General features: G+C 39.7%; 1 protein-coding gene across 1 annotated transcript; it reads right to left on the reverse strand.

Moving 5' to 3' along the window:
- Window positions 1–26,319: 26,319 nt before the first annotated feature.
- On the reverse strand, window positions 26,320–33,588 carry LOC114285689 (EG45-like domain containing protein). Its single transcript, XM_028228769.2, has 3 exons — window positions 33,402–33,588; window positions 27,994–28,267; window positions 26,320–26,509 (listed from the first exon to the last, which is right to left on the reverse strand). Exons 1-3 carry the CDS (start codon window positions 33,511–33,513, stop codon window positions 26,503–26,505), a joined length of 393 nt encoding a protein of 130 aa, XP_028084570.2. The 5' UTR covers window positions 33,514–33,588; the 3' UTR covers window positions 26,320–26,502.
- Between the last annotated feature and the right edge of the window lie 38,501 nt (window positions 33,589–72,089).

Here is a 72,089-nt window from a genome sequence, read left to right on the forward strand (position 1 = left end):
AACAGGATTTGATCTTTCATAAAACTGCAGGGTTCGACCCAAGTCATGTGAGAATAGTAGAACAAGGACCTATCTGAAGTTATATAGGTTCCGGACTGCAAAGCAAAAAAAAAGAGGAAAAATTGAAGTATATGAGTTTGTTTCAACTTAAGAAGGTTCCGAGATTGCATTCGGATGTACCTCTTCAGGCCTTGTCAATGCTTCAAAGTATGAGTGTGCCTCTACCTCAAGCTCAAGATCAAGTTTGCTTCAAGCCAGAATGGCGATCAGAAGTGCCCTTCTTGAGTACCAGTCCCTACCAGAGGCATCTTAGCTGTGTTTGCAATGAGTTCCTAAGAGACCAACTGTGATGGTGGAAACTAGAGTTCGAATGGCTGATGCCTAGAACGTAAAGGTTCGGGATTTCCGAGACTAAAGTCTGGTTTAAATACCCAGGGGTGTATCCTCGGCTTAAAATCTGTATGGAAGCCCCATAGGTTGAGATAGCGTGTATGCACCTCAATTCTAGATACTGAACCAACTTAGTCTGTCACCCCGTTGGAGAATAGAGAAAGTTGTGAATATGGTCAAGAAGAAAAGTGGCATCCAAAGTGTTCTACGTGAAGAATCCTTGTCAGCATTTCAGAACCTTTATACTTTGAGTTGAAGGAAAGAGTTCGAAGAACACAAGGGGAGATCCCGTCAGAGTAGAGCGGTTCATCGCCACTCACCCCATAAGGTGCTTTCTAAAGCGCCGCTATGTTTTTTTATTGCATTCCTTAAGCATCATGCATTGTATTGCATTGTACCTATTAAGTTTCTTTCTCACTCATGCACGATATTGTATGTACAGTTCATTTGAAGCTGGTGCAACCAGGCGATATTGTATGTACGGTTCATTCAGAGAAGTTCCAGTTAAGATTGATTATGTCTCGATAAGAGATTGTGCATGTTCATCTTGTGTATCTATCGCACATGTTCATTTTCATGTTCACTTAGTGTATCTACCACACTTTATTCATATTGTGTATCTATCGCACATGCTTCGTTCACTTTGTGTATCTATCACACTTTGCTCACTTTGTGTATCTATCACACATGCTCACTTTGTGTATCTATCGCACGTTCTCTTTGTGTATCTATCACACATGCTCACTTTGTGCATCCATCACACGTTCGCTTTGTGTATCTATCACACTTTGCTCACTTTGTGTATCTATCGCACATGCTTGCTCACTTTATGTATCTATCGCACATGCTTGCTCACTTTATGTATCTATCGCACATGCTTGCTCACTTTGTGTATCTATCGCACTTTGTTCACTTTGTGTATCTATCACACTTCGTTCACCTTCTGTGTATCTATCACACATGCTCACTTAGTGTATCTATCACACTTTGTTCACTTAGTGTATCTATCACATTTCATTTACCTTTTATGTATCTATCACACTTTGTTCACTTAGTGTATTTATCACACTTCGTTCACCTTTTTGTGTATCTATCACACATGCTCACTTTGTGTATCCATCACACGTTCGCTTTGTGTATCTATCGCACTTTGCTCACTTTGTGTATCTATCACACATTCGCTTTGTGTATCTATCGCACATGTTTGCTAAGATAGCATAATTTTCTTACATCATTTTTGCATGAAATGTAGCTCAGTCTGTAATTCCCACGCATGATGTGTTTACTTATTTGCTTGTGTACGAGTTTGATGTAGCATTTCTTTGCATAACATTTGCATCTAGATGTTTCATTACAGCCCTCTTTGCATAATCATAAGTTATGTTCTGCATTATGCATGTCATTTGCATCTTGCCCCTGCTTGCAGGCTCATCTCTTTGTTATCTTGCCTATTTGTCTAAGTCTTCGGCCTTGTCAAAAATGGGTTGTCTCTGGGCTTTAACATTCACTCCAGTCATTCCATGACTTCCTAGTTCTGTCAAAGAGGGGCAACTGTAGACACCCCATTTTTGACCGTCCTAAAGACTTAGACGTCATCGATTGAGTGCTCAATGATTGCGCATTTTTGCGCTCGTTTGGAGTCCCCGGGGTTGTCGGCTGCGCGCCTTGCCTCTGATTCTCTGAACTTTCTTGGTTTTGTTCTTGTTCTAAGCTAAACCTTGGTCCCCCCTCCCCTTTTGCCTGAAGGGAGAAGTAGGGGTGTAGACCACTTTTCTTCCCTGCCAGCCAGTTTTCTCGCCTTTAGACCACTTCTCTTTCCTGTAGACCACTTTTGGTGGTTGGTCAACTAGGATGGGTGGTCGGTTGACCAGCCTATGTGGTCTACAGCCTACCACCACCTTCTTTTCTCTTTGTAGACCCTTTTTCTCCCCTGCCAGCCAGTTTTTCCCTTGTCGACCACCTGAGGTGGTCGGTCGACTAGGGGGGGTCGGTTGACCACTTTAAGTGGTCTACGGCCTTTTTTCTACTTTTGCAGATATTTTTGGTGCCAGCTGTTAGGCACAGAATCCATCCTCTCTACACGTGTAGGGAGGGATTCAAGCAAGCTTTGGCTTGCATATTCTATATAAGGGGAGCTCTCTTCCCCTTCGAAGAGGTTCAGAAATTTGGGATTAGGGCTAAACATATCTCTCTCTTGATTTCTCCCCCTCTCTCTATATTTGTGCTATTTTGTGCCTTAAAGTGAGTTTTGTTCACACTTTTGCACTAAACACCCAGCGAAACACCTTCACTCTTGAGCTGAGGTTCTTGGAGGTTGCATGTGAGTGATTTTGGCTTGGTTTTTCCTCAGAAGTGGCTATTCTTGTTGTTCTTCAAGGGTGAGTCATATTCCCATTTTTTTAAGCTTTGTTTTGATTGCATACTTAGCCACCTTTGCATGCTTCTTTTGGTTTAACTTTCAACTGTAAAAACCTTTGTTTTAAAGTGTTTTAAAAGGTTGTTTAAGGCTTTGTTTGAGTTAGGGGTGGTTTACCCCCTTTGGTGGCTTATTTTCCTTTGCTTTGTTCTACCTCTTAAGGCCTTTTGAACCACCTTGTTTTCTCCTTTTAACCACTGAATTCCAGAGGAATTTCAGTGGTGGAAAGTGGGTCTTGAGACCCAAAATTGATGGGGGTAGTCCCCCCCCTCTTGTGTTTTGCTTGCACGTGTTGTTGGCTTAACACTTTAGCATGCTTTTCTACCTTCATAAGGCTCTATCTTAGCATGTTTTAGGCCTTATTCTAACATGATATAACTCTGTTTTGGGTTAGTTTGGTTGCTTCTTACATGCTTCATGTACTTGTAGTGCAATCCTCTTAGTTAGCCTAACATGCTAAATGCTTTGGACCACCATTTTAGCATGTTTTTGGCTCCACTCCAGCAAGCTTTTACTCATATTTTGGCATGCATTAGCTCTAATTTTGGTCGACAAGGTCACCTCTTCCATGGTTTATGCACTTGTAGTGCAAGCATGTTCACTAGCCTAGCTTGTTTGGTGTTTTGGCCTATTGATCTAGCATGTGTATGCTTTACTCTAGTACATTTTTGGCCTTGATTTAACATGTTTTAGGTCTGATTTGAGTGGTCTTGGTCATGCATGCTTGGCTTTGCATAGCTATAGCGCATTTGGCTTTGCTAGCCTTAAGCTTTGAGACCTCTAGCATGTCATATTTGAGCTTTTTGCATGGCATGGCATTATTTGGAATGTTATTTCAAACCATATACCTCTACCATATTCTCGCATTTATCATCCCTTTGTTGTGTTTGAGGTTGAGCCTTATGCTTCACCTATGAGCCAATTTGTATGCATGCTTGCCTAAGCTTTTGGGGCTACCATCTCAGCATGTTTTTGGTGCTATTTTACCATGTTACAACTCTGATTTTTGTTAGTGAAGTCACCTCATGCTTGGTTTTGGTATGTGTAGTGTAATCCCACTCATTGGCCTTGCATGCATCATGCTTTATGCCTCCCATTCTAGGATGTGTTAGCTCTACTCCATGCATGTTTTGGCATTGTTTTAACCTGCCTTGGGACTGTTTTAAGTCATCTTGGCCCTTTGGGGCTTGTTTGACATGGCTATGGTGCAAGTACCTTAGTTAGTCTTGAGTTTTGAGCACTCTACTATGTTATATTTGTGATGGTTGCATGTTTGGGCATCATTTAACATGTTATTTCAGAGCATGTACGTGTGTCATGTTCTCACTTCTTTCATTCCTTGAGAGCTTTTGAGAGTTGTATCTTTGTGCATTGTTAATGAGCCATCAAATGAGCATGTTCTCCTTGTGTTGTATGCCTTGATCTTAACATATTTCAGCCACTATTTTGGCATGTTCGACCTCTATCTAGAGTTGGTTTGACCATTTGAGATTGATAGTGCATGCCTCATGTGTAATATGTTTCATTAGCTTTGATGCCTTAGCTTTTAAACATGCCATGCATGCATTGCTTACATGATAGAGTCTTGAGCATATCACTTTAGCATTGAAGGTTGATCATCTTGTTTGCGTTGCATGTGTTTCGATTGGACGTTAATCCAAACACGAGGAATGTCGAACGTTTCATACTCAAAGTGATGAAACGTGTAGCATTTCTTGGTCGTCGGCCCTCTTGATCAAGCATGATAGAGGTGGAGGCCCTTATGTGTTATTTGTGCATTCATTGACATTGACTTGTGCAAACTTGGCTTCTCGGCCATTGTGCATTGCGATGCTCGATTGGTGGCCCGAGAGTCGAGTACCGCACTCCCTTGAGCTTGAGAAATGATACGGAGGGTGATTGTGCACACATATCTTGCAAATACACTACTATGGCCCATGTTGTTCTTTGTTGCAGCAAAACTAGAGCTTGGCAAATTAACTGGTCGGCCGACCAGTAGGGGCGGTCGGCCGACCACTTTTTCTGGTCTACAACCAGTTTTTCTAGTCTACAGCCCCCTTTTCTGGTCGGCAGCCCACCAGGAGGTCCCCATGTTGGAGCAGAAGCAATCTGGAAGTTAGTGCACTTTATAGAGATCATATCAAATGCAAACAGAGGCAATTATGGGCATAGCAATGGATTTTCGAGCAAGGCGATCAAGCATGCATGCACCCTTTGCCCCGAGGACCTCTTTTAATTGCTTTAGCTACTTTACTTAGTTAGCTAATTCGTCAATTTTGTACTTAATTAGTTAATGTGCTTAATTAATCGATTTGTTTTGTAATAATTAGTTAACTAGGAATAGTTAATTAGTTTTGGTTTATAATAATTAATTTAATTAGCATAGCTAGTTAGCTTATTATTCGGACCCTCCGTCGAGAGGGCACAATGTTTTAATAAGTGTGCGTGAGTGTGTGCATGTCTTCCAACCCCATTTTTTTCTCCCTTTTACTTATCAGCTTTTGATGGTTAGTTTTATGATATTTTCAATTAGCATCCTTATGCTTGCATGCGTTCATCATTCATTTGTCTTGCATGCATCGGACTCGGCGCATTATTCAAACCGCATTGAATTTCAATACTTACTTGAATATGTGTTTCAAAGCATGTTATCAAGTGTAGCATTCATATGCCATCTTAGAATTGCTGAGCGTATCTTAGTTGCATTTTTGCATATTGTAGACACCCCATTTTTTACCGACCTTAAGACTCAGACGTCACCGATTGAGCGCTCGGTGATGGTGCATATTGTACTCGTTCAGAAGTTTCAGAGTCTCGGCTGCGAGCCTTGCCTCCGGACTTTCGGGCTCTTTCATACCTTGCCTTGGTTTGCGAACCAGGCTCAGTTTTCTCTGTTTCTCTTCCCGAAGGGAGGGAGAGGTCTCGTAGATCATCTCTCAGTGGCCGTAGGCTACGTTTCGTGGTCATAGGCCATTTTGCCCGTTTGGAGTCCGGTTTCCGGTTTTTCGAAGCCGTTGGTCGTGTGCCTCGGTTCGGGACCGCTTAACCACCTCCGTTTGCCCCAATTTTTGGCATACATCTTATTTGCTCCCTTTTGAGGGACACTGTGGTCCGAGAGACCAACTTTGTGGTCGGACACCACTTCCGGTGCCTAACAGCCCACTTTCGGGGCCCCGAACTGCGTATTTTGGCTCCTGAACCTTCATTCTACATTTTTGGGCCCCGACCCAAACTTGAGATAGTCATATTTTGAGGTCTTTTTCATGTTTTATTAAGGACCTTTTGTTGTTTGAGATCTCCTCCTATCACTTGCTTCTTTAACGCTCTTTTAGACCTATTTTTGCACGGTATTTTAGCCTTACTTGTGAGCTATTTTGGACTTGGTCATAAACTACAAAGTGTCTTGTTTTGAGCCCTTCTTCAACTTTGTTGAAGGACTCTCGGCCATTTGGGTCCAGCAGCTATCACTTGCCTTTATATTCCACTTTTTGGCCTTTTTGGGGAAAACACCCTTTTTGGGGGGAAACTTGAATTGTTTTCCCCCCATTTCCCCCCCCCCCCTTTTTTCCCCCCTTTTTGCCTATATAACAGCCCCCCCAGCTGTGTTTTGAGGGGGGTAGATTTTTGTATAAGCCTCTCACATTAAATTTCTCTCTCTCTCTACTCTAAACCTCAAAACCCCTTAAGTTCTTAACCATTTTTACACACCATCACCTAGCACCACACCACCACTTCCATTTCCAGCAGCTTGGAGGTCTTCTAAGAGGCTAGGAGGCAGCAAATTTGGTCCAAGAAGTTGCTAAAGATTGGTCTACAAGGGTGAGTTACCATTTCCCTCTTTCTAACTCATTTTTTTGCAACATTTCTTAGCCTCTCTTTCTTGTATATCTGAACTCCGTCCATAACTGAAAGTAGTGTTTTTTTGAGCTCTATTTCATGTTTCATTAAGGGACTTTTGTCGTTTGAGGCCTCCTTGGTGCACTTACTTCGTTATCCCTCTTATATGCCATTTTCTTGTGTAAAATTTTTGGCCTATTTATAAATTGTTTTGAGCTCTGTCATGAACTGAGAAGTTTCTTATTTTGAGCCCTTCTTCAACATTGTTGAAGGGCTAATTGCTATTTGAGGCCTCCATTTATCACTTGCCATTATATCTCTATTTTGGCTCCATTTTTGCATGATTTGTTAGCCTATTGTGATTCTATTTTTGGGCTCTTTTCAGAACTGAAAACAGTCTTATTTTGACCCCGTCTTCATGTTTCATTAAGGGTCTTTCATGGTTTGAGGCATCTTTCATATACTTTGTGTTATATCTCTCTTTTTGGCCTCATTTTGCATAGCATTTTGAACATATTTTCATACTATTTTGGGTCCGGCCATCAACTGTAAAATGTATTATTTTTTGCCCCTCTTCAATGTTGTTGAAGAACCCCTTTGTGTTTAAGGCCAGAAACCACCACTTGCTTCTTTGGCTATCTTTTGGCCCATTTCTTGCATAAGAGTTTAGCCATACCTGTGCTGGTTTTTGTGGTTTTCCATAAACTGTAAAAGATCATGTTTTTGGCCCCTCTTCAACTTTGTTGAAGGGCCCTAATTTGTTTGGGTCCAGAAGCTGTGACTTGCTTCAAAATCTCACATTTAGGGCCATTTTTGCATGCTAGTTTTGCCCTATTTTTGTTTTCTGTTTGGCCCTGCTTAAAACTGAAAACATGCTTGTTTTGGGGCTGCCTTGAATCTGTCTTCACATGTCATGATCGAATAATGCATGCTTTGTATAGCTGTAAGCTATTTCATGTACCTAGTTTTGCATTTCGGGAGAAATTCCATGCATCGGGTGTCATTTCGCCTTGTTTCGGGGCTGTTTTGCCCCTCATTTTGCTACTAATTTTTGCATGTTTGCATATCATATTCCATGTCTTTGTCATGTCTCATTAGAGTGGCATTTCGGTGCCTGAGGGTCGGTCCTCGGTTTGCGTGCACGCATGCACGCATTTCGAGTTGTCTTGTTTTCATCTTATGGCCTCCTACGTGAGTGTGGCTGAGGCTCTCTCATGTTGGTGTAAGCCCATTATTGCATTGCGTATGCCATTTCATCCATAGCATTGTGTATGCTCGATTGTATATTACCTCGTGCAGCGTGTATGCCATTCCATAGCATTATGTATGTTAGGATTGTATCTTAGTTGCATTTCATGCATGTCATGCATATTGCATCGTGTTCGGGATAGGAGTTAGCCCGGGCACGGGAAACGAGGTACGTTCCGTACTCCGAGTGACGGAACGTGTCTCAATTCCCTAGTCACCGACACTCCGGATCATCCATGATGGAGTTAGGTCTTGTTGTGTTTTCATGTGCATTCATTTCATATTAAATTGTGCAATTCGACTCCTCGGCCATCATGCATCGAGATGTGAGATTGGTGGCACGAGGATCGAGGCATGCATACATTTGTGAAAATACATTGCTATGCCCCTTTCCTGCTCTCTGTTGCAGCAAATCAAGAATCAGCGGTCTTTCGAGGCTTGGCACGCATTTCAAAAACAGGTGCAAACAGAGGCTAATTGGGGCATCGTCATGGATTTCCGCGCAAAGGCAACCCGGCATGCATCATTAATCATCCGGAATGGAATCAAGGCAGTCCCTGGCTTGCATGCCAGTTTATTTATTTTCTTAGTTAATTTATTAATTAATTAGGAATTTGCACATATTTGAACTGTAATATTTATTTGGACTGTACTATTCTTTTATTCAGGACTGTATATTTATTCGGACCCTCTGCGCGAGGGCAATGTTGTAATAAGTGTGCGTGAGTGTGATGTATGTCTTCCAACCCCACGTCTTTCTTCCCTTTTATTTACCTGCTTATGATGGTTAGATTAGGGCATATTTCAATTAGCATACAGTATGACAGCATGTTTGCATCATTCATCTGTTTCGCATGCACCGGGCTCAGCGCATCATACTAACTGTATTTGTATTTCAATTCCAAGTTGAATACATGTTAGCTGTAGCATTCCATATGCCATGTTTAGAATAGCCGAGCCTGTTATAGTTGCATTTTTGCATGTGTTGCATTAGGCATTTCTGTATACTTAGGATCATGCATGATTTCTAATGTAGTTTCTGTTTTGGCTTGGAGTACTCGGTGAGTTTTATGCTTTAGCATCCTTGCATGCGTGTGAGTGCTGCCATGAATAGCATGCTTACCATGAGGCTATTTGCTTATGTGATATAATTGCCTGAATGCCTGTGGGTGAAGGTTGGGTTATTTGGATTGGAACAATTCATCAAATGTTTGTTTTAAGCCCACTAGATAGTGGCAAAATCATGTTTTTCTAAGCCCACCCGAGGGTGGCAAATCCACGTCTTAGCCTACCTGCGGGTAGCACCATCAAACCATTTTCAAACAAACAAACATGAAATGTTTTGTTCCAATTCAGGCGACTCGGTCTATACTTGTATGCTGTGCGCATCACATAGTAACCTAGGCTAATAACCGGAATAAGAACACACAATGTTTTCAAAACTTGATATCATGGTTAGTAGAGGCCGATCTTTGATCGGGCGAGCGGGGGTGCTCACGAAGTGACCTTCCCCAATCGTACCCAAGTTCCCGAGCCGAGGCAACTTTGGTGATGACGGACACGTGGCCTTAGGCAACGAGTCAGGGTTTCCTAAATTTCCCAAAATAAAATATTTAGGTGGCGACTCTGTATCTGGCAAAGCAGTCCATGTTTGGCACTTCTTTCAAAAATCTGTTTTCTCAAAACGATTTGCCGGATTTGGACTCTTTGGTTCAGATTAAGAACCGTGACAATTTAAGAGTCCTGAGCTATAGTGACCCCAAATAAACAGAACAGGATCATCCTCCCGGGGCGTTCGGGGATGTCTACAGTTTCTGGCGACTCCGCTGGGGATTTAGAGAACTTGACTCGAACTCATGATATCTGTTTTTGACTACAGTTATGTGTTTCTTTGCATTGCATTTGCATTGGTGCGCCTAGGACACCATGTTTGCCATCTGCTATTCCTGAACGGTTTGCCGGAGGCTTGTCTTGTCAAGGCATGACCATAAGGCTGACCGGTTGTGGGCTCTGCCAGTATGGGAACACATACCCCGGTTTTACCGGGGCACCCTTTTAACCATTCGACCTAGTGCATATTCGGATCCATAGTGACCATTCCAAGCTAGGACAGGTTGTTTACCCGATTTAGGTTGTTTGAAACCGCTGCGTGCGTAGTGAAACCCTAGCTCCTAACAAAATAGGACAGGGAAACCCTACCCCAACATAGAGGTGTTTTGGCTCTCACTTGTCTGCTATGTGCTTTTAGAGTGCGTCTCTATAGGAATGCATGTATCAGTCTACAAGTTTGGGCATCAGGCCTGCGGGCATCAGTATCTGGGAATCAGTTTTACCTGAGGGTATCAGTTCACCGGCAGAATTTTGGGCAGAATTCAGTAGAGAGCACACTCATTCAACTATGCTCATATCTGTTCAGGTGAAATCGGGCTGAGATGCTGTCTATTTTCCCTTTTTGCTAACTAGTCTTGGAACCATAGCATCAGAAGGGTCTGATATTCCCCGGGTACTCTGGACCTGTGTTGTTATGTGATCGGGGGATGAACCACTTGCTGGCGGTGCTCAATTTACTCCAGATGTGATGGATGGCACGCACTATTTTGAGCATTTGTAAATGCTGTTTATTCTGCTTTCTGACTTGGGTATTGAGTCTGTCTTGTTGTATCGAGTCAGTCCTGTTGAGTCTGTCTTGTTGTATCGAGTCAGTCCTGTTGAGTCTGTCTTGTTATATCGGGTCAGTCCTGTCGAGTCTGTCTCGTTGTGTCGAGTCAGTCCTGTTGAGTCTGTCTTGTTATATCGGGTCAGTCTTATCGAGTCTGTCTCGTTGTGTCGAGTCAGTCCTGTTGGGTCTGTCTTGTTGTATCGAGTCAGTCCTGTTGTATAGGAGTCGGGTGATTCCGAGGGGTGTTACCTCGGGGTCACCATTTTGTTTTGTGTTTGTCTTTTTGCTTTCTTTTGAGTCTGTTTCTGCCTTGGAGCCAGTTGTACCAACAGATTTGAATGAAACAGCAGTGGTTTTTTATGCTTTTGTGCTTGCTTCTGCCTTGTGCCAGTTGTGCCAGAAAGTTTGAATAAAACGACAGTACTTTTTGCCTACTCTTCTGCACCCCAAAATCATTGCATTGACCTAAGTTTTTCAAAACTTTTTTGAACACTGCAGTGAAAACAAAGAGAAAGGAATTCCTCGGGATTTGCAAAACTTTGATCATTTGAGAGAAAGAGAGGCGTGCTAAGCCCTTAATGAATGAAATCATGCTTGTTAGCATGAGTACTGAGAAGGACCCTGGCTTGATCTAGACTGGTTTCACACTATCTTCAGCGCGAGCGATTTGTCGCTTTCTTAAAAACTTTCAAAAAAAAAATGTTTTGCGCGGTCCTGCGAAGACCTGTGTGGAATCGCTCTTGAGATTGTGCAGCCTAGGATCGCTCTCAGCCTCGAGACTCAACCCCTTTCGCTTCCAAACCTTGAACTTGAATTCAGAAGGTTCAACAGTCAACTACGATGTGAGGCCTGTGTGGCTAGATTTGAAGCAGCCGTCGAACAAGAGGCCAGGAAAGTCAGATCAAAAAGATCAGAAGATCAGAAGAAGCTTGCAAAGCTAGAACAGAAGTACCCCTCGAACTAGGGGCAAAGATATCAGACATGCTCGGAGAGCTGAAGATGAGTCCTCTTGCAAATCAACAGCCACTCTCCTGGATACGGATGGCTTCGAAACCCTATAACCATTTGGATGGACCAAGCTACACTTTTACCCTTGAGAGGCTCGCTGGGCCGAAAACCTGGAAGGGCGACCCAGGCAAAAGTTAGAGCAAGAAAAAGAAGAAAAAAAATGCAAAAAAGAAAAGAAAAGAAAAGAATATCAAAAAAAAAAGAAGAAAAAAATTGAAAAAAAAAAAAAAAGAAGAACAAAGCTCGCAAGGTCGAAAACCTGCAACGGGCGCCTTGGCAAAAGTTAGAGCCTAAAAATGAGAGGTTAATACCCGAGTGTACCTTAACCCCGAACTACGTAAGGGTTGATTCCCATCTTTGGGATACGTAGGCAACTTCATTCTGAAGTCCAGCCATAAACACTTCCAAATCAACTGTGTCCATGCGATGGTTCTGGTCATCTTTGTCTTCTCTGTATCTGAGAGTCTGGTTGTGTTCGTCGCTCTGAGGACTGACTACAATGCGCTGCAGTGCTATCCAAACAAGGGGCAACTTTCCGTTGCCATTCAAAACGCCGCAGTGTCATTTCAAACAAGGGGCAACTTTCCGTAGCCATGCAGTGTCCTTCAGACAAGGGGCAATTTTCCATTGCTATGGATTCAAGGTCGTGCATCTCAAGAATAGGTTCCGTGCTAGTTGAGCAGTGGTCGTTTGCAAAAATATTTTTTTGAGAATTTTTACTGAGGTTGACTAATCTTCTCGAAAAGTATTCCATTTTCAAAACTGGACCATTTCTTGGACCCAAAAGAGGAAAATTTTCACTACTTATAGCCTGACTTGCATGATTTTAAATCAGAAAATCGAACAAGCGCGTTAATCTAACTCTCATGTTGGTCAAAACTGTTTTAGTAGAAAGCAAAAACAAAAAATGGTCAAAATGATGAACTAGGGGCACAGTTGAGTCAGGTGTTCTGTCTTTTCCCCTTTGTCAAAATACTTGCCAGAAAGGGCACTCTACTTGTCGGAAAGGGCACCGTATTCGCCAGAAAAGGGCAAAACAAAGGGCAGAAAGCTCTCACATCCTCCAAGCAACGAGGTATCAAGCAAAGTGCGAAGCACGAACTAGAATGGGGCAAGATATTCCACTCTATCATCTGGACAGATCTTATCACGTCCAAACTCCCCAGCAAAGCATCATCAACTGATGTTAGCTGCAGATTTGCTACACACCCAGTTGTAGCGCAACCCTTCCGTGGGAGGAAATCACTAGCTGTGAGCGGAAGAAAGAGAATCTAGCAGAATGCTAGGGGTACGAGCCCACAATTTGCTGTTTATCCATCAACCACCCAGGGGAGGGATGAAAAATGAGAGATCGAAGAATAGAGAGATGTGCGATGAGAGGAAAAGTGAGAAAAGGGCTTTTTCAGAAAAAACAGAGCTTGAGGGCCGAGTGATGTGAGAACCACAAATGAGAAAGGGTGGGAAACACTACCCGGTGAAACAGGCTCCCTGTGCACGTTTGAGTGTCGTGTCTTTTCGTTTTAATTCTTGTTTCGAGTCGTTTTGCTGTGTTCAGTCGTAGGCTCAATACCTGGTCGAAAACTCATCTCTCAATTTCCAAAAATAAAATCGTTTTGTGCTCCGAGTGCCGTGCCGTTCTCTACATTTGTGCAAAACAGAATTGGTTCTTTCATAAAGTCGCGGGGTTCAACCTAGGTCACGTGAGAACAGTAAAACCAGGACCTATCTGAAGCTACATGGGTTCCAGACTGCAAAGCAAAAGAAAAGAGGAAAAATGGAAGCATCTAAGTGTGTTTCACCTTCAGCAAATTTCGTGATTGTATTCCGGATGTACCTTTTCAAAGCCTTGTCAATGCTCCGAAGTATGAGTGTGCCTCTACCTCAAGCGCAAGATCAAGCCTGCTTCAAAGTTATGCACCCTTCCACCTGTATTGTTATGCACTTTTCCACTTGTATTGTCATACACACCATACTTCCATTTATTTGCATCTTGTGTTATCTTCTCCCTTTTATCCTTTTACGCTGAGCAGCGTTTGGGATCGTTGTCCTCCGGGACTTTCTCGGGTTGCGTTGTGTACGCACCTGGGCGGTTGTTTTTGGGCCTCCTCTCACGATTTCAACATGGTTTGAGTGTCCCGTTCCTTACGCGATTTCAGCGTGTTTGGAATTTTATCTCAGGATGCGTTGTGTACGCACCTGGGCGGTTGTTTTTGGGCCTCCTCTCACGATTTCAGCGTGGTTTGAGTGTCCCGTTCCTTACACGATTTCAGCGTGTTTGGAATTTTATCTCAGGATGCGTTGTGTACGCACCTGGGCGGTTGTTTTTGGGCCTCCTCTCACGATTTCAGCGTGGTTTGAGTGTCCTGTTCCTTACGCGATTTCAGCATGTTTGGAATTTATCTCAGGTTGCGTTGTGTACGCACCTGGGCGGTTGTTTTTGGGCCTCCTCTCACGATTTCAGCGTGGTTTGAGTGTCCCGTTCCTTACGCGATTTCAGCGTGTTTGGAATTTTATCTCAGGTTACGTTGTGTACGCACCTGGGCGGTTGTTTTTGGGCCTCCTCTCACGATTTCAGCGTGGTTTGAGTGTCCCATTCCTTACGCGATTTCAGCGTGTTTGGAATTTTTCTCAGGTTGCATTGTGTACGCACTTGGGCGGTTGTTTTTGGGCCTCCTCTCACGATTTCAGCGTGGTTTGAGTGTCCCGTTCCTTACGCGATTTCAGCGTGTTTGGAATTTTATCTCAGGTTGCGTTGTGTACGCACCTGGGCGGTTGTTTTTGGGCCTCCTCTCACGATTTCAACGTGGTTTGAGTGTCCCATTCCTTACGCGATTTCAGCGTATTTGGAATTTTTCTCAGGTTGCGTTGTGTACGCACCTGGGCGGTTAATTTTGGGCCTCCTCTCACGATTTCGGCGTGGTTTGAGTGTCCCGTTCCTTACGCGATTTCAGCGTGTTTGGAATTTTTCTCAAGTTGCGTCGTGTACGCACCTGGGCGGTTGTTTTTGGGCCTCCTCTCACGATTTCAGCGTGGTTTGAGTGTCCCGTTCCTTACGCGATTTCAGCGTGTTTGGAATTTATCTCAGGTCGCGTTGTGCACGCACCTGGGCGGTTGTTTTCAGACCTATTCTCACAATTTCAGCGTGGTTAGAGTGTTCTTTTCCCTCACACGATTTCAGCGTGTTTGGAATTTATCTTAGGTTGCATAGAGCACGCTCCTGATTGATTTTCTTTGTTCTTCCTCCACTCACGAGTCCAGCGTGGTTGGCGTGTGTTCACCCTTTGCATCGATTGCATCACATCTATTGCATCGTATTTGTTTTATTATCTGGTCTAGGAGACCTTAAATCCCCTGGTCTAGGAGACCTTAAATCCTGCATCTTTATTCGCACTGTCTCGTGCACTTTCCGGTCTAGGAGACCTTAAATCCTCTAAAGGTGCAATTCCTTTGGTGTTTGTCATACCCGAACGACTTCTGGTGGTCTGGTATAGCCACCTGCCTGTGTTTGCGGTGAGTTCCTAGGAGACCAACTGAGACGGTGGAAACTAGAGTTTGAATGGCTTATGCCTAGAACGCAAAGGTTCGGGATTTCCGAGACTAAAGTCTGGTTTAAATACCCAGGGGTATATCCTCGGCTTGAAATCTGTATGGCAGCCCCATAGATTGAGATAGCATCTGTATGCACCTCAATTCTAGATACTGATCCAACCTAGTCTGTCACCCTGTTGGAGAATAGGGAAAGCTACAATCATAGTCAGGGAGAAAAGTAGTACCTACAGTTCAACTGAGAAGAAGCGAGAGATCCCCAGCAGCATAAGGTAAGTCATTGCCAATTGCCCCTATGAGGTACCTTTATTTCCTAGCTATTACATTGCATTTCAGTTATTACATTACAATGCATTGCATGAATCGTCAATTATCAAACCGGCTTCGCGTAGCGTGTAAGTCCAATTATCAAACCGGCTGCGCGTAGCGTATAAGTCCAATTTTCAAACCGGCTTCGCGTAGCGTATAAGTTCAATTATCAAACCGGCTTCGCGTAGCGTATAAGTCCAATTTTCAAACCGGCTTCGCGTAGCGTATAAGTCCAATCTTCAAACCGGCTTTGCGTAGCGTATAAGTCCAATCATCAAACCGGCTTCGCGTAGCGTATAAGTCCAATTATCAAACCGGCTTCGCGTAGCGTGTAAGTCCAATTTTCAAACCGGCTTCGCGTAGCGTGTAAGTCTAATTTTCAAACTGGCTTCGCGTAGCGTATAAGTCCAATTATCAAACCGGCTTCGCGTAGCGTGTAAGTCCAATTTTCAAACCGGCTTCGCGTAGCGTGTAAGTCTAATTTTCAAACTGGCTTCGCGTAGCGTATAAGTCCAATTATCAAACCGGCTTCGCGTAGCGTGTAAGTCCAATTTTCAAACCGGCTTCGCATAGCGTATAAGTCCAATTATCAAAATCTTCCTGCATATCATTTTGCATCTTGCCCCCTGCCTGCGGGCACATCTTTGTTATCTTGCCTGTTTGTCTAAGTCTTCAGCCTTGTCAAAAATGGGTCGTCTCTAGGCTTTGACATTCACTCCCGTCACGTGTGACTTTCGAGTTCTGTCAAAGAGGGGCAACTGTAGACACCCCATTTTTGACCGACCTTAAGACTCAGACGTCACCGATTGAGCGCTCGGTGATGGTGCATATTGTACTCGTTCATAAATTTCAGAGTCTCGGCTGCGAGCCTTGCCTCCGGACTTTCGGGCTCTTTCATACCTTGCCTTGGTTTGCGAACCAGGCTCGGTTTTCTCTGTTTCTCTTCCCGAAGGGAGGGAGAGGTCTCGTAGATCATCTCTCAGTGGCCGTAGGCTACGTTTCGTGGTCATAGGCCATTTTGCCCGTTTGGAGTCCGGTTTCCGATTTTTCGGAGCCGTTGGCCGTGTGCCTCGGTTCGGGATTGCTTAACCACCTCCGTTTTCTCCGGTTTTTGGCATACATCTTATTTGCTCCCTTTTGAGGGACACTGTGGTCCGAGAGACCAACTTCGTGGTCGGACACCACTTCCGGTGCCTAACAGCCCACTTTCGGGGCCCCGAACTGCGTGTTTTGGCTCCCGAACCTTCATTCTGCATTTTTGGGCCCCGACCCAAACTTGAGATAGTCATATTTTGAGGTCCTTTTAATGTTTGATTAAGGACCTTTTGCTATTTGAGATCTCCTCCTATCACTTGCTTCTTTAACGCTCTTTTAGGCCTATTTTTGCACGATATTTTAGGCTTACTTGTGAGCTATTTCGGACTTGGTCATAAACTACAAAGTATCTTTTTTTGAGCCCCTCTTCAACTTTGTTGAAGGGCTCTTAGCCATTTCGGTCCAGCAGCTACCACTTGCCTTTATATCCCACTTTTTGACCTTTTTGTGGGGAAACTTGAATTGTTTTCCCCCCATTTTTTCCCCCATTTCCCCCCCCCCCCTTTTGCCTATATAACAGCCCCCCCAGCTGTGTTTTTAGGGCGGTAGATTTTTGTATAAGCCTCTCACATTAAATTTCTCTCTCTCTCTCCACTCTAAACCTCAAAACCCCTTAAGTTCTTAACCATTTTTACACACCATCACCTAGCACCACACCACCACTTCCATTTCCAGCAGCTTGTAGGTCTTCTAAGAGGCTAGGAGGCAGCAAATTTGGTCCAATAAGTTGCTAAAGATTGGTCTACAAGGGTGAGTTACCATTTCCCTCTTTCTAGCTCATTTTTTTGCAACATTTCTTAGCCTCTCTTTCTTGTATATCTGAGCTCTGGCCATAACTGAAAGTAGTGTTTTTTTGTGCTCTATTTCATGTTTCATTAAGGGACGTTTGTCGTTTGAGGCCTCCTTGGTGCACTTACTTCATTATCCCTCTTATATGCCATTTTCTTGTGTAATATTTTTGGCCTGCTTATAAATTGTTTTGAGCTCTGTAATGAACTGAGAAGTTGCTTATTTTGAGCCCTTCTTCAACATTGTTGAAGGGCTCATTGCTATTTGAAGCCTCCATTTATCACTTGCCATTATATCTCTATTTTGGCTCTATTTTTGCATGATTTGTTAGCCTATTGTGATTCTGTTTTTGGGCTCTTTTCAGAACTGAAAACAGTCTTATTTTGACCCCCTCTTCATGTTTCATTAAGGGTCTTTCATGGTTTGAGGCATCTTTTATATACTTTGTGTTATATCTCTCTTTTTGGCCTCATTTTGCATAGCATTTTGAACATATTTGCATACTGTTTTGGGTCCGGCCATCAACTGTAAAATACATTATTTTTTGTCCCTCTTCAATGTTGTTGAAGGGCCCCTTTGTGTTTAAGGCCAGAAACCACCACTTGCTTCTTTGGCCATCTTTTGGCCCATTTCTTGCATAAGAGTTTAGCCATACCTGTGGTGGTTTTTGTGGTTTGAAATAAACTGTAAAAGATCATGTTTTGGGCCCCACTTCAACTTTGTTGAAGGGCCCTAATCTGTTTGGGTCCAGAAGCTGTGACTTGCTTCATAATCTCACATTTAGGGCCATTTTTGCATGCTAGTTTTGCCCTATTTTTGTTTGCTGTTTGGCCCTGATTAAAACTGAAAACATGCTTGTTTTGGGGCTTCCTTGAATCTTTATTCTCATGTCATAATCGAATAATGCATGATTTGTATAGCTGTAAGCTATTTCATGTACCTAGTTTTGCATTTCGGGAGAAATTCCATGCATCGGGTGTCATTTCGCCTTGTTTCGGGGCTGTTTTGCCCCTCATTTTGCTACCAATTTTTGCATGTTTGCATATCATATTCCATATCTTTTCCATGTCTCATTAGAGTGGCATTTCGGTGCCTGAGGGTCGGTCCTCGGTTTTCGTGCACACGTGCACGCATTTCGAGTTATCTTGTTTTCATCTTATGGCCTCCTACGTGAGTGTGGCTGAGGCTCTCTCATGTTGGTGTAAGCCCATTATTGCATTGCGTATGCCATTTCATCCATAGCATTGTGTATGCTCGGTTGTATATTACCTCGTGCAGCGTGTATGCCATTCCATAGCATTATGTATGTTAGGATTGTATCTTAGTTGCATTTCATGCATGTCATGCATATTGCATCGTGTTCGGGATAGGAGTTAGCCCGGGCACGGGAAACGAGGTACGTTCCGTACTCCGAGTGACGGAACGTGTCTCAATTCCCTAGTTACCGACACTCCGGATCATCCATGATGGAGTTAGGTCTTGTTGTGTTTTCATGTGCATTCATTTCATATTAAATTGTGCAATTCGACTCCTCGGCCATCATGCATCAAGATGCGAGATTGGTGGCACGAGGATCGAGGCATGCATACATTTGTGAAAATACATTGTTATGCCCCTTTCCTGCTCTCTATTGCAGCAAATCAAGAATCAGCGGTCTTCCGAGGCTTGGCACGCATTTCAAAAATAGGTGCAAACAGAGGCTAATTGGGGCATCGTCATGGATTTCCGCGCAAAGGCAACCCGGGCATGCATCATTAATCATCCGGAATGGAATCAAGGCAGTCCCTGGCTTGCATGCCAGTTTATTTATTTTCTTAGTTAATCTGTTAATTAATTAGGAATTTGCACATATTTGGACTGTAATATTTATTTGGACTATACTTTTCTTTTATTCGGGACTGTATATTTATTCGGACCCTCTGCGCGAGGGCAATGTTGTAATAAGTGTGCGTGAGTGTGATGTATGTCTTCCAACCCCACGTCTTTCTTCCCTTTTATTTACCTGCTTATGATGGTTAGATTAGGGCATATTTCAATTAGCATACAGTATGACAGCATGTTTGCATCATTCATCTGTTTCGCATGCACCGGGCTCAGCGCATCATACTAACTGTATTTGTATTTCAATTCCAAGTTGAATACATGTTAGCTGTAGCATTCCATATGCCATGTTTAGAATAGCCGAGCCTGCTATAGTTTGCATTTTTGCATGTGTTGCATTAGGCATTTCTGTATACTTAGGATCATGCATGATTTCTAATGTAGTTTCTGTTTTGGCTTGGAGTACTCGGTGAGTTTTATGCTTTAGCATCCTTGCATACGTGTGAGTGCTGCCATGAATAGCATGCTTACCATGAGGCTATTTGCTTATGTGATATAATTGCCTGAATGCTTGTGGGTGAAGGTTGGGTTATTTGGATTGGAACAATTCATCAAATGTTTGTTTTAAGCCCACTAGATAGTGGCAAAATCATGTTTTTCTAAGCCCACCCGAGGGTGGCAAATCCACGTCTTAGCCTACCTGCGGGTAGCACCATCAAACCATTTTCAAACAAACAAACATGAAATGTTTTGTTCCAATTCAGGCGACTCAGTCTATACTTGTATGCTGTGCGCATCACATAGTAACCTAGGCTAATAACCGGAATAAGAACACACAATGTTTTCAAAACTTGATACCATGGTTAGTAGAGGCCGATCTTTGATCGGGCGAGCGGGGGTGCTCACGAAGTGACCTTCCCCAATCGTACCCAAGTTCCCGAGCCGTGGCAACTTTGGTGATGATGGACACGTGGCCTTAGGCAACGAGTCAGGGTTTCCTAAATTTTCCAAAATAAAATATTTATGTGGCGACTCTGTATCTGGCAAAGCAGTCCATGTTTGGCACTTCTTTCAAAAATCTGTTTTCTCAAAACGATTTGCCGAATTTGGACTCTTTGGTTCAGATTAAGAACCGTGACAATTTGAGAGTCCTGAGCTGTAGTGACCCCAAATGAACAGAACGGGATCATCCTCCCAGGGCGTTCGGGGACGTCTACACATGTGTTGCATTAGGCATCTAACATAGCTCGGATCATGCATGATTTCTAACTAGTTTCTATTTTGGCTTGGAGTACATTGTGAGTGTTTATGCTTTAGCATCCTTGCATACGTGTAAGTGATTGCCATGATAGCATGCTTGCCATGAGGCTATGTGCTTAAGTGATTAACTGCGTGAATGCTTGTGGATGAAGGCTTCATTGCTTGAATTGGAACAATTTATCAAATGTGCATTTTAAGTCCACTTGAAGTGGCAAATCATCATGTTTTATGCCCACTTGAGGGTGGCAAATCCGTGTTTTAGCCTACTTGCGAGTAGCAACTTCAAACCATTTTCGAAAAACAAACATGAGTTGTTTTGTTCTAATCCGCGTGATTGAGTCTATACTTATATGTTGTGCGCATCACACAGTAATTCTAGATTAATAACCGGAATAAGAACACATGTGTTTTCAAAAATAACATATCATGTTAGTAGAGGCCGATCTTTGATCGGGCAAGCGGGGATGCTCATTTCAGGACCTTCCCCTCTTGTACCCAAGTTCCTGAGCTGAGGCAACTTTGGTGATGACGGACACGTGGCCTTAGGCACGAGTCAGAGTTTCCTAAATTTCCCAAAACAAAATATTTAGGTGGCGACTCTGAAATCTGGCAAAACAGTTCATGTTTGGCGCTTTTTGAATAAAATTGATTTTTCAAAATGATTTGCCGGATTTGGACTCTTTGGTGATTTATCAGTCTTACATTGCTCTTTGTGAGATTAGATTCAAAACCGTGATAGGAGTCCGAACTATAGTAGCTATGAACCCAATTCACGCACTTGCGCGCGGAGCGAGTTCGGGCGGTCTACAGTCCCTTAAATTAATTGAAACCTACATGAACAACAAAATGTTCTTGTGTTTTGAAAATGCTTAAATCTGACATAGGATCCTTCTTAGCATAACCTTGAGTCTCATGAGGGAAAGCTTGTTTTTATCACATTTGTGGACATGTATATGAACAAGTCTGTTACAATCATTTTAATGGTTTAATGCTGCCTTATAGGTTAGAAATTAAGAATTACTTGACATTTCTTTGATGCAAGCATGGATTAGGAAGTATAATTTTGATGTTAAATTTAGTAGATATATAGGAACACCTGGAATAAAATTGAGTTCCTTCATATCTCCTCTTATTTTTTTGCTCTGCGTATGCAATATTCTCCTATGACTGTGTTGGCTATTAATCATCCACGGTAAAATAGAGTTTTTAGAAGCGAACATATTAAAAAACTCATATCTGTACACCTTTTCTTGTTCCCTTCTTCAACATCTTTATGATTTTTTCTGTTTAAATTAAAATTTCACAGTAAATAATGAGATCTTATTAGTTTTTCCTGGTTTACAGTGGTGCTTTGTAGGTTTCATTATAGTTTTTATATTCTATCATCAAATAGGCCACAATGTTTTCTCCAGTTTTGTGAATTTAATCTATCTTAATTGCATTTTTCAGGGACAAATGCCAATGTTTCTGCAAATAATGGGGCACATTCTCAACAAGGAAAGAGAGAGACTTCCTTTTCTGACTCAGGCCCTTTGAAGGACAATGAACGTCGAGATCTCAACTGTGCTGTAAAGGAGTATTTGCTTTTAGCAAGATACCGTCTTACAACAATGACATTTTATGAAGAGGTATGCAAATTGCAGCTTTTTCTGCTTCTTCTTCTTCTTCTTCTTCTTATTAAAAAAAAAAAAAAATCTCTCATGTTTTGATATATAACTTTGGACTCTGAAAGATGGTGACTGCTCAATCAATGGACATAAAAGACAAAAATTTAACTGAGTACCTATAATTTAACTGTGACACAAAAATTTAACTGAGTACCTATAAAAAAATATGTGTACTTGAATAAATTTGTGTATTCTTTTGATTCTTCCATGAGTAAAGAATATTATGAAATAGATCCTTTATAATGTTGCATATGTAGTTGGCTTGCCCAGGAAAGTGGTTCCTAACCTTAACAACCTCCTGTGTTGATCAGCGGGGTTTGTTCAGCTTTTGAAATACTGGTTTAACTAATCTGATGTAAAGTAATTAATTTTTCATTTGGTATTTGGTCTCTTATGTCATGGTGATGTATATTCTTGGTGTCTCTAGAAAATATATTTACAATAGATTGTAGGTTCTGGCTTAGCACATGAACATTGTTTTAACTTTTCATACATGCCAAGTTTTAATTGGTGAATCATGTGTTACTTTTTGATTTTGATATATTGAAATCTTGTAATTCACCATAGGAAAATTTGCTCCTAATTTGTTCATCTATAATGTTAAACCAATGTTTTCAGACCAAGAACTTTATTATTAACATTTTAACATTGTAATTTTTTTCATATGTTTGACAGATTGGCAATGGATGGAACATAGTTCGGGGAGCATCAAAGGATTACATTTTGAATGTTTTGATATATTTTGTCATAGGTTTTTGTTATGAATTTGCAAGCCTAGAAGTTTTTTTGGAATTACATATGTTTGAAGTTTGGAATTGTAAGGGATTTGTACTTATATTGGATGTTTTGGATCTGATAATTTGCTTATATTTAATAGACTACTACTTTTGAATGAAGTTTATATTTTGGATGTTTTACACAAGTGTGTTAATTTAAATTATATTTTGCTTATGTTTATAGGTTTATGAATTATGTACAGAACATGGAAATTGTAAATTTTTTTTATAAATAATGAATTTTAGTGACAGGTTTTGCAGTTGTAAATTTACTTTTGGTGACACTTTGTTCACGTTGTTGAAAGTCTGTGTGAATAATTTTTTTACCGACCCAAAACTTGATTGGTCGCCAAAAGTTTTAACATTCAACAACTAATTCATTTAGTCACTGAAAGATATTTTTAGCAACGCATTTATATGTCGCTAAAACCTAACATGTCATCTGCTTAAGGCTATTTTTAGCGACTAAATGTTAATTTATGGCGACGAAATTTCAATCTTTGAGCGACTGAAATATTTGGTCACCGATTTATTTATAAGGCAACCAAAATTTATTTGGTCGCTGAACCATTTAGTGACAGGGCTTTAGCGACCGATTTTGTTGATGTCGCGGATACTTTTAGCAACCAAAATTACACTTTTGGTGACTAAAAAAAAGGTCGCTAAAAGTGTTTTTTTTTGTAGTGAAAATATCTATTGTATATAAATATATGTTCAAACTATGGTTAATGGTTGAGATCGATCTACTTCTTTCCTAAGTGATTTCTATAAGTGAAGGAGGTAGAAGAAATGAGCACCCCTTGGAAAATGTTCTTAGCTTCTGTTATGAATTTTCTACACTGACCTAAATCTTGACTAGAAAAAGAGTTCGACTGGCCAATTTCCTGTTTGACCGACCCATTTTGTATCTGATTGGATGATTCTCCCAAGAACAGAGCAAACAGTTTCTAGGAAGTGCTCTCCTGAGTGGTTCTAGAGCTGCTAGATGGTTTATTTGCCTTATTTAATATGATTTGTTGAATTTAACAGTAGTTTGGCTATATCAAGTCAATGTTGTAATAATTTCTCAAATCCTCTTTCTTTTCTTTTATTATTTATTCAATTATTGTAATAATCTCTCTCTCTCTCTCTCTCTCTCTCTCTCTCTCTCTCTTCTTTCCCTTTTTTTTTCCATTCAAATTGTTGTAATAATCTTCAGCCTGACGTCTTTCTAATCCTTTTATTTACAAGCTTTCTATATATCATCACGTCTTATTTATCACACTCATGTATTGCATCCATTTTTTATGCATTCAAGTCCAACTCATTTGCATTTGTAGGCTTATCATTTCTAAGTTAAATATATGCGCTACCACATATCTTGAGATGATACCATGTCATATCTGAGACAATTTGGTGATGGCGAATAATGGCCTTTGGCACGAGTCACGGGTTTCCTAATTTCTCCAAAAGATTAGGTGGCGACTCTGAAATCTAGTGATATAATCCATTTCTGACATATTTTGAAATAAATGGATTTTCTATAAAAGTTGTCGGATTTGAACTCTCATTTTCTGTTTCACATTGCATAGTGAGACTAGATCAAGAGATCGGAAGTTTGAACTGTATGGTGCGCTTGGTAACCCTAAAGGCATCCCACAATGGCCAACAGAGAGTTTGCTCAACTTTTCACCTTTTTGGCTTGTTGGGCTTCGTTTTGCTCAATTGGTACTTGAAATAAAATAAAATAAGACTTGAAAACGGACCTAAAAGTGTATAGTCGAGAGAAATAGTATAAAGATAAGCTAGAACATTAGAATTAGAACCGAAAAGAGTAATGTTTCATCGCTTTAGACCATATTTCACTGAATGCTTGTATTGTACTTTTGTAGGTCAAGCACTTTGGAGGAAGTAACCCTTTGTTCAAGAGCCATTTGTGAGTAGTAGTATAGTAAAATTATTTTTGTTAAAGCTATTATTCGAAATGCAAACTTACGATATTTTAAGAAAGCTATGATATTGTTTTGTTATGAATGAACATCTTATATTTTTTTTTTTTACCATGTATTAAGATGACAACTTGGATCTTGTTTGTTATTGTGAATCATGCCAATAACTTCTAACTAACCGAGCTCCTCTAGCCACCTGTTGCGGACTCTTGACTCGAAAACCTTGGAATGGTCATCGCTATGTATGTATTTGCAATTTAAGCTTTGTTTACATGTACAAATTATGTTATTTTTGAACTATGATCTTGTGCTGGTTTTATTAAAACTCATCGATGTTCATTCGTTTACCACTTTATTGTATTACTATTCACTGGACAATAGCTCACCCCTCTCCCTTATATATATATATATGTAAGTGATAAAGAGTCTGAATACAAAGAGAAGTTGATTAGAAGTCAATGTTATATGCTTGTTTTATGCTTTCATTGTCATAGAAGTCCAACTTGTTTTGAAAGTTAGGCCTTCCCCCTCTCCCACTTCCAACATTTGGTAGTCTGCCATTATTGGCTGATCACTATACTATCTTGTTTGGGGTTTGGGGCAGGATGGGGTCGTAACACATATAGAATGTCATTCTTTACATTTATTTTTCTATCTTCTGCAGGTTTATTATTCCTTCTTTGTGTCTTCACAACCATTTATTTCTCAAAGAGTAATTCATGGAAGTTCGTCATTATCAGACGGCCAACATTTGGCAGCTAGCATCCAAAATTTGAAAATCTCATCACGATGAAGGTATCAAAAGTCATTGTTTGGTGTGGTTGTGTTCATACAAAATTGTACTTTTCTATGGTGACTGTTTATTATATATTTGAAAGTACAAAAAAGTTCGTGTTTTAATATCTAATTATGAAGTTGGGTGAAAGAAAGAATTTGAATCCTGTTTTTCTTTTTTCAGTTTGTCCAATAATGTATTTGAATTTCATTTCAATGTGTATTAATATTGTTTGATACGTGCAAATGGGTGTAATCATATTAGCAACCTTGCATGGCCAACGAACAATTATTTTTATTTTTGTTCAATTGGAGCTTTAGTTAGACAATTGATTTTTTTATTTTTTTTTAATAAAATCATAGTGTGACTGACTTATTTTCTTGAATATATATTGCAAATCTTGATGTGCTACAACCATGGGATAAATTCATATGTGAGCATAAGCACAGGATCGTTATTCTTGATTTTGTCATTTTTTTGTTAATTTTAGTCTGCTTTTAATTTCTTCCTCTCCATCTCTTTGTGAACATTAGCATTGTTGGTTTTGATAAACGACAATCGGTCACACTTCTATGTGTAGATTATGGACAAAGACATTATTTTTTCTTAATTTTGTTTTAATCTTCTTTTGAAGTAGTTTTTACTTATTTGCATGAATGATTTTTCAAGTAGTCAATTTTCATTGATATTTAGCTATTTATATTTTACAATTATTAAGTTTTTTTCATAACGGACACCAATAATGAGTATTAGCTAGCGTATCTTGCACACGACCATCTCACTACTCTTATATAATGGGTAAAAGCTTAGAAATGATTTTTATTTATTCCACTGATACAGATGCATCACATGGTCACAACATAACACATGGAAACATACAAAGTTTCCATGAAATGCTTGAGTTATTTCTATATTAATATCAGCATGTCCCTTCCAAATCTTTCTTACTATATGCATATATGTATATATATTATAGCTTCATGCCCTGCAAAATCACAACAATAAAAAAATAATAAAAAAAAAAAGAAAGAAAAGAGAGCAATAAGTGATGATATTTTTATCGACAACTAAATCATTTAAAACCTTACCCACTAAATGTATAATTTAAAGAAATTGCTACTCATTTGGCCTAACGGTGGGAAAAATATATATATACATATATAAATTCAACCGAAAATATTTTTTTGTCAACTGAAAATTAGTTTATTTGGATAGAAAATATTTTATAATTTTAAAAGGTCAAAAATGTTTTCTCAATTAGAATTTTACCAATGTCACTACATTGCCACTACCATCACTATTACCACCGCTATTGTTGCCACCATGTCCACTTCCACTGCTACCACACTACTACCTCTACTACTACCTCCTTCAACCCATCTTTACCACCACCACTACTGCCGCCGCCGCTATCACCAAGGTTGTTAAAATCATAATCCTACGTTGGGTCATTGGATGTGTTTACAAGATTGGATCGAGAATGTAGGATTCTATCGAAAAAGACAAATTACGTAATAATTTAATTTAAATAAATATTTGTTAAAAAATATACGTAACTTATATTTTATTAAAAAAAAGTTAAGATATTGTGAAAAATATAATATTTCATGTAAAATGTAAATATAATACATACAATAAAAAACTCGGTGGTAAAAATTTTGTATTTCATCAAAAGAGAAGGTGAAGAAGAAGAATTCTATAACATAATACTTTGCAATTTACAATAATACATAAAAAGTGAATATATATATATATATATATATTTAACAAAGTAGCATATGAAAATAAATTGAAAATTCAAAAGAGCGGCTAAACCGAATGATAAAGTTTATCGTTAGCATATCTAGTGGAGCAAGTTGAGTCACAAAAATAATCTTTTTAAAAATTGGGATAAAGTTGCAATCATCTTGTCTTCCTCTAATCCCACTAAAGATAACTTTGTTTTTTCGACTATTTAGTTTTCTTAAATTGCTACAATATGCAAATGTTTGTTTCTTAATTTATTTTTCTTAACCTATTTGATTCAATACTATTTTTTTTTTATTCATTTGGACCACATAAATTGATATTTAGACAACAAATATAAAATTTATAATAAAATAGGTCATACAATACAAATCAAGACTTACAATCGGATAGGAATGGATTTAGATTGGGATTCTATAATCCTATAAGATTGAATTACCAAAGATCAAAAGGTCCTGTTTGTAAGAGATTTTTTGCACGATTCGAATAGATTGTGCCCAAATGGATTGTAAGATCCGAATTGAAATTCTGATAACCATGGCCACTGTCGCCGCCATCCTAACCCCTCCACTATTACCACCACTAATGTAACTATTAGTTATTAGTTTCAAAAACATAACTAAATATAAAAATATTTTTCACTAAAATAAATAAAGGAACAGTGAAAATTAAGATTATGTAACATTAGTATTTATATCGTGAATGAGAGTTAGTCGGGCTTACCGGGTATATTTGATGTTGACTTTGCCCGCTTTGCGGTCAGCAATCATGGCGAAAGCAGCTTGAGAGAGATCGATGGTTCCCTGACAGCCAGGTGGACAGTAATCGACGATGGTTACTACTACACTTTTACCGGTGCAAGGACGTGGCACACCCTGATTTGTTGGACCCGTACACGTCACTTTGTACTTTCTTCCACACGCCGCCTTCCCCCCTATGGCGTCACTTGCCGCGGCTATCATTACTCCGTTGTCTTGGTTCCCATAACATGCAGATGCTGGAAAAAAAAAATAAAAAATAAAAATAGAGAGCATATGTTGAAAAAGGTCACCTGTTTGTACGTGTTTAAGTCCTCGTTTGGCAATAGATTTTTTAATTGATTTTTTTTTTTTTTTTTTTAGTTATTTTAACTTGGAATTAAAAATTTATTAGGTTTGATTTTTTTAATTTTTTTAACTTTTATAAGAGAAAAAGTGAAATGATTATAATTTAAATGTGATATTTTTTTCTTATTGATTTATTTCCTATTTTATCTTTTGTGCTTTTTTGCCAAAAAATTGGTTGCCAAACAAAGCCTAAATTTGTTAGGTGTTTGCATGATATCTATACATATAAGCAAATATAATTTTTTTCTCAAAAAGCTCCCAAAAGTCTATTCATAAAATCTCATAATTTTAAAACTCTCTTTTTCCTATGGGACAATCCTCTTTCATTATCTTTCATATTTTCTATTTTCTTTCATTTTCTAATTGTTTGATTAATTAAAATAAAAATTAATTTCATGTCTTATGGATAAAGATTTGAATTTCAAAATTCCTCCCTATAGATAAACATATAAAAATTGTTAAATAATTTATGAAAATTAATTTCATTGTTTACAAATAAAGATAAAAATTAAATAATTAATTAAAATAATAAATTTCATGACTTATAGATAAATATTTGAATTTTAAAGTCTCTCCCCGTAGATAAACATGTTAGAATTAATTTCATGGTTTACAAAATAAAAAGATTAAATAATTCATTTAAAAAAAATTAAAATAATAAAATTTAGATAAAGATATGATTTATTAATATATATCTACCAAAAACATATATATCTAAATCTTTATTTTAATTTATTCAATTTTTTTCTCATTCCATCACATATTATTCTTTTTTACTTTGAATTTTTTACCATTTTTATTATTCGTAATTGTTTATCAAGTGATAAAGATAAAACAATTTCTTTTTGTTGGCTCTGAACGAGAAGAGTATTGATAATGGGATGATGAAGGCCATATGGGAGGAGGCAGCATAAAAATCACACAAAATTAATTTTCATCACTATATTTATCCAAGGTAATAATTATTGTTCTTTCTTTTAGTTGTTGAAAATAATTTACTTTAAATCATTGTTTTTTTTTTTTTTTTTTTTTGAGGTTGTCATTTGTTATAGTATTTCTTCAATCTCATCTCTCAATTTACTTAGTCTCTCTCTGAAATTTTTGTTTCTTTAATAATAAATTTTAGAACCAATTTCTTATTAAATTTGTTTTTCTTGCTACATATTTTATTGAAAGATCAAGATCAATAACACTTTCATTTGATATATCAAATTAATGAACATAATACAAACATGGTAGGGAGATACTACATATTTGTCAATCTCTCTCTCTATTATTTTTAGTTAATTTGCTAGATTATATTATTAATTTAGAGCCCATATGATTTAATTCAATATCCATGATTTTTGTTGCATTCGACCATTTTTCATTGAGTAGCATGTATATTTTTTTTGTTAGTATATAATGATTAAAACTATCATTTGTTATATATCTTCAAGTAAAGTTCAAATAATTTGTCATCATTTTATTTTATAAATAAAATAGATTAAAACTATTTTCTTGTATAATTTTTATAATCCTAAGAAGATCTTTTCTTGATTTATTTATTTTTAAATGTTGTAGGAACTATGCAAGTATTATTCAAATTATGGATAAAATGATTATGGAAAAGAATTTATACTTTGATATGATATGCATGTCAAAGATAGAGGGTTACTAATAGAATCAAATGATGATTTGTTTGAGAAGTTCTTTTTATGAGCAGGGCAACAAATTTATATTAAAAAAAATTAAAAACTACTTAGAAATAATAATTCAAGGTTGAGATTTATTTAAAATTTGGTCCCACAATAGTAATATACACCACTGATTTAAAAGTGTACATTTATGATAACTTTTATGAGATTATAGATTTTCTCTCTTTTAATGTTGTGTGTTTTTTTTCCCCTGCATAAGACTACAGTTTCATGCAAGTTATTTATGCTATCAACTGATTGTGATCCTATTAAGGGGAATTACATACAAGTGGAAGAAAAGAAAAAAATTATCAACACATGGAGGGATGCAAGTGACACTTGCACCTCCACAACTTTTCATTTGCATCCCACCATAAACATACTTGAACCCCCCATGCTTTTTAATTTTTTTCCTCTTCTCTCACATGCATACAGTTCACCCATACTATTATCCCTAATAATCTTTATAATTAACAATTTTTCATGCATATCAAATTTTATTTTGAAATTTCGTAAGTTAATTATTGTTAACATCTACCAGGATGGCCTAACATCATGGTTTGCCACCATTAAAATATAATTCAAGGTTAAAATAATTTAATTATCACACAAAATGTATATGGTCTATTTTCTTATGCATCGCACGGGTTATTGTTAGTATACTATGATTAGAAGTGTTATACATTAAAAAAGCAAAACCACACACAATATATAATATATATATATATATATATATATATTGGTAGTTCTTACATTTTGTTGCTTGTGACATTTTAGTCCTTATAGTTTTAATTTGCTCAATTTTTACCTTTAATTTTAGATTTTCTATAAGTTTGGTTCAATTGATAACATCCTTAGGGTTTTTGATTAAAACAAAAAAAAAATCCTTAGGGTTTTTTATATTAAAAAAAACACTGATTTAATTGAGGTTATATCACTAAATTGATCAAATTTTTAATTTTATTCCTAAAAGTGTGACACACAAAATAAAAAGTTTAGAGTCAAAATTAATTTGAATTAAAATTATACAAACCAAAATGATATAAAAAAAAATATAAAGACTAAAACCAGATGATACACTACAAAAAAAGTCTCTTTTAGCTACTAAAATATTGGGCGCCAATTGTCTGTTTTTTGGTCGCCAAAGCCATTCTGCGACAAAAAATTTTGGTCACTACATTTGTCGCCAAAAACCTGTCGGGAAAGGTTTTGCCGACTAAAAACCCTTTGGTTGGCAAAAAGCAAGTCTTTAGTGACCAAAATTTTGGTCGCCAATAGTCAATTATATTCCTTTAAAATCATACATTCACCGACCAATGTTTTAGTCGCCAATAGTCAAGGAATCGCCGACCAAAATCTTTAGTCGCCAAAAGCTATCAAACGGCGACCAACATTTTTAGTCGCCAAAGGCTGCATCCGTGAAAAAAAATAATTCATTGTTAAGTTTTGCACCCGCTCTTATAAAGACTCGAACAACTAACCTCCCACACCATAAACCTTATGCACCACACACTTCCCACTACGCCTCTATAACACCACATGATTATAAATGTAATATATATTATTTATATACTACATAGACTCGTATTAATATAAAAGTATATGTATAAAAATAATTATTTTTATTGACATAATTTATGTAAAAACAAATTATTTAGTAGCAAAATAAAAATAAAAATATAACTTTTAGCGACCAGAAGAGACTTTCGCGCTAAAAAAGAGCACTTTACGCTAAATTATTTGGTAGCATAATAAAAATAAAAATTTAACTTTTCGCGACCAAAATAATTTTGGTCGCAAAGAGACTTTCGCGCTAAAAAAGAGCACTTTACGCGACTAAACATATTTTTAGTAGCCAATTGTAGACTTTTTGGCTACTACATTTTTTTTAGTCGGCAAAAACTGTACTTTTGGCTACTAAAAATGTTTTATTCGGTAAAACCCACATAATTGGCGACCAAAATTATAATTAGTCGCCAATTGTTGCCTTTTTGGCTATTAAATTTTTTTTAGTCGGCAAAAACTATACTTTTGGCTACTAAAAATATTTTAGTCGGTAAAACCCATATAATTGGCGACCAAACTTATTTTTAGTCGCCAATTGTTGACTTTTGGCTACTGAATTTTTTTAGTCGCCAAAAAGCTTCACAATTGGCTACTAATGCTTTTTCAGTCACTGAAAGCTATACTTTCAGCGACCAAATTCGTTTTAGTCGGGAAATTTGGTCGCCGAATGTATTTTTTCTTATAGTTATAAGATTTTTGAAAACAAGAATTTTCAAATAGATAATGTAGAATATGCATAAGTTTGTTGTTGCATACAAGTGGTGTATAAATTATAGGTCAGGCTTCTTTCCAATCCGAGATCAGATTAGAGTGGCCTCATTTGATGTAACTGTTAAAACAGATTATAAATTATAGCTCAACAGATTATAAATTATGACTTTAATCATAAGCTGTTAATTTGTTTTGTGTAACTATTAGACTATAGATTTAAGTTACGAAATAGTGTTTGTTAAATAAGTTGTGAAGTAACTTTTTCTGTTAACTATTATTTTTTGTTATTCACTATTTGTCTACATGTCTCATAAAAAATATTAACAATAATCTATAGTCCATTTGAATCTTTTTCTATTTTAAAAAAAATATAAAATAAAAAAATCTAAGAGCATAACTTTAAATTAACATGTCTATAGAAGAAGTTAGAAGTAAGGGTGAGCAGCTTCTCAGAATCAACTTTTTTTAGTTAAGATAAGTTGTTAGAATCAGAAGTTGTTTGAAATAAGTTTAATCAAACTGTCAAAAATAGCTTTTCCAAAGTTAGAAGTTATAAATTGGCTTAAAAAAGTCCAAACAAACACCCCCCAATATATTGTTAGGCTCATAGGGACCCATCATGGGTCTTATTTCGATAATCCGAACTGTTCGACGTGTAAAACTCGCCAAGTACTTCATCCCTGCAAAAAAATCATGTTAATCGGATATCGATAGTCATTTGATCAAATCATATTTTTGTCAACAGTAACTATGATTTTTAAAATAAATTGTTGACAAAAATCTGACCTAATTAAATAGTTATCGATATCTGATCAATATATTTCTTACAAGAATGAAATACTTGACGAGCTCTACATATTGAATGGTTCAAATAATCAAAACAAAACTCCCATAGGCCCGAATAGCACAACGAGCACTTAGTAAAGATTTAATAATAAGAATCAAAATCTTGAATAACTTCAAGGAGTCAATGAATGTTTATCGAGCCGTTAATTTCAAGATTTTAAAAATAATCTTGATGCACTCAAACTTCAAACATCTAATTAAAAAATAAAATAAAAATAACACTCACGAGTGTAAGGAGGACCATAGTAAGTAGCAGTCCCTTGAGCTGCATGTGCCACCGTGGCAAGGCATATCACTATGCCCAACATCATCATCACAACACCCACTCCAACACCCATTTCTTAGATTTTCCTTCTTTCCAAACACACCTCGAAAAGAAAATTGAAATCTTATTGCTTTGTTGCAGAAAATCTATATAAGGGCTCTCTCTTTTTATAGTTGAATAACCTACATACAAGCAAGCTATAATTTATTTACCATATTGTACTAGCCAATCTTTTAGCTATGATGCATTTTTTACCCGATCTTGTACCCTTTTTATCTTTAATAAAATTTTCTTTGCTGATCAAAAAATATATATATATATATATATATATATTGTACTAGCCAAGGGTGGAATTAGAAATTTTGTCTAGAAATCAATGTGTGTATAAAATAAAATAAAATAAAAAGGATATATCACAAATATAATTTTTGAGTTTGGTTAATATATAAATTGCTCATTGTGATTTCAAAAATTAGAATTATCTTTTTTGTCATAATTTGTTATTTAATAGAATTGATTGAAAAATAAAATTTCTAACTATTCTCCTATACAATAATGAATGACTAAAACTGTTAATTAAAGATATCATTAAAAACAATTAATTGACATAATAGTTGATTAATGAAAGTGTTATTTGTTATGTGATTAGAAAATTTAAGGGGTGGGATATAATTTTTAAAATCATATGAGCTAATTAGTATTTTAAGCAAATTTTATGAGTGTATTTATAATTTATGTTAAAAAAATATTGAGTTGGCTTTGGTACATCATTAATTAAAAATAATTTTTCACATAAACTTTGTGAAATATTATTTCATGAGAACAAAAATAAATAAATCCGACATGCCATTTTTTTTATTTTATAATTTTTTATTAATTAAATTTCAATACATAATTGATAAATTCTAAAAAATCATTTAATATATTTTTTAATTCAAAAAGTAAGTAAATCTAACAAATTATTTTTTCAAAAAAAAAATTGAATTATTAATTAAATTTCAATATATAATCAATTAAACTGCAATTTTAACAAGTCATTTAATATGATCGTCCTTTTACAAATTCTTACTAAATTATAAATTAAATTATCAATTATATAAGTTGCATATCCATAGATGTTGGAGACCCACACCTAATAGTTACTTAGTTTGTAATTTATTAGAAATATCTAGCATTTTTAATAATATATAACTAGGATGTTATAAAAAAATAAATAAACAAAAATAACGGAATTTGTAAAGTTAAGAAGTATTTTTTTATCTATTTCTAAAATTTTAGTCCTTTAATTATTTAATTGATTTTTATTGCATAAACTGTTCTGATATGTTCTTTTGTAGGACCCCCATCTACTAAGAACTTGTGGGGAGGAGTTATTGTTGACTTTTTTCTTAGAAAAACCATAACTTAATTTAACAACTTAAAATGAAAGACACATTGACACTTTTATCAACTCATGGAAAAATATGTTAGTAAAAGTCAAAACTACCCTAACGATAGAGTTAGCCCTAACGATAGAGTTAGCCCAAGTCATGAATGATGAATTAATGTTAGTAGGAAATTTTCAGCAATAAACCAAATTCCCTATTGAGCAGGCAAGTAGGAAAACAAATTGAATGAATGGCCCCCAAGAACTATTACTTAAAATAAATAAAAATAAATAAAGCCTAGTAAATTCATATGTCAAGTGCAATTACTTATATTTTTAAATTTTAAAAGTCTATGCAGAGTGTTGTTTGGTGCATTTTTTCTTATAATTTATTAGATTAAAATAATTTAAATAAACTATAAAAAAAAAGATTATTTGATAATTGGAGTAGTGTTTTTAACATATTTGAAACTTGCAGGAGTAGTGTTTTTAACATATATTTTCTATAAGCCAGTTTTCAACTTGTAAAACTTGCACCAAACATCATCTTAAATGGTGTTTGTTAAAATTGAAAATTGAAAGTTGAGAATTAAATAGTAAAAACTGAATGTTGAATTTTTTAAGTTAAAATATAATTTGATAAAAAGTTAATTACTAAATTAAAACAAGCATTCACCCCAAAAAAGAATTAAAACACGTTGTTTGATATATACGTGATGTGATAAAATTTAAAATCATTATTTTTATATAGTCGTGGTGAGGTAGTAGGGGTGGTTGCTATGGCACCAAGGGCGATGGTGGTGGTATAAAAGTTGTAGCGATCCCGGTTTTGACTATTTTTTCTTGTTTTGCCACTTCGACTGGGCTGATCGGGAATCGAGCTACCTCGTCAGCTCGCGGGGGTCCAGGGGGCAGCGCTCCTTGGCAAGTCCGAGGGTAGCGCCTTGGCGGGGTTGAGGGGCAGCGCCCCCGAAGCAAAAATGCAAAATGCATTCAAAGTTGCTTGTCCGCTCGAGTGGCTGTTTATGCGCTTGAGCGGAGAATGTTTAGTTCCAGAAGTTTGACATGTCTGCAAAAGTACTGGGAAGGTGTATTCGACGCTCGGGCGGGGCTTTTCACGCTCGAGCAGACCATGTTATATCAGTTCATGAATTTGATATTTTATATCACTTTTGTATATATCTCTCTCTCTAAAAACATTTCCTCTCCCTTCTCTCTACATTTCCCTATGCCAAATTGGATCAAAATCTTGATTTCTCAAGATCCATTAGAGTTCTGCCATAGGTTCTTCATCAAAATTGGTTAACTTCTCGAGGGTTTCGTTGTGTGCGGTGAAGATCGAGTTTCAACATCGTTGATTTTGGGGGTTTCATCTCATTTCTTCTTCAAAACTTGAGATAGGGATTTTGTAAGAGTTATATATATATATATATATATATTTGCAAGATCTAGATAATTTTTGAAATCATCCTTCGATAGCTTTGAAAATTGATTGTTAATTCAAGAAGTTGAACGATTTTGAAAGTGGGTTTGTCTCTTGTTCTTTTAAAATGATTTTACAGGTTTTTATCTTCGTTGATTGAAGAAAAGATAATTTTGGAAAGTTTTCTTTCCAAAGATTTGAGTTGTATAGTTTTGGTAAGAAAATCTAGAATTTGAGAATATTTTTTAAAGAGACTGAAAATCCATGAATGATATTGTTATATTTATTTTGTGTGTCAAAATAAATGGATGTTTGAAAAATTTCTTATTTATATTTATATAAATGATGAATTTAAGAGAATATGAGAATTGTTGTTCATTTTGAAAATTATTGTTTAAAACGTTGAAATAGTCTTGAAATGACTAATTGTTGAGGATACATGAGAAGAGAGGATTGTGTTATTTCTTAGATGATGAATTGGAATAAAAGTATTTATATTCATATTATGTTATTGGCATATCAAATCATTTGATTACATTAAACTTTGAAAGTTGATTTGAAAACTTGCATTGAGAAAAGAATGTTGAGAAACAAGTTTCCATGAATTGGTTTTGGGATAAATACGGTGGTAAGTCTTGACAGGTGGTGTAGCTGAAATTGAATGGGTGTCGAGCCTTTCAGTTAATACTGGTAAAAATGACAGATTATAGGTGTCGAGCCTTCCAGTCAATGCTGGTAAAAACGACAAATTGGTAGTACTTGTATAGTCTACTTACAGACACCAACCTAGGGATTACTAGAGTCGTATTTACTGCTCTTGAAATGAATTGTTAAGTTTTGAAGAATTGAAATTGCATGACATCATTGAGCATGATGGTTTTCAAAGATGAAGATGTGATTTTCTTTCAAAAGGGCATAGCATAGCATGTGCATTTCATCTCTTGAGACTTGTATAAAATGTATATACTTGTTAAGGATTTCCTACTGGGCTTATGCTCACCCTACAGGATTTTTGTGTAAGAAGAGATGTGGTGATGCCGGCTAACTAGGAAATGTGTGTTGAGAGTACAAGACTCTCATTTTGCTGTGACTCTATGTGTAAGCCAAGGGCTATATGTGTGTGGGTTTGAATAACCATTTTGTGTAACCAGGTTGAAACCTTGAAAACTTGTAAACCCTTTGGGGGTATTTATTTGTTTATTTACTTGTTGTTGAATTAATGTATTGTTGCATGAAGAACTACTGTATCATGTAATGTAAGTTTGGAGATTTATATTCGGTTTTCCTTGAAAGAGCCATGATTGTTGTATTATCATTTGGGTTAGAAATTTGGGACGTTACAAAAGTGGTTATGGTGATGGTAAAAGGGTGGTGTAGTTGAGATAGACCGGTAGTGGTAGTTGTGGTGGTACAATGTTGGTTGTGACTATCGGCTAGTGATAGTCGTAAAGATAAAGAATTGTGGTAGTAAGGGTAGTAGTGATAGTGGTACCAGTAATCGTGGTGGTACTTGTGGCAATGGTGGCAATGATGATCATGTAGTGGTAGTAGTGGTAAAGGTAGCTGGTGATAGCAATGACGGTGAGAGTGGGGTTAGGGATAGTATTGGTGATGAACATAGCGGTACATGTCAATATTTATACATAAATAGTAAATTAAGTTAGCTTTAAGTTATATATAAAAAAAAAAAAAAAATTTAGACCATATTTTAAGAATTTAATATGAATGTAGTAATCAAACGGACTTATGCGAGTTTCACTTAATGCATTAAATTTTGGGCGCTGCTTGAGGGCCCGAATTTCGGGGCTCGAATGCCCCGAAAATTCCACTTTAGGTAAAAAAAAAAAAAAAAAAAAAGGAAAAAAGAAAGAAAAAAAGAAAACAGTTTCTAAAAATGGAAATTAGGGGCATTAGGGGCAAATTTTTTAGGGCCACCAATCATTTTCCTTAAATTTTAAATGTTGAATTGGCTTATCAAACACCATCTCACTCTTGCGAGAAAAAAAAAAATTAAATTAAATTAAATTTTCAAAAATACTTACCTTCCACATTTTAAAAACAAATAATAAAATCATTTGCTACAATTATGAACCATGTTTGGCTTGTTTTTCTAGACAAAAAAAAAAAAAAAATCATTTTTATTTTAAAATAGAAATTAATTTGATGAAAATAAATATTAACGTAAGTCTTAATTTATAAACTTATACTCCATTAAGTCTTAACTAAGATTTTTTGGACCTTCAAGTCTCATGAAATTTTTAATAGTCGGAATTGCCCTTTAAATAATAATTGTTCATCATTTATGATTATTTATAAAGAAATATGATATTTGATATTTATTTTAATTTTCAAAATTTTAAAATATCAACTTTCAAATTGAAAAAAACTAAAAAATAAAAAAATTATGTGCAAAAAAATAAAAATAAAAATTGTTTAGTTTCAATTTTCTGAAAACTGAGTTTTTTTATGGGTTAATTACACTAATAGTCCCGATAGTTTGGGACTTGTGTCACTTTGGTCCCTGACTTTCAATTGTGACACATTTGACTCTAAATTTTGAATCTTCTTCCAAATAAGGACAATTGAAAATATTATTAGATTTTTCAAGGGTAAATCGTCAATTTAATAAAATATAAACTAATTTGACAAAAATAAATGTCAAAAAAATATTTTTAATTTTTTTAAAATTATTTTTATCCACCAATGATAAAATCATGTAAAATTAATAAAAATTACATGATTAGCTTTTTTAAATTAATTTTACATGATTATCATCCAAACACATAATAAAAATTAATTTGGTAAAAAAAAATATGTCTAAAAGATTTATCAATTTTACATAATTTTATTTTTAGTAGGTAGAAATAATTTTTAAAAATTTAAAAATATTTGTTTGACATTTATTTTTTGTCAAATTAGTTTATATTTTATCAAATGACAATTTTACCCTTAAAAAATCTAATTATATATTCAATTATCCTTATTTGGATCAAGATTCAAAATTCAGGGTCAAATGTGTCACAATTGAAAAGTCATAGACCAAGGTGACACAAGCCCCAAACTATAGGGACTATTTGTGTAATTTGCCCTTTTTTTTATTTTTCATGTTTGTTTGTTTTTAGTGAATATTTTTCAAATTTTAAGTATTTTTTTTTACTTTTTTAGATGTACCTTACATAGATGTATCTAAAAAGTAAAATATTTACGAAATAATATTTTTTAAAATTAATAAATACACAAAAATAGGAAAAATATACTTTTTTTTTAAAATTTTTTTGTAGTACTTTGGGTATTTAGTGAATTTTTTTAAAGATTTTTTTCACGAAAATTATACTTTTTAAGTGTATTTATATTAGGAGTGTTTAAAAATTAAAAAAAAATTAGTAAAAATAAAAAAATATGAAAAACAAAAAAGTCGAATTTTCTAAAAAGTCTTTTCAAAAAACTGGAAGCAAACATGATTTTTTTTTATTTGAAAAAATTGAAAAAACTGAATTATTTTTTTTGTGCAAAACTGAAAATTTTCAATCTATAAAGGAGTATGATGATGGAATATTGATGTGCAAACTTGAAAACTAGAAAAAAAAAATTAAAAATGAAAAAACTGATAATGTTCTCAATTTTAAAATAAGAAAAAACTAATAATGTTATCGATTTTATTGGATAGTTAAATCAAACCAATAAATAGAAGAGCAAAACGTTTAATCTCATGCTCTCTCTTTTTTTTCCATCAGTTAGTGAAACAATTATCTAGAATATTACTATGTAAAATTGATAATATTCTTAGTTTTAAAAATTAAAAAAGACTAATAATATTTTCAATTTTACTAAATAAGATTTATTGATTCAAAAAATTTTAAATAGGACCTGAGCTAGCCCGGATTATCAAATCAAAGATAATCAAAGACAATTGGTAGGTATAACATAGCCGAAATAAAGGATAAACGCGGTGAATTAGCCCAGTTAACTTTAATAATCGTGTTTCAAATTTTATATTCAACTGCTATTTGTTTGATTTGGTCTTACTTTGTTTTTAGATCGGTTATTTGGTTTTGTAAGCTTATGTAATCATTTAAAAAACAAAAACTTACGTAATCATTAATATAGATTAGGACATGAAACTAGCCTACTTATTAGAAAGATAGATTATCAATAGGTTTTAATAATTAAATTTAATTTTCATCAAATTTTATTAAAAATAAATCTTAATAAAATTGTCGTTAAAAATAATTTTTTGTGAAGATTTTTTACATGTTGCTAAAAATTAACAATTAGTCACTTTTTTGTCATGATTTTTATAAATTGTTACTAACATAAGTGGGCGTATAGGAGCGTTTGGTCCATCACTCAGAGTCCAATACATAATTCAAGCACTAAAGCCCAACATTGCTGGAGCTCAACGTGGCCTTAAGGACCAATGACATCTAGACACCTGCCAAGAATAGAGCCAGCCACATCAGCAGACAAAGATCCTACAAATTTATTACACCACACATCAACCATTAATGAGTTTCACTTCGGCATTTAATGCGATAACCCCTTCACGTCGGGGCATAACGAATTCACCATGAACAAGGCGAGCTAAAACGTAGACTTTCGGCCAACGTGACAGGTCGGGGCAGGCGAGGAAATGATGAGCAAAGGATATAAGCAGGTTTCTAAGACAAAGAGAAGGTTAAGCTTCTCTATCACCAATCTATCTCTACATTCCATCTTTCTCTTTCTAACTTGCTCGTTGGAGGGTTCGCTGGGGGACTTCCCGTTCCCCATTGAACTCTTGTGCAGGTATTCTCTGTGGATTTAACCCTCAGACAACGGCTTGGGAAGCGTGGATCAGTCCGACCCGTTCCATTTGGAGTATCCAATAACAGAAGTATCATCATTGGCGCCGTCTGTGGGAATCCTTTCTCGCTCCGTGTGGTAATTGTGCTCATTGCCGCCGGAGACCCATTCCTGATATCTCCGACCTGTCACCCACCAAGGTGGATGGTCACAACTAGATCTATGGTTTCTCAACACAACGTTACCGACCCCCAAGCTGACCATCCTAACCCAAACAACCCACCGCAGTATTTCACAGAACTCACCAACAGCATTAACCGCTTAGTCGAACAAAACTAAGCCCTGATCAATGTTTTACTTCGGAGAAACCTTCCTATGCTCCAGCCACCACCTCAAGACATACCACCCAACCGAGAACGAGCCCCGAGCCATTCCCTTCAACAATCCCACCCCTCCAACTTGGAGGGCTTGCGACCCCCTCCCCAAGATATGAACCTGACACCTCGAGCCCCACATCCACCGATCCAAGCAACAGCCCCCGAGAGGGAGGCCAGTAGTGTCTAGCCTTCACTACCTTCTGGTGGTGACAACACTCCCCTTTGGGATGCAGAACTCCGAGCCATGAAACTCCACTTCAAGGAGTCATACAGAACATATAGAATAAACCCTCTACTACAACTAACTCACCATTCGTTGCCTCCATCAGGGACAAACCTCTACCTCCTAAGTTCAAAATGCCCTCGATCGACTCCTTCGATGGTGCAACGGACCCAGACGACCACTTGGAGACTTACAAGACCCTCATGGTCCTCCATGCTTTCCCTGATGAGATCATGTGTCGGGCTTTCCCTGTAACGCTTAAAGGGTCGGCCCGACTGTGGTTTAACCAGCTGCCAACGGACTCAGTTTTTACTTTTCAGCACCTAAGTGACTCATTTCTCAGCCACTTCATTGGTGCCCAGCGCCAGTAGCGTCTGGCAACTCAACTCCTCAACATCCGTCAGACGGAAGGAAAGTCGCTACGCAGCTTCGTCACCCGCTTCAACACCGAGGCCTTACAGGTGGCAGAAAATGATGACAAGGTCATTCTCACGGCTTTCATGGCCCATCTACGATCATCCGATTTCTTTTTTTCCCTCTCCAAAAATCCTCTGATCTCCATGGCAACCCTCCTCTCTAAAGCCCAAAAATACATGAACGCCGAAGATTCCCTAACCACCCGACAGGACTCCAAAACCAAAAATCCGACCCCCAGAGAGAAGAGAAAGGACTCTAAAACCAGAAACACCCAGTACACACAGCAAACGCCTCAATATACCGACCGACCTGCTCGAGCCGACCGGTCGACACCTACCTGACCGCCCAGCCGGTTCGAACGATACACACCCCTCAATTCCCCTATGGAGGAAGTCTTGAACCAGATCCAACAAGATTATCCCTTGAAATGGCCCCAACCGTCGCGCTCTCCTTCCAACCGGCGAGATCAGTCCAAATACTGCCGCTTCCATCAAGACCACGGCCATAATACCGAGGAGTGCGTTAACCTCAAAAACCAAGTCGAGGGCTTGATACGCAAGGGACGCCTCAGTCGGTTCACGGCAGCCCGCCTTAAGCAACGGCCAAGGATCGAACCTACCAGAAACGACCATTGATGCACCCCTCCTCGACAACCCGCACAACCTAACCAAGGTCGTGATCGACCCCCACAACAACCCCGGGCACATGGCAACCCTGCCCCCCCGGTCAGAGAAATCAGAGTCATTGCCGGCGGATTTGCATGCGGAGAGTCATCCCGTTCGACCCAACGAGCAGAACTCAGAAAAATAAGGCAGGGCTCAGATAAAGAAGTTGCAACATTAGACCGCCCTTTCAAACACCCTAAGCAGTGGATGGAGCTCATCACCTTGACGGAGGCCGACTACACAGGCATCCGTTACCCCCATGATGACCCCCTCATCATCTCTGCCCTCCTCTTCAATTACAAAGTCAGAAGGGTGCTCGTCGACAACAGTAGCTCTTCAGACATCATCTCCGAAACGCCTATTGCTAGCTCAAGGTCGGGGAAGAAAGTTTGTCCCCTCTCCAAACCCCACTGGTTGGCTTCACTGGAAACTGGGTGACTTCCATTGGCTCCATCGATCTTCTCATCACCATTGGAGAATACCCACGGCAGACCACTAAGTTGCTCACTTTTCTTGTCGTCGACTGTCCCTCTGCTTATAACATCATCCTTGGCCGCACTACACTCAACGCTTTTTAAGCTATCACCTCCACGTACTATCTGGCCATGAAATTCCCTACCGACCTCGGAGTCGGTACTGTGAGGGGGGAGCAGACTGTAGCCAGAGAATGCTACGTCACTTCACTCAAAGAGGTTAAGCTGGAGGAGACTATGATCATCAAAGGACTTGACGTCAGAGACGAAGATGAGTTAGTCATGGGGGAACCAGTGGAAGAACTTGTTGAGGTCGCTATCGACCCCACCAACCCAACAAAAACAGCCAAGAACGGCAGCCAACTATCCCACCAAGCCAAGGCTGACCTTACAACCCTCTTGACCGAGCACAATGATGTGTTTGCCTAGATCTATTCCGACATGCTGGGTATTGATCCCTCCTTTGTCACTCATCGTCTGAGCATCGAGCCCCATTTTCGACCCTTCCACCAGAAGCAACGCATCTTTCACCCGGAACACAGCGCTCTTATTGCTTCTGAGGTAGATAAACTACTAGAGGCGCAATTTTTCAAGAACGTGTGTAGACACCCCATTTTTGACCATCCGCAAGACTTGGACGTCATCGTTTGAACAGACGATAATCATCCATGCTCGTGTTCGTTTTAAGTTCCCGAAGGTCTCGGCTGTGCGCCTTGCCTTAAGATCTCTCAACTTGTCTGTTTTCTATTTGGTTGTGGTATCGAAGACTTGTGGTTTTGCTTCTGAGGGAAGAGGGTGGCTTGTTGGCCATCCCTACAACCCATCGGCCAAGCCTTGTGCTTATCGGCCTTATTTTCTTGTCATCGGGCATAAGTGGTGGCCGATCGGCACCCTTTTTGGTCGATCGGCCATATCTTTTGGTCGAGACCTTTTCACCTGCTTTTGTAGATATTTTTGTGCCAGCTGTGACAGCTGGTGAGCACAGATTTCATTCCCCATACACGTGTGTGGAGGGATTGAAACAAGTCTCAAGCTTGCGAAACAAGCTTGAGATTTGATTTTCTATAAGAAGGGAGACCCCTCACCCTTTCCAGAGGTTCTGAAAAATTGATATACAAGTTATATATTTCTCTCTTTCTCTCTCTATTTCCTCTCTCTCTCTCTCTCTATATATATATATATATATATTTGTACTTGTTTGTGCTCAAAAGTGTAATTTCTTCACACTTTTGCACTAAAGCACCTAGTGAAACACCATACTCTTGTTGCTGAGGTACTTGAGGTTTTTGTTTGAACTCAAAGTTTGGTTTTTAACTCAGAAAGTTGTTAGAGTTGCCTCTTTGAAGTGGTTCTACAAGGGTGAGTCACTAACCCTTTTTTAAGCTTTGTGTTCATTGCTTACTTAGCCTTATTTGCATGCTTATTTTGGCTTAACTCTCAACTGTAAAAAGCTTCATTTTCATGTGTTTGAATTGATTTTTTCAGGTCTTGTTGGTGTTGGGGGTGATCTACCCCCTTTTGTGCCTTATTTTGCCTTGTTTTGGGCCACCTCTTTAGGCTTTTGTTTTAGTCTTTGCATGACCTTTTTACCACCGAATTCTAGAGAAATTTCAGTGGTGGAAAGTGTATTTTGAGGTCTCAAATAGGAGAGGGTCATCCCCTCTACTTATGTCTTGCATGCTTGTATAGACGACTCATCAAAGTAGCATGTATTGGTTCCATTTCAGCAAGTTTTTGGTGTTGTTTTAACATGCCTCAGCTCTATTTTAAGTTGGTTTGATAGCATCTTGCATGCTTCACATGCTTGTAGTGCAATCTTGCATGATAGCCTACTATGCATCATGTGTTTGAACCATCATTCTAGCATGTTTTGGCTTAACTCCAAAAAGGTTTTGGCCATGTCTTACCATGCTTAAGATCTGATTTGTGTTGCTTTTGTCATGCATGCATTGCTTTGTATAGCCATGGCTCATTCTAGCTTGTTAGCTTTGAGTTTCTAAGTCCCTAGCATGCATTGCTTGGGCCATGTACATGATTTGGCATCATTCAACATGATATTTCAGAGCATATAGCATTGCCATACACTCATATTTGTCACTCTTTCCATGCTTTGGAAGGTTGGTTCTTTATGTCTTGAAAATGAGTCATTGTGTATGCCACTTTGCCTAAGCTTGTAAGATGCCATATCAGTGTGTATTTGGTCTCATTTTGCCATGATATAACTCTAATTTTTGTTGTTGAAGTCAGCTCATGCTTGGTTTTGATAGGTATAGTGTAATACTCCTTATTAGCCTTGCAAGTTCATGTTTCATGCCCTTCGTACTAGCTTGTTTTGGTGATGCTCCATGCATGTTTTAGACTTATTTTGGCATGATCTAGGACTGTTTTGGGTTGCCTTGGCTATATGCTTCATGTATTGCATAGCTATGGTGTAAGTCCTTTGGCTAGCTTTAAGCCTTGAACCCGCTAGCATGCCATGCTTATATTGTTTGGTTGATTTGGCATCAATTCATATGATATTTCAGTGCATATAGTGTTGTCACATTTCTACATTTGTCACTTTTTGATCATGTTTGAGAGTTGTGCTCCTGTGCCCAGTTAATGGGCCATTACATGTGCATGCATTTTATCACTTTTCATGCCATCATTTCATCATTTTGGCCACTGTTTTGGGCGTGATTGAGATCTGTCCATCTTCGGTTTAAGTCCATATGACGTTGTTATTTGCATGTTGTTGCATGTTCATAATGTTGTTGCATGCTTGGTGCATTGCATGTTGTTGCATGCTTGTTGCATTCCATGATTTTTGCATGCTTATTGCATTACATGGCCCTTACCATTGCATAGTTGGTTTGCATGTTGTTGCATGCTAGTTGCATTGCATAACATTGTTGCATATTTGTAGCATGCCATGTTGTGTGCACATTTGTTATTCGCATTGTGTTTGGCATACCTTGCATTGCATTGTGTTTGGATATGGTGTTAGTCCAAACACGAGGAACGAGGAACGTTTCATACTTGAAGTGATGAAACGTGCCTCGATTCTTGGTCGCCGACCCTCTTGATCGAGCATGATAAAGGTTAAGGCATTTACTTGTTTTTGTGCATTCATTTGCCATTGATTTGTGCAACTCGGCCTCTTTGGCCATCATGCATTGAAATGCGTGATTGATGGCTCGAGAGCGGAGCACTACACACCTTTGAGCCTTAGACATGATAAGGGGTGTAGTTGTATACACATTTTCTTACAAATACATTGCCATGCCTCTGTTTGTGCTCTGTTGCAGCAAAAAGGAGAGTTTGCAGGAAGCACTGGCCGATCGGCTATCAAGTGTGCCGATCGGTTATCAATAATTGGCCGATAGCCTCAAAATTGGTTGATGACCATTATTCTTTGGCCGATGGCCACAAATTTTGGCCGACTACCCCTCAGATGGTTCCTAAGGCAGGTCAGAAGCATCATGGAAGTTAGCACAATTTTCAGAGGTGCAGAAGTGTGCAAACAAAAGCAACATGAGGCATGGTAACGGATTTCAGAGCGAGGCGATCGAGCATGCATCTTCGAACTCTTAGAACTGAGGTGAGGCTTTGTAATCTGTAATTAGCTTTTGAATTTGTTATTAAACTAGCTAATTTGTTAATTAGTTACTGTGTTGTAATAATTAGCTTAGTGTTAGTTAGTTATTCAATTTGATTATGTAATAATTAGTTTAATTAGGTTAGATTAGCTAGTTAGCTTCTTATTCGGATCCTCCATCGAGAGGGCCAACTGCTGTAATAAGAGTGCGTGTGTGTGATGCATGTCTTCCAACCCTCATTTCTTTCTCCCTTTTATTTAACCGCTTACGATGGTTAGTTTTAGGGCATATTTCAATTAACATCCTTATGCTTGCATGTTTGCATTCATTCATTTGTCTTGCATGTACCGGGCTCGGCGCATCATACAAATTGCATTGTATTTCAATTCCAATTTGAATACATGTTAACCAAGTTGCATTTCATATGCCATCTTAGAATAACCGAGCCTATCTTAGTTGCATTTTTGCATGTGTTGCATTAGCCATCTTAACATGAACTAGGATCATGCATGATTTCTAACTTGTTCTCTGTTTTGGCTCGGAGTACACTGTGAGTGTTTATGCTTTACCATACTACATGAGATGTGTATGTTACTATGTTAGCATGCTTGCCATGAGGCTAACTGCTTAAGTGATTAACTGCATGAGTGCCTGTGGATGAAGGTTGGATTGCTTGAATTGAAACAATTCATCGAAATGCGAGTTTTAAGCCCACTTGAAGTGCAAATCATGTTGTTTTCTAAGCCCACTTGATGGTGGCAAAATCCACGACTTAGCCTACTTGCGAGTAGCACCTCTAAACCGTTTTCAAACAAACGAACATGAAATGTTTTGTTCCAACTTAGGCGATCTAGTCTATACTTGTATAATGTGTTCATCGCATAGTAATTCTAGGTTAATAACCAGAATAAGAACACATGTGTTTTTAAAAAATAACATGTCATGCTAGTAGAGGCCGATCTTTTGATGGGGCGAATGGGGGTGCTCATTGTATGATCTTCCCCTCTCGTACCCAAGTTCCTAAGCTGAGGCAACTTTGGTGATGACGGATATGTGGCCTTCGGCATGAGTCAGGGTTTCCTAAATTTTCCAAAACAAAATATTTAGGTGGTGACTCTGAAATCTGGCAAAGCAGTCCATGTTTGGCACTTCTTTATTAAAAATCAGTTTTCCAAAACGATTTGCCGGATTTGGACTCTTTGGTGATTTATCAGTCTTGCATTGCACTTTGCGAGATTAGATTTAGAACCGTGACACGAGTCCGAACTATAGTAGCTAAGAACAAAACGATTCGTGCCCTCGTGTGCGGAGAGCGGAGTTTCGAGGCGGTCTACAACGTGGACTACCCCAGATGGCTCTCAAATGTGGTTTTGGTCCAAAAAAACAACGGTAAAAGGCGACTCTGTGTCGATTAATCCAACCTCAATCGAGCTTGCCTTCTCTGGCTATAATCAAATTCTGATGCACCCGTCTAACCAAGAGCATACCTCCTTCATCAATGACCGGGGAACCTACCACTATTGAGTCATGCCATTTGGGCTAAAAAATGCCGGAGCAACTTACCAACGGTTAGTCAATGCCGTCTTTCATCACCAGATAGGTTGGAACATGGAAGTATACGTCGACGACATGCTAGTCAAGAGCAAACTCTCCTCTGATCATCTGGCCGACCTGCAAAAAACCTTCAGCACCCTGCAAAAGTATCAAATGAAGCTCAATCTGGAGAAATGCGCATTCGGCGTAGGATCTGGGAAGTTCTTGGGTTTCATGGTCAGTCAGCGGGGTATCGAGGCCAACCCTGAAAAGATCAAGGCCCTGATAGAAATGCAGTCACCCAGAATAGTTAAGGAGGTTCAAAGGCTTACTGGCAGAGTCGCAGCCCTCAACCGCTTCATTTCCCACGCAACGAACAAGTGCCTCCCCTTTTTTAAAGTTGGACAACCGAATCCGAAGAGGCTTTCTAACAATTGAAGCAGTGCATGGCCAACCCCCCTACTCTCTCAAGCGCTCACGGGTGAGCCCCTTTTTCTGTACCTAACCGTGTCGAGCACTGGAGTCAGTGTGGCCCTTATCAGAGAGAACAGCTCAGTACAGCGGCTGGTTTATTACATTAGCTGACCTCTCAGGGGAGCAGAACAGAACTACCCATTGCTGGAAAAAAATGGCCTTGGCCTTGGTCACCGCCTCAAGACGACTCCGACCTTACTTCCAAGCCCACTCCATAGTGGTCCTTACTGACCAACCTTTGAAGAAGATAATGTAAACCAGAGTTGTTCGGCAGACTTATGCAATGGTCAGTCGAGCTCAGCCAATTTGACATCTCCTACCGACCTCAAACAGCGATCAAAGGGCAGGCTGTCGCCGATTTTGTTTAGGAATTCACTAATCCCACTCTGGTCTTATCCTCACCGTCCCCGAGGGTGGCTATTTCAAGTGCGCTCTTCGCTTCCTGTTTGACGCAAGCAACAATGAGGCTGAGTATGAGGCCCTGATAGCAGGTTTTCGCTTAGCCAGAGACATTAGTGTGAGCCATATCCGAGTTTTCAGTGATTCCCAATTGATCGTCGGACAAATCACGGGGGAATTCGACACCAAGGACGATACAATGCGAGCCTATCGGGATATTGCACTCCCCTTTGTTCGCCTCTTCAACACTTTCCACATCAAGCACATTCCTCGGACGGAAAACTCCAAGGCAGATGAAATGGCTCAATTAGCTTCTGTCGACCAGTCAGACCTCAGCCATGGCGTCCGCCTTGAATACCTAGCCCACCCTGCCATTTCCCTAAACCACCAGCAAGTCCACTTCCTCCAAAATGAACCTATTCCATGGGCGGCCGACATCCTCCTATTTTTGACAAATGGGGAATTGCCAGATGACAAACAACAGGCCACCAAAGTCAGGGCCCGGTCATCCAACTACATTATTATCAGCGGCCACTTGTACAAATGTGGCTTTCCGCACCCATACATGAGATGCCTCAATCTTGCCCAAGCGACCTACGTGATGAGGGAAGTCCACAAGGGTGTATGTGGTAATCATTCGGGTACCAAGTCACTAGCCCATAAAATACTTCACACCGATTACTTCTGGCCTACTCTTAACCAAGATGCCACTGAATTCGTGCGTAAGTGTGATAGGTGTCAACGTTTTGCCAACATCCCTCATGCTTCTCCTACAGAACTGATCACACTTTGCAGTCCCTACCCATTTGCCAAATGAGGGATCGACTTAGTTGGCCCATTGCCCACCGGCCGAGGCCAAACCAAGTTTGCAATCGTTGCCACTGATTACTTCACTAAATGGGTGGAGGCGGAACCCCTCGCCACAATTACCGAGCGGAACACAACCCGATTCATCTGGCAATCGATCGTATATCGATTTGGCATTCCTGAAGCTATCGTCTCCGACAACGGCAAGCAATTCGACAATGCCAAGTTCAGGAAATTCTGTGCAGAACTTTAAATCCAGCCATGTTTCTCTTCTCCAGGTCATCCCCAAGCCAATGGCCAAGTTGAGGTTACTAACCGTTCTCTTCTGAAGATCATCAAAACTAAGTTGGAAGCCGCTAAAGGACTCTGGGCTGAGGAATTACCAAACGTACTCTGGGCCTACCGCACTACAGCCCGAACCCCCACTGGGGAGACCCCCTTTCGCTTAACATACGGCGCTGAGGCGGTCATCCCAGTGGAAATCGGCCTACCCAGCCCAAGGGTTTTGCACCCAAGTCTAGAACTAATCGAAGAATTACGTTGGGCTGACTTAGACCTGATCAAAGAGCTTCGAGAGTCCTTCGCTGTTAGACGAGCCTCATATCAACAGAAAATACGAATGCACTACAACCACAAAGTCCAACCGAGGGAGTTCGCCGTAGGGGGACCTAGTTTTGCGTGAAGCCACCCTTGCCACCAAAAATCCGATCCAGGGCAAGCTTGTAGCCAAGTGGGAAGGACCTTACGTTGTTAAGGCCAGGTCTCAACTGGGCACTTACCGACTTCAGGACATGGAAGGTCGAGACCTCTGCATCCGTGGAACGCCAAGCACTTGAAACGTTATTTTTAGTAAAGTGCCATGTCCCATTTCTGTATTAATCAATTGTTGTATGTTCTTTTTGACAATCTACACATGTGGTTGTTTTTGTCCTTTTCACACATGGTGTAAATTTGTGATCAATAGGCTACGCCTTAAATGACAATGATCTTATATCTCAGTTATCTACATGGTATTTCAATAACACCTTGCTAAATTAAGTTACTTAAAGCCTCAGCTAGACTGAGCACGAAGGGCTCAGCCAGACTGAGTTACTTAAAGCCTCAGCCAGACTGAAGGGCTCAGCCAGACCGAGTTACTTAAAGCCTCAACCAGACTGAGCTACTTATAGACCCAACACTGAACACGAACGGAGAGTTCTGCCGGACCGTTTTCATAATTTCATGATTACAGCATAGTTGCCATACTTAATTAAAATCCAGGTCCATACTTTTACATCTCTTAACATTCTTTACATTTTTACCTTCACATTTTTAATTCAGTTAAAATCCACAGGTCCATAGTCATCAAAGCCAACCTTTTTCCAACACTTTTAACATTTTAATGTATACCCATTTCTAACCTGCTTTGTCATTTTCATTATTTTGCAATCTACAACTCACAAGAAATAACAGAGGTACGACCAAGCAAAACTCATTGTTTCATTTACAAACTCATAATTACATACAACTCATTACCAAAATTACGCATAAAAAAAAAAAAAAACAACACAAACAAAAATAAACACAAAATTTTACATGAATCAGTCTTCCTCACTAGAGGCCAGGTCTTCCTCCTCAACCCTCTCGTCCAGGGGGTTCTAGGCAATGTCGTCTTCATCTATTTTCACATTGCTGAAGTCCAAGTCTAGGAACAACTCTTCCGTTTTACGTTTAAAGGTCTTCCAGCCGCTGTCCCAGAACTCAGCCATCTCATGCTTGTAGAAGTCCGACTGCTGGAAGCTCTAGATCACGTCCTCTTCACTCCTACTTCCAGCGGTCACTCACGACGGCCCAACTCCCCCATCCCCCTCTCTCGCCAAGCCCCTGGCGATCGTAGCATCAATGGCAATTTGGAAATCGACGAACTCCTTTAATTGCTCTACCGCCGCCTTACACAGGTCGGGGTACGCCGCTCTCTCAGATGCCATTTGGGCCCTTTCCTCCCCTAGGGCCTTCTCCAACTCAGCGATCTACCGATCTGCTTCTTCCTTTTCCTGGATCGACTAGGCGCACAGATCTTCATTACAAGTCATAACCTCATCCCACCTTTCGTTGGCGGTGGTGCAGGCTTTCTGGACCTCCTCCAGCCTCTTCTGCTCGCCAGCCAACTGGAACTCCAGCGATATCACATTGTGGTGCTCCGCTTCAAGCTCTGACCTGGTTGCTATGAGCTCGGCATTAGATCACTCCGCCGCGTTTCTATGCACCACCGCCAATACCTCCATGGCCTTCGCTCTCCGCGCATACTCCATACCATGTACACATGCCTTCCGAGCGCTTTCCTTCCAGCCGCTGTCTCCTCCATCAACTTTTGCAGTTGCCCCTTCACCCCTTCCAGCTGAACCCTTAGCGGCTCTATCTCCATCTTCACATGTGCTGATTTATTCAACAAAGTAGTCGCCAAGGTCGCTGCCTCCATTTGGGCTGAGCACAACCCTCTCAGGAGGTTGGCCTCCCCCAACCGTGCCATCGACCACACAGCGGCGTCCTCCAACACTCCAACTAGGCGGTCGGCCATCACCCTGGCTTTTCCCCTTTCTTCCACAGAGTGCTCTGCCAAGGCGCGCGCATGGTACACCGCGGTCGTCAGCGCGACACCTGTCCCTGGTGGGCTGGCCCTGGTCTTCCCTTCCATGGGGCTGGAGGTTACTTCTAGCACAGGCACTGCCACCACCGTTTGGGCGCTTGGGCTCACGTGTTCTTTCAACACTTGGGCGCTTAGCCCCTTGTCTTCTTTCGTCACCTAGGCAGTCTCCAAGTTTCCTTTCAACACTTGGGCACTGGGACCCTTATCATCCTTCGCCGCGGGGCTGATCTCCCCTTTTGGAGCTGCCCCTACCCTTCCCTCATTCACCTTCTCCACTATAGGGACTTCCTCACCCCCAACCTTCATCTTCTTCACGGAAGGGGCGCTCTTTCCCCCATCGACAGCCGCCCTCCTCTTCTTTGGCTTCTTCAGCACTGCTTCCACTTCCTGCTTGCCTCTCTCCTTCAATGGGTCTGTTGGTGGTGGCAGTGGGGCGAAACCAGCTAAGTCTTTGTTCCCCAATGGTTTGGGACACGGTCGGACCTGCTCCCTCATCACCAGTTTAGGGGCAGGCCCCAACTATGCCTCCTTATACTTTTCGGCTCTGGAGAAAGTCTTCCGCTACTCCGCCTCCTCCGCCTTTCGCCTCGCCTCCACCTCCTCCATTGTAGGGTCTCCTTCAGTCGGTTGCGGTCCTAGCCCCAAGGCATATAAGGATGAAGGGCGAACTAGGTTGTCCCATCTGACACCCTCCTTCTCCCTCCACTCTTTCACCTGCTTGACTCTTTCTTCTACCTCCACCCCCAACTTCGGCTCCACCGACTTTGTGGGGACCTTCCATATCGTCTGTACCCCTTCCGCCCCATTTGCCGATACGTAGAACCACCTCGGCCTCCACCCCTTTACAGATGATGGTAGCCCAGCTACTAACCCTCTGCCCGCCACCGCCTGCAAAGTCACCCAAGTCTCTTGCTGACCGGATGCTTTGTAGCATGAAAAGAACTCTTTGACTGTCATCGTCGATCCGTCGGTCTCCCATGGCCACGCAATCGCGCAGGCCATTACAATTTTCCATGCATTGGGCATCAGTTGCCTCGGTGCCGCCTCTAGTCGATTAGGTATCTCTGCCACTGACTTGGGGATAGGAAACCTCAGCCCCACCCACAACGCTTCTTCGTATAGTGCGAACTCTACCGGCTGTGCATCTAGCGCCCTCTCCTTAGAAGTGGGCACCTTCAACTCTATCTCTACCAGAATTTGGTACTTCCTTCATACCTCTTCCAACTCCTCCGATGTAAATATGGATCTGTCTAGTTTAGTGTGCCAGTGGTCTGGCTCCACTTGACTTATAGGCCTAGTGGCCATGATCATTGTCGTCGGAGGAGGAGGGGCCCGCATGACCTGACCAGCCCCCCTCCCCTCCCTCCGTTCCACCCGATATCATTCCGCCAAGTCCACTACATCGTCATCACCCAACGAATCAAGCCTTGCGGCAGACACTTCCTTTTCAGCCATTTCTTCTACGTGTTTACGTATTGCTTCAGACGTTGGCACAAGGAAGTTCGCAAAGTGTTGCAGAGGCGTATCATATGGGACAAATGAACTCACTTCAAGGATGTGTTGGTTTTTTGTGAAAAAATAAGTAAAACGGGTAACCCCAAAGGCCCACGGCTTACCCGTATTCCAAGGGTTAAGATTCAACTTCGCCAGTTTAAAATATTTCACAAAACTCCCGCCCCTCCCTTTTCACTACCCCATATCACCCTGTCCCTTCACTTCGCATTGACGCGTCACCTCCCCCGCTAAACGATTATGCCACGTGTACGACCACGATTCTTACTCCCTTCATTTCCCTTGTCTTTTCCACTTCACAACATCACGTGCAACGCTGCACCTCAAGCCCCAAGCACCGTCATTTCCCCTTCTCACTCGGTCACCCTTAGCGGTTGGCCCTCTTCGCAGTCGGCCTTCTCACTCGGCCACCCTTCGCGGTCGGCCCTCTTCGCATTCGGCCTTCTCACTCAGTCACCCTACGCAGTTGGCCCTCTTTGCAGTCGACTTTCTCACTTGACCACCCTTCGCGGTCGGCCCTCTTCACAGTCGACCTTCTCACTCGGTCACCCTTCGCAGTCAACCCTCTTTGCAGTCGGCCTTCTCACTTGGTCACCCTTCCCGATCGGCCCTCCTCGCAGTCGGCCTTTTTGCTTGGTCACCCTTCCCGGTCGGCCCTCTTCGTAGTCAGCCTTTCACCACCCCTGTTTCCTTCATTATTCTCTTCGTTGGACTAAAGCTGCACTTGGAAATGGGGGACTACTGACATAGGTGGGCTTATAGGAGCGTTTGGCCCACCACTCAGAGTTCAATACATAATTCAACCACTAAAGCCCACCATTGCTGGAGCTCAACGTGGCATTAAGGACCAATGACATCCAGACACCTGTCAAGAATAGAACAAGTCATATCAGCAGACAAAGATCCTACAAAGTTATTACACCACACATCAGCCATTAATGAGTTTCACTTCGGCATTTAATGCGATAACCCCTTCATGTCGGGGCAGAACGGCTTCACCATGAACAAGGCGAGTTAAAACGTAGACTTTCGGCCAACATAACAGGTCGGGGTAGGTGAGGAAATGATGAGCAAAGGATATAAGCAGGTTTCTAAGACAAAGAGAAGGTTAAACTTCTCTATCACCAATCTATATCTACATTCCATCTCTCTCTTTCTAACTTGCTCATCGGAGGGTTCACTGGGGGACTCTCCGTTCCCCGTTGAACTCTTGTTCAGGTATTTTCTGTGGGTTCAACCCTCGGACAACGACTTGGGAAGCGTGGATCAGTCCGGCCCGTTTCATTTGGAGTATCCAATAATGGAAGTATCATTAGATACTAAAACTTATAATTGGTGATGTTCTTCTGTGACTAATTTTTTAAATTGTCACTGAAAGTTGAAATTAGTAACTTTTTTTGTGATCATTTTTTAAACTATCACTAAAACTTATAATTAGTGACATTTTTTGTGACAAAATTTTCAAACTGTGATTAAAAATTTACAATTAGTGACATTTTTTAATAGTGTTTAATGAAAAATGCCATTAATTTTCACTGGACCTATTGAAAAATAAATCCACCTATTAGGGTCTACACGTAAATCTCCCTTATTAGAATCGTATAAAATACCCTCTAATTCGGGAATAGGGTGGGTATTGCGTAGGTCATTGTTGTGTGGCCACGTGAGTTCATTTTGGGGTTCATTTCGATAATCCAAACCACTTATATCTTAGAATATATCAAATAGAAAATACCTGCAAAATATTTAGTCGAACAACGTTAACGATATCATCGAATTGCATTTGTATTTATAAAAATAAATGACAATTGCTATTTGAAATATAAAACTGAATATAATTATAAATGGATGAAAGGATTAACAATATCCAATCAACTTGATTTTTTGCAAGTATAATTCTACTTGATATACTCTAAAATGTGAACAGTTAGGATCATCGCCAAAGTAGGCCCGTATAGCTACATAATAGTGGTTACTGTGTCCCCCACAACAGCCAGCCCATCTCGATCAAATTCATATCGATCCGCTCAAACGGTAATGATTTGCTCGTTAACTACGAGTTAGTTTAAACTACGATTTGAAATTTATAATTCGTTTTTGAAACTATCCCACTCTACTATAGTTAATATATATATATATATATATATTTACATCTAATGAAAAATCAAAGTAAAAATCAATGCAAGAGAAATTTAAGAATGTAAAATTTGTCATAAATTAATGTTATATATATGAAAAATATTATGTAAAATTAATTAGTATTATATATATATATATAAACATTATGTAAAATTAGTTAGTGTAATATATATATAAAAATATTATGTATACTAATGTTATATATTATGCAAATGCTTGATAATTGCTTAAGATTATTCATCAATCAACTAACAAATTAAAACCGCCGAAACCGATTTAGTTATTTGCTAATTTTCCATTTACAGTTTGATTTATAATTTTACCCTCATTCCATACTGAACAGCACCTGGCACACCCATATATTTTGGTCTAATTACTATTTTAATATAAGTAAAACTCTTTATATTCAAAATTTATACATAAAAGATGTTACAAAAATAATATATTAATGTCGGCATAGTGCTAGGAACACAGAATTGTTCCACATAATAGAACACATGTGAGGCAAAATGATGAGTCCCACATGTAAACTCCACATCATACGAGACATATCTTTATTTTTCATGTGTTCCATTATGTGTAACACATTTGTATTTTTAAAATTATTGTTACTGTCTTATTGACGTGGAATGCATAATTATACATATATATTTATTACACTTCTTGTCACATATCAGTTGATCTTATATGAAATAATTTTTCACCACCTAAAGAAAATTTTTTCTCTTGATTAGCTTGGAGAGGTAGACTGAAAACAGAAGAGATGCTACATAGGTTTGGAATTTTGACAGGGGAAGATGTCTTAACTTGTATTTTTTGTCATCAGGGTAGTGAATCAATTGACCATGTTTTTTTTTTTTTTGATCGGCAAAAGTTAAATCTTTATTGATGAAACATACAAAGAGCAATATTACATCAATAAAGAGGAGTTTGATGCTAAAAAGCACCAAGCGCCAGCTGGTGAGGAACCAACAAGAGAGACCAAGAAAAGAAGCAAGATAACAGATAGACTTAAACTAAAAGGAACAACTGGTATACACAGCTGGTAAGAGCCAAAACCTATGCACCAAAGCAGAATACCAAAATACAAAACAACACAGAGCTGCAGCCTTCCATCTGCATCCTTCACAGTCCAACCCTCCATCTGCATCCTCTGTACATACTGCTGAATCTCCTCTGGATCATCCTCCCCTGTTGATTCTGAGAGCATACCATGACCTGTTTGAATGAAGGCAGAGTTCAGACCAAATGCCCAGCAGATAAAATCAGACTACACCTCTTGCCATCAGCAGACTATGCTAAACTGAGCAGAACCAGACCATCGCAAGACAGACGCATCCCAGCACATCAAGTTCATCACAACACTGTTATGATCTCACTGTTCATCACATCAAGTTCATCAATTGACCATGTTATGCTTCATTGTCCTTTTGTTTGGAAAATTTGGTCTGCTATTGCTGTTTGGTGGGGTTTTTCAGTGGGCTATTCCCATATCCATTGATGGTTTATTACTTTAGTGGTTGGGTTGGAAGTTTAAAAAGAAAGTAAATCAGGAGTGGAGGGTTCTACCAGCAACAGTATTGTGGTCTGTGTGGAGATATCGTAATGAATGTGTCTTCAAGGCAGTTCAACGCCATGTTCATGATCTCTGTGAGTGTATCAAGGTGAGGATAGCAATTTGGATGAGATCCCATCTTAGTGGTGCCTCATTCTCAGTTAATGATGCCGTGTTCAATTTTCACCAAGTCAGAAGTTGTTTAGGATCTTCATGAGCTGCTTCTGGTATGGAGGAGTTGGGTGTAGAGTCCATGATTTAATTTGGTGTATGCTGCTGAGCTGCTGCTGAAGATTGAGCTGATGTTGTGGGTGTTTTTTTTTTTTTTTTTCCCCCTCTATCGGTTGATTGAGTTGCTGCTGTGCATGTTTTTTGTGGGTTTTTTGTTCTGCCTGTTGCTTGTTTTGTCTGTTGCTTGAGCTGCTGCTGTGATAGAGATTTTTCTGTCTGTTGTGGGTGTTTGCAGTTGTGGTTGGTGTTTCTGCTGTTATGGGGCCATCTTATCTGCTTTGTTTCTGCAGGTAGTCAACTTGGTTGTGCTGCAGTATTGATGAGGTTTTTGCAGTATTGGCTTTATTCTGCGGCACAGCTCTGTATCTTATAGTTGATGCTAGTGCTAATGTTGCTATTATTGGTACTGGTTGCTGAATGATGTGCTGTGCAGGGCTGCTTTTTGACTTCAAGAATTATCTATCAGGTGATGCTCAGGTGCTTATGATAGAAGATTAGTGGAGGCTTTCATGCAGAGGATTTTGGTGGATGATGATGATTTATTAAGTTGCTGGGCTGTTGTTATGATGCTTTGTTTTGTTGTTTGTTATTTTTGTCTTGGTTTTGGTTGGTTGGTTGCCCACCAACTTCTGATGGCCTCTTTGCAAAGGATTGAACAATCATATTGATGCCAACCTAGTTGGGATTGGTATGTCCGCTATGATGTTTTTTGCACCCATCTCTTTTCCTTTTTGATGTAATGATTTTTTTTTTGTTCATCAGTAAAGGTTTTCTTTTGCCGATAAAATATATATATATATATATATATTACACTTCTTTGCATACAAAATATATAATCTTTTTAAACTTATTAACCCCCGGCTAACCATTAACGAAATTCTTCATGTTTGTTTGTATTTTTAAAATTACTGTTACTGTCTTATTGACGTGAAATGCATAAATATACATATATATTTATTACACTTCTTTGCATACAAAATATATAATCTTTTTAAACTCATTACCCTTGACTAACCATTAACAAAATTCTTCATTTTTAAAATTAAAAATTCTTATTGAGTCATATCATATTGTATAAAAAAATTATATTTGGATTAAAATTGCCATTGTATTATTGTAACTGACATTATCCATGAAAAAAGCACTAACACACTACATAACACGACACGAGTATGTTGACACAGTCTGAGAAGTGTCGCCTAAGTTCAAAAGATTGGTTCTTCAACAAATAAGGAAATTCCTACTTAACGAAAGGACAAAATTAACCCAATTTTTTTTTTAAAAAAAATATCTTAATAATTCATACTCCTTTTATACTAAATTTGAGTTTTGGTAGTTTAGCTTAAACTGTGATGTTTGACCATGGAAAGTTTCTGTACAAGACTTCGCGTGTTAAACGATCAAACTCAAAATTAATTAGTAATAAGTGAAGTAGCCTATGGAGTATATGCAAGCTTACCAAGCTTGAGTGGCTTCAGAAGGCGATGTGACAAATCCAACACTAAGTTTCATGGATGCAATGTGGTAGGCAACAATTCAAACATCCCAAGCCAAATGAGTGTTCACCCTAAGTACGAAATGAAGGGGTAATTAAGATGCATACAAAGGTAAAAGAAATTACTGAATGATGATAAAGCAAACCTGTAGAACTCGAACTGTTATAAATGGTTAGCAAGCCCACAAAATACAAGGCGCGGGGAAATTGAGTTGCAAGTTCAATATTTAATCAAAAGAGGCAATTTTTTTTTTTACCGCTTTATTCTTGGTCATCCTTCATGGTTCTCAAATGGTTAGGATTGAAACATCTATGTCTACACATTCTTCAAATTCTTTCTTCCCCAGACTTCATTACTACCATCTATACATGCTGCTATCATAAGTCCAAGAATGAAATCAAAGTTACGTCTTCGCTCAAACCGAAATGATTAGTGCACACTCATGGTAAGTGAAAATATGATGCAACCTTTTCATTTTCCTTAACAAAACCCCTTGATTGAAGTGACTTGGATTGGTTCATACAATTTTACTTGTTTTTCTCCCAGTACCCACTACACTTCAATACCATAAGTTTTACGTTTATTTTATTTTTTCTTTTCATGGGACGGGTTTTGAAGGTGGGAAGTTGCTAAACTAAGAGAACTTCATTGCCGACCATGTAAAATTTTTAAGTTAGAAGATCACATAGCTCTACACAAACCTGCAGAAGTGCTAGATCCAACTCAATGATACACGTTGCGTTGTTGTCACCAGTTGGGACTTTGGAACAAAATGAAATATCAGAGGTGATGGCGAATATTTGTTAAAATAGGGTAAGTCATCAACTCATATCATATTCGATCCATGAATACTATATATTATTTCAATTATGATTAATATACCACCCATATGCAATGGTAGTATGATACCCATAGTTCTAAATACTGGCCGATACGCTACATATCGATCGAGATGCATCAGAAAAATGAGGTACCGCGACGGATACAGGCTGGTATACCGTTGAGATTGAAAATCACAGGAGTATCGGTCGAGTCTCGGTACGTATCAGTCTGTAACCGTTACATAAGCCGTTACACAAGTCGCGACGGGCTGATACTCACCGGTTCGGACCGGTACAAGAAAGAAAAAGTTGAAAAATCTGTGAAATGATTTTTAAAATTTCACTGCCGCGACACCTGATTCTCGATCCGCAAGCCTCAAAGGCACCAGTGTACCAAACCGAGCCTCCGTTTGAATTCAAAGTTGACCTGACTATACTTAAGGTCAACAAACTGGAGAAGCTTCTCAAGCAAGCATAGGGTGTTAACTCAATCCCTGACATCGAGGATGGATATACTGACTTTGTAGTAACCTTACCAGACCGGTTTAAAATGTCACACATAGATCGATTCGATGGCTCTGGGGATCCCATGGCCCATTTGCGGTTATTCTCAGATATCCTACGGCCGATGGGCCTCACTAGACTTTAAAAGCTGTCACGTTTCGGCCGGACCTTGTCATGAATAGCGGTTATCTGGTATGCAAAGCTGGAGGATTTAGTAAAGCGGAGCTGGGAGGAAATGACTGAGGCCTTCATTGCACAATACTCATACAGTACGCAGATCGAGGTCACAACTCGTGATCTTGAGGTAACCCGTCAAGAGCCAAATTAGGGCTTCTCAGACTTTGTAATGAGGTGGAGGGCCAAGGCTTAGGCCATCCGAGAATGGTCAAATCAGGATGGTGGTCTGTAATCTGCAAGGGAAATTATTGCAGTAAATAATCGCCTTACTATTGTTCACATTCACTGAGCTCCACGAGATAGGAGTTCAGATTGAAAATACAATGAAACAAGGGTTGATAACCGATGAGAAGGAGCAGGCCGAGAGGCCTTTTTCGCGCATTTCCAATGCAACCACCAATGGAAGCACAACTGTGTGACCATCTGATGTGAATGTTGTCACTACCACAACCAAGACTGCCAACTCCACAAACCTCAAACAACCAAGCCCAATCCTAAAGGGTCTTAACCTCACTTTACATGCCTTTATCATAAGCCTTGAGGGTGCTGATCAAAAAGGGGCATCTTAAACCATTAGAGCATCGCCTACTACCTAATCCTCTCCCACCTAAACACAACATAACCAAATATTGTGCTTTTCACCAGCAGAATGGTCACGAGACTGACCAATGCTTCAGGCTGCGTCATGAGATTCAAGATCTCATTGACAACAAAGTGATAGCACCACCCCAAAAGTCAAATGTAACCACCAACCCTCTCCTGTCCCATAATCAAGTTCTCCCACCTCGAAACTTAAACCTAATACATACACTGCCATCCCTTATGACCCTAGCGTATATATTACCCCTTCTCACCTACCTAGACCGACGTTGTTCATCACTGAAAGCACAGACTTGTGCATGATGGACGCATCCATACTTCAACTTGGAGAAAAATGGCAGAATGAGAGAAGTTGGCCTTGGAGGAAAATGTCGGCTCATTGCCTGAGAGCTCTGTAGACTTATCTGAGAGGGTGTATGACCCATGCTGTTACATTGTGCCGACTGATCAAGCCAAACTAGAAGTGGTACTGTCGACAGCAACGAAGGTCAATGTTGTTTGAAAGGATGCCCAAGTCAGGAACTAGATGATCTAGCAGACCTAGAAGAGGATTTAGATAATTTGTAGTTCTACGACGAACAGGATCAAGGGAACGTGCAGATTGACTGGTTTGATTTAAATAGGTCGACAGACAACTCAGGGTGGTTGAGTGATGAACCTGACCAGGAGGAAGGAACTGAAACAAAACTAGAAGAAAAGGAATCAAGAACAGCTGCAGTAGCCGGAATGGCTGATGAAAATGGGAAACTGCCGGAGAGCACGAGTATTAAGAATTTAGCTCAGGAACTGGGCACCGTGAGTACCACGGATACAGAACAGGAAGCTGCGTTGAAGCAGTTTGTGCAAGAAAGGGATCAAGACAAACAAGAAGCTGGAAAAACCCAACATCCTGCAGGGGATATTTCTGATGTGAGAGTGATTAGAATGGAACTGAACAATTGCTTGTTGGTTGTAGGAGGTGTATGGTAGAAAGATGATGATCTACATCTGGTCCACACTAATGAGGATTGGGATGAGTCCCTGTCAGACAATACTTGGTACTCTAAAGAGGTGGACCACATGACGAGGAGTGGGCGGTATTTCAAACCCCCCACATTTAGACCAAGCCGAAGCCTCTGGGAAAGATAAGGAGGTTGAGAAGCAAAAAGAAAAACAATTGGAAGAAGAGGCGGTGCTTAAATAGCTAAAGAAAATTCAAGCCGATATTTCAATTCGGGGTCTACTCATGGCTTCTCGAGTGCATCGACAGGCTGTATTATCAGTAGTGGACAAATCCAAACTATCTATTGACACCACCCCTAAACAACTTGAGGGGTTAGTTTTCCCAAGTGGTGCTAGTTTAACCCCAACCTTTTCTAACAAAGAACTGCCAACGGAAGGCTCAGCACATAACAAACCTTTATACATATCAGTTGAGTGCAGAGAAAAGTGGTGCCAGTGGTATTAGTCGACATCGGGTCAGCTATCAATGTCTGTCTTTCCCAAACAACTTATGTCATTGGCCTGAAACTAGCTGATTTCGTACCTACAGCCCAGGTGATTCGGGCGTATGACAATACGAGCAGAGAGGTTATAGGCATGGTACAGATCAGAGTTCAAGTGGGCCTAGCTCAACAGGATATTGAGTTTTATGTCCTAGACGTCTCGGCCACCTTCAACTTATTACTAACGAGGCCTTGGTTGGACCAGGTGAAAGTTGTCTCCTCTACCCTCTACCAAATGCTGAAATACCCCCATGGGAAGAGAGTGGCGATTGTCTTCTGGAATTCATCTATCCATCCTCCGCCAGAGGTAACTATGCCTGCGCTAGAAATTGTTCACGGCGAGGAGGATGCTTTTCTTTCAAGTTCTACACTGGCTGAGTCCCGGGAAGTACAAAACATCTTAGGAGCTGGTGAGGGCTTGTATGTCAGCGCCCAATCAATCTATTTCATGAACAAGCTACAAATGTGCTGCGGTTAGGACTGGGAAGAAATGGTCGGAAGGGCGTCTCAGCATTAGCCGATGTGCCACATAATCTGCATGTCTTTGGTCTTGGCTATGTGCCCACCAAAAAAGATTGGGTCAGGAAGAGAGAAGAGATGGCAGGCAGAGCCAAAGCCAAGTAGGCCGAGAAGTGTTATATGCTCGTTCATAGGCTGATTCGGGGAACACTGAATGGCCATTTTGTTCGAGAAGGGGAAGACTTCCCATTTTGTGGCTTTCCCGAGCCCTGGTTGAATTCTAAGAAGCTACGTGTCCCAGTTTTGAAATTTTCTTTGACTTGCAACTGCAAGACAGTGATACAGAGGGAAAGGCTGAACCAATTGCTGAAGCTGAACAGAATATAGAAAATGACTCGGACAACAGGAAACTTGAAGTGGGGACAACACTGGCATGTCTCCTTTCAGATCCTCCGGTCGACCCAGAGAGCTTGGGGGATAACCTGACTATCTCCATGATCAGGGACAAACTGGGTGTGAACCTTCTAACAACATTTTGGATGCATCTAAAGCACTAACTGTCGTTTGGCAACTGGAGGAGGGCTACCTGTCTAGTTCTAGGTCGGGTAGTGAACCAAAATCTGATTCCACAGAGTCTGTGGAGTCAGAATCATATTCTAGTACTTCTGAGTCTGAGTCCGGTATTCTTGGGGGTGATAAAGCGGATGCCAAGGTCTTGTCCAGGTCATCCTTTTATTTTGCTTTTGAGTTGGTTGTAACCAAAGAGCTAGATGAGCTAGATTTTACGAATAGGAATGCCATTGCAGATTCTAAGTATTTCTCTATGTCGCTTGTTTATTGCATTGTTAGGACTTTCAAAGTTTTAATGAAAATGATGAGGAAAGAATCCCTCTAGTTTTGAAAATTTTGATTAATTGAGAGGACAAGAGGTTTGCAAAACCCCTTGCTAATGAAATCATTACTTTTAATGTGGGTACTGAGAAAAATCCACGTCTGGTCCAGATCGGGTCCACGTTGTCTTTGGAGGAGAGCGAGCGCTTAGTCGTTTTATTAAAAGATTTCAAAGATGTTTTCGCCTGGTCCTATGAAGGCATGCCTGGAATCGATCCTTACAGCATCGAATTCCTCTTGACCCCGAGGCCTGACCCGTCAAGTAGAAGTTGCGAAGAATACGCCTGGATTGGGCTTTGAAAATTAAGGAAGAAATTATCAAACAGAATGAGGCAATGTTCTTACTTGTGCCTGAGTATCCAACGTCAACATTGTTCCTGTGCCGAAGAAAGATGGCAGAATTAGAGTCTGTGTCGACTTCAGGGATCTAAATAAGGCTAGTTCGAAGGATAATTTTCCCCTGGCACATATTGATGAGTCGGTAGACTTCATCGCGGGCCATGCATTGCTCTCCTTCATGGATGGATTTTTCGGGTATAACCAGATTTTGATGGCACTCGAAGACAGAGAGAAAACTACCTTCACTATGTCGTGGGGAACCTACTGTTACAAGGTGAAGCCGTTTAGGCTGAAGAATGTCGGGGCTACTTATCAGAAGGCTGCAACCATAATTCTGCGTGATATGATCCATAAAGAGGTTGAGGTGTACTTAGACGACATGATTGTCAAGTCCATAGAAAGAGAGGGTCACTACACCGCCTTGAAGAAATTCTTTCAACAGATCAGAGAATACCGGTTGAGGTTGAATCCGTAGAAGTGTACTTTTGGCATAACAATAGAGAAAATGCTAGGCTTCTTCATCACACAGAGAGGCATCAAGGTAGATCCTTCCAAAATCAAGGTCATCCTAGAAATGCCACCACCAAGGACTGAAAAGGAGGTGCAAGGCTTTCTGGGTAAAGTGCAATTCATAAGACAGTTTATTTCTAAATTAACATTGACTTGTGAACCACTTTTTGGTCTCTTGAAGAAAGGAAAGAAATTTTGATGGGATGATCGATGTTAATTAGCTTTCGAGTAGATTAAGCAGTATTTTCAAAATCCGCCCGTGTTATCGCCCTCAGAGCCGAAGAAGCCTTTGATTTTGTATCTGTCAGCAATGGACACCACGGTGGGATGCATGCTTGCTTAGGAATCTAATGATAGGGTGGACAAAGCCATCTACTACTTGAGCAAGAAAATGCTGGATTATGAGACCCGCTACACTCTGCTAGAGAAAGCTTGTTTAGCATTGGTATGGGCCACCAGGAAGTTGAGGCACTACTTGTTAGCTCACTCTGTAATTCTGGTTTCGAGATTAAATCCCATCAAATATCTCTTTGAGAAACCAGTGCTTATGGGTAGGCTAGCCCATTGGTTGCTTCTTCTCTCCAAATTCGATCTTAAGTATGTCACTCGCAAATCGGTCAAGGGGAGAGCAATAGCGGAGTTCTTGGCAGATCACCCGATGGAAGGGGATGAAGCGGTAGAATATATGTTCCCAGATGAACCTATTCTGCAAGTTGAGGATAAGATTTGGACAATGTACTTTGACAGAGCGTCTAATTAGTATGGTTATAAGATAGGTGTGTTACTGATAGCACCCGACAATTCTCATATACATTTAGCCTTTAAACTCTGGTTCAAGGTCTTCAACAACAAAGCAGAGTACGAAGTGTGTATCGCTGGTTTGGAAGCCGCCTTAGAACTAGGGGCAAAAAGGTTGGATGTTATTGGGGGCTCGAACCTAGTTATTTCTCAAGCAAATGGAGACTAGAAGGTCAAAGAAGAAAAAATGAAGATTTATCACTAGACCTTGGATGTCCTAATTCCCAGTTTTGAGAAACTGACTTCTACGCATCTACTGAGAGAGAACAACAGGTTCACTAATGCTTTATCAGCTCTATCTTCTATGATAGACATCCCACTAGGAGTCCGGATGCGTCCGATCATCATTGAGCAGAGATACACGCCGGCCTATGAGACTATCGCCGCAATAGATGAAGCTCAAGATCAAAACCCTTAGCTTTATGATATTTAGAACTTCTTGGAAATGAGGTTTATCCACCAGGGGCATATGCCAAAGACAATAGGGCAATACGGTGGATAGCCATTCAATTTATCATCTGCAGAAGTAAACTGTACAAGAGAGGTCATCTGGGAATGCACAAGTTATGTGTCGAAGCAGGGGAATCAAAGCGCCTGATGGAGGCCATCCATGGAGGAGAGTCTGGAGCATACATGAACAGAGTAATGTTGGCCCGGAAGAGTCTTAGGCAAGGTTACTACTGGTCTACCATGGAGGAGGATTGTATTGGTTTTGTTTGGTGATGCCACAAATTCCAAATTCATGCTAATCGCATAAACATCCCGCCGTCAAAGCTGTACAACAAAACTTCACTGTGGCCTTTCTCAGTCTGGGGAATTGATGTCATTGGCGCAGTCACACCAAAATGGTCGAATGGTCATGAATACATTCTGGTGGCAATTGATTACTTCACAAAATGGGTGGAAGCTCAGTCCTACGTAGTATTGAAAGCAGCGCATATGGCTAAGTTCATCCAAAACAACATCATTTGTCATTATGGAGTCCCAAATGAGATCATCTTAAACAATGGCTCCCACTTCAAGAAAGAAGTGATCGACTTGTTGGAGAAATACAATGTGGCTTTCCATAAGTCATCTACATACCAGCCGCAAACCAACGGAGCTGTTGAGGCCGCTAACAAGAACATCAAGCATATTTTGCAGGAAATGGTTGAGACCTACAGGGACTGGCCTGACAAATTGCCATTCGCACTCTGGGGCTATAGAACTTCAATCCGGACGTCTATAGGGGCAACTCCTTATTTTCTTATCTATGGGATGGAAGTTGTTTTGTCAATCGAAATAGAAGTCCCGTCACTGCGAATTATAGCTGAGTGTTAAATAGTAGAGGCGGACTGGCAATAGTGCAGTTTTGAAGAACTGATGCTGTTTGATGAGAGAAGGCTGAAAGCATTGTACCATGTTCAGGATTATCAACGCAGGATTGCTAGGGCTTAGTCCCTGAATCTCAAAGAGGGGGATATGGTGCTGAAAGAAAATTGAGCTCCCATCAATGACCCTAGGAGCAAGTTCAAACGCAATTGGACTGGTCTTTACATCATCAAAACTATCTGGTCGGGCGGAGCTATTATTCTCATGGACTTGGATGGCCTAGAATTTTCCCCATCGATCAACATGGACAAGTTGAAGAAATATTATCCCTGAGAGGCTCGCTAGGTCGAAAACCCGGAAGGGCGACCTAGGCAAAAGTTAGAGCATAAAAAATTAGAAACAAAGAAAAACTTAGCTCGCAAGGTTGAAAACCCTAAAGGGCGGCCTTGGGAAAAGTTAGAGCGCAAAAGGAGAGCGTTAATACTCGAGTGAACCTGAACCGAACTACGTAAGGCCTGATTCCCATCTTCGGGTTACGTAGGCAACTTCATCCTGAAGTTTGGCCGTAAAACAACTCTAACTCAACTGTCCTGTCTATGAATTTGATCAGGTCATCTTTGTCTGTTCTTTATTTGAGAGTTCAGTTGTGATCTTTATTCTGAGAGCTGGTTACTGTGCTAAGCAGTGTTATTCAGTTATGGGGCAATTTGTGATCTTTGGATTCGGAGTTATACATCTCGAGGAATGATTCTGTGCGTGTCAAGTGGTGATTCTTTTCGAAAATGGTTTTGAAAAGTTTTAATAAAAGTTAATTTTGTTCAAATTTTATCTTTTACAACTTAGACCATGTTTGGACCAAAAGGAAAATTTTTAGTGCTCACAACTTTAATTTCATTGATTTTAAATACAAAGTTCTCCAACTCTCTGATATAAATCAAAGTTGCTTTTATTAAATTAAAAAAGCTTGAAAAGAAAGGTCAAAGCAATAAACTAGGGGCATAGATGAGTCAAGTGCTCCTGCGTCCCCCGTTTGTGCTTGTGGAAGCTTCTGATGCTAAGGTAGGCCCAGATTGTGCCTCATCCTCGAGCCAAGCCAGACATTTTCCAGAAAGGGCACAGCTGAAACTAAGGGTAGGGGCCAGAAGCTCTCTCGTCCTCCAAGCAGTAAGGTATCCAGTCAAGTGTGAACCTTAGATGGGGGAATGAAACCGGGTACTCTACTCTTTTCTTTGGATGGGTCTGGTCATGCCCAAACTGACGTCTGAATCGGAAAGGGAAGTAGAATACACAGTGTGTAAGGCTGATCAGCTGTATGCCAGGTTGCTGAGTCATGTTGTAGCTCATTTCGGTTAGGTTAAACTAGGGGCAACAAAGTAATGTCAACAGCAAACCTGTTGCACATCCAGTGGCACCACTACCCGTCATTCGGGAAATTCACTAGCTGTTGGCGGAAGAAGTATGCTCTAGCTGAGTATGCAAGGCAAGAGTCCACTACCTTCAACTTGTCCGTTAGCCATACCTGGAGAGGGATGAAAGAAAAGAGAGATTAAAGAATAGAGAGACATATGTTGAAAAAAAAGTGAGAAAAGGGCTTTGAGAGAAAAATAGAGCATAAGTGTCGAGAGATATGAGAAACACATATAAGAAAGGGCAGGAAACAATACCTACAGAAGTAGTGGACTCCCCACGAATTTGGTAGTTTCCCGTCAATGGAAGACGTCTAAGCCCATCAAAGTCTCGGCCAGCACTAAGCCAATGCAACTCTTGCCCTCTTTCAAACCTTGGGCCACTTCAATCAGCCAAATACTAGACTCTCCAAAATTTGGGGCAAGAAGAAAATGTGCCAGCATACTGGTCGAAAAATTGGGTTCTAGCATCGAAAGGTCACATTGGTCGCATCGGTCACCAACATCGAAAAATTGATGAATCATACTGGGAATATCTAGCTCTCTGTTGTGAACCAAAGATCGAGCCTCATGTAGAGTGAGCCCACACATCCATCCCAAAGCTTGGATATGGCCAAAACGGGGCTGAGGTATGATTTCCTCATCACGCCGAGATTCCATTAGCGCTTGAAATTCTTCGATTGTCGAGCATATCTTTTGTCCCCCGAAGCTAAAGACATGTGTAATTGGGTTCCAGCATCTAGCCGCGGCACGAAGGAACGGGAAACAAAGCGGAGAACGGCTCAGCAGGAAAAGCGCATTTATGCCGAAACCCCAAAAATTCACCTTTTTCGACCCATCTAAAGTCGCAATCCAATCCGAGAGTTTTTCAGCAAAAATTGGCTCTATTTGTGAAGAATTTACAGCTGAAATGAAGAAATCACGAAGCTTAAACCTTTTCTAGAAGATAAGGTAGTGAGTGGAAGCCAGGTGTCAACAATCTAGAGCTCCTTCACATTGATGACTGGCAGGTGGCCGGCAGATAACCGGCAAGCTGCATTAGTAGCCGGTTGTCGGCCACCTCTTATGGCCAGCTTGTGGCCGGCAACCTCTATTTGTGGTCAACAGTCTCTCACTCTGACTTTCTGTCCACTTGTATGTTGGGCAGTGCTGGAAGCATATGTTTTGGTTTGGTCTTCAAGTGTTTTAAGGTCTTGTTTTGAGTCTTTTCAGCTTTAGCAAGTTTGTTAATTTGTTCTTAAGTTGTTGTTGCGTTATTTTTTCTTTATCAAGTTGTATGTTGTTTTGTTTATCGAGTTGTATATTGCTTTTTATATTTCAGTTGATGGTCGGTTCATTACCCAATTAAGATTTTGTTTGAATCAAGAGTGTTATCTTGGCCAATTCGATTCCATGCAAATGTAGTGCTCATTATGCAAAATACAACTTTTTTCATAAAAACTGGTTTCTATTCCGATCATGGTTCTTTTTACAAAAGAGGAGTACAAGTTTTTTTTAAGCAAATAAAACCTATCTAAAGCTATACAATGTTCTAATGCTACCAGTAAAAGAAATTAAGCAAAAGTATAAAAAATAACGTCAGCCGCCTCAGGCTCGGGAGGCCCTCTTCGTTCTCTTCCTCAGAGGAGAAGACTTTGGGACACTATCTCTATCAGCGACACTTTCTGAACCTGAACTAGAACCTAAGCCGGTGTCATCTCCGCTCTCCACCTCAGAGCTCGCCTCGGTGTCACGTCTACTCTCGGAACCCGAGCCGACGTCGTCTCCACTCTCAGATGACTCCGAATGCTGACTCACTGCCTCCTCAGAGTTGCTCGTTTCAACATCATCATCACTTAGAATGGGCTCTGAAGGACTGCTCTCATCTCGGGTGCCCCTAGCTCTGCCTCGGCCTCGGCCTCGTATTGGAGCCTGTCTCTCTCCCCTCCCTGCTGCTGGAGAATTTACTGTTGGTGCAGGTGCTGCAGTTGCCGCTGGTGCCATCGGTATGGGTGGGATCTGAGAAGACAGTTGTCACATATCTGTTACAGCGTGTGTATCAGATACAAGCATGATGTGCAGAAAGAGTGTACGCAACAATCAAATATAGTATGCGTACATGTAGACACCCCATTTTTGATCGTCCTCAAGACTTGGATGTCACCATTGGAACACTTGGTGATTACCCTTGTTTGTGTTCGTCTTGAGTTCCCGGAGGTCTCGGTTGCGCGCCTTGCCTCAGGACCTCTCGACTCGACCGTGTTGTATCTGGTTTTGCACCAAACACTTGTGTTTTGCCTTGGAGGGGCAGGTAATGCCTTGTGAGGCATCCCCACACATCACCGGCCATGGCTTGAGGCCACTGGCCAGTGATTTTGTTGCCGTCGGCAATGTATATTGCCGGTCGGCACTCTTTGTTGCAGGTCAGCCATTTATTTTGCCAAAATGGCAATTTTGAATGGCCGATCACTGTTCATCTACTTTTGGTAGATATTTTGTGCCAGCTGTGATAGCTGGCACCCACTCTGCTCCCCTCCATACACATGTATGGAGGGATTTCTCTCTTGACAAGCTTTACAAGAGAGAGCTCTATAAGAGAGAGTCTCCTCTCTTGGATTTAGGGTTAGACAACATTTTTAGAGAGCTTTGATATTAGGGTTAGGAATTTGTATCTATTCCATCTCTATATTTCCCTCTCTTGAGCTTAGTGTGTGTATTTTGTCTTACTTTTGCTCACAAGCACCCACCATTACACCATCCCTTGGAGATGAGGCCTCTTGAGGGTTGTTTTGGAGGTTTTGAAGCTGGTTTGGAGCTGAAGAAGCTGTTGGAGCTTCAGTTGTGAAGAAAGTCTTCAAGGCTAAGAAACTTGCTCCTTTTTACCCCTTTCTTGCATTCTATTTTTTCCTACCTTGCAACTGTTTTTGTGTTTAGTATATAACATAAAAAAGTTCTGTTTTTAGGCCCTCTAAATAGTTGGTTTAGAGTGTTTTGTGGTTTGAGGTTGTTTGACCCCTCTTAAGCCTTGTAAGGCTCCATTTTGTGCCATTTTGTGTGAGCTCCGAGACCTTGGTGTTTGAGCCTCCTCACCACTGAAATCTTGAGGGATTTCAGAGATGAGGATGGTGCCTTGAGGTCCCAAGAAGGAGAGGGCCACCCCCTCTCCTTGTTGTCCTTGAAAAGGACCATTTTTGGCCTCTTGAGGGAGCACCTAGCTAAGCTTCATGTTGACCATGCCTTGGCTGTTTTTTATGCTTATTATGTCATAGTATGCCTCTGTTTTTAATTGGTTTT

The sequence above is a fragment of the Camellia sinensis genome, chromosome 5 (genome assembly GCF_055761805.1).
Source record: "Camellia sinensis isolate YWXY chromosome 5, ASM5576180v1, whole genome shotgun sequence".
Classification (NCBI taxonomy): Eukaryota; Viridiplantae; Streptophyta; class Magnoliopsida; order Ericales; family Theaceae; genus Camellia; species Camellia sinensis.

Coding starts and splice junctions, on each gene's coding strand:
- LOC114285689 (XM_028228769.2), bottom strand. CDS start 33,513: ATGGGTGTTGGAGTGGGTGTTGTGATGATGATGTTGGGCATAGTGATA. Junction 28,268..33,401: donor CTATGGTCCTCCTTACACTC/GTGAGTGTTATT, acceptor TTTTTTTTCCAG/CATCTGCATGTTATGGGAAC.